The sequence below is a fragment of the Pelodiscus sinensis genome, chromosome 30 (genome assembly GCF_052426305.1).
Source record: "Pelodiscus sinensis isolate ZL-2025 chromosome 30, ASM5242630v1, whole genome shotgun sequence".
In the NCBI taxonomy this organism is placed as follows: domain Eukaryota; kingdom Metazoa; phylum Chordata; order Testudines; family Trionychidae; genus Pelodiscus; species Pelodiscus sinensis.
Genome location: NC_143081.1, coordinates 12,743,228 through 12,814,020, shown reverse-complemented (window position 1 = coordinate 12,814,020; position 70,793 = coordinate 12,743,228). Strand labels below are relative to the sequence as shown.

At 48.5% G+C, this 70,793-nt stretch overlaps 7 protein-coding genes across 7 annotated transcripts in view; 2 read left to right on the top strand and 5 right to left on the bottom strand.

The window, feature by feature from the left end:
* LOC102449729 (olfactory receptor 10A4-like) overlaps nucleotides 1-782 on the bottom strand; it is a 1,296-nt gene extending 514 nt beyond the window's left edge. Inside the window, exon 1 of the mRNA XM_006112310.3 lies at nucleotides 1-782. This exon is cut by the window's left edge and continues 514 nt beyond it. Within this exon, the coding sequence (XP_006112372.3) occupies nucleotides 1-782 (782 nt within the window).
* Nucleotides 783-7,531: 6,749 nt separating this feature from the next.
* Nucleotides 7,532-8,500, bottom strand: LOC102449247 (olfactory receptor 10A4-like). Its single transcript, XM_006112308.3, has one exon. It carries the CDS (start codon nucleotides 8,498-8,500, stop codon nucleotides 7,532-7,534), a length of 969 nt encoding a protein of 322 aa, XP_006112370.3.
* Nucleotides 8,501-18,777: 10,277 nt separating this feature from the next.
* On the bottom strand, nucleotides 18,778-19,746 carry LOC102449486 (olfactory receptor 10A4-like). The gene has a single exon (XM_006112309.3). The coding sequence runs from the start codon at nucleotides 19,744-19,746 to the stop codon at nucleotides 18,778-18,780; it is 969 nt and encodes a 322-aa protein (XP_006112371.3).
* A 10,437-nt stretch (nucleotides 19,747-30,183) lies between these two features.
* LOC102449005 (olfactory receptor 10A4-like) lies at nucleotides 30,184-31,152 on the bottom strand. Its single transcript, XM_006112307.3, has one exon. It carries the CDS (start codon nucleotides 31,150-31,152, stop codon nucleotides 30,184-30,186), a length of 969 nt encoding a protein of 322 aa, XP_006112369.3.
* A 9,607-nt stretch (nucleotides 31,153-40,759) lies between these two features.
* On the bottom strand, nucleotides 40,760-41,728 carry LOC102448762 (olfactory receptor 10A4-like). Its single transcript, XM_006112306.3, has one exon. It carries the CDS (start codon nucleotides 41,726-41,728, stop codon nucleotides 40,760-40,762), a length of 969 nt encoding a protein of 322 aa, XP_006112368.3.
* A 14,362-nt stretch (nucleotides 41,729-56,090) lies between these two features.
* Nucleotides 56,091-57,050, top strand: LOC102448521 (olfactory receptor 10A4-like). Its single transcript, XM_006112305.3, has one exon. The coding sequence runs from the start codon at nucleotides 56,091-56,093 to the stop codon at nucleotides 57,048-57,050; it is 960 nt and encodes a 319-aa protein (XP_006112367.3).
* A 9,316-nt stretch (nucleotides 57,051-66,366) lies between these two features.
* Nucleotides 66,367-69,042, top strand: LOC106732637 (olfactory receptor 10A4-like). The gene is made up of 2 exons (XM_014578171.3): nucleotides 66,367-67,307; nucleotides 69,009-69,042. The coding sequence occupies exons 1-2, from the start codon at nucleotides 66,367-66,369 to the stop codon at nucleotides 69,040-69,042; spliced, it is 975 nt and encodes a 324-aa protein (XP_014433657.3).
* Nucleotides 69,043-70,793: the final 1,751 nt, after the last annotated feature.

Genomic DNA, 70,793 nt, shown 5'->3' with positions numbered 1-70,793 from the left:
GCCGTTCCATAGAACAACGTCACCACCATGAGGTGAGAGGAGCAGGTGGAGAAGGCTTTATGCCTGCCCTCCGCCGACGGCAGCTTGAGGATGGTGGAGAGAATGCAGACGTACGACAGGATTATCAGAAGGAAAGGGCTCAAGATAAACAGCACTGACACAGTGAAGCCTACAATCTTCATCTTGGTTGTGTCAGCGCAGGCCTTCTTCATCACCGGTGGGATGTCACAGAAGAAGTGGTGGATGCGGTGGGAGCCACAGAAGGGCAGGCTGAAGAGCCACGTGATCTTAGCTACTTCTACCAAGATGCCGATGATCCACGAAGCCCCCGCAAGCTCTGTACACACCCGGCCGCTCATGATGGTCGTGTAGTGCAAGGGGCGGCAGATGGCCACGTAGCGGTCGTAAGCCATGGCTGCGAGGAGGCAGCATTCTGTGAGGCCCGTGATGGTAAAGACATACATCTGGGCTGCACAGCCCGCAATGGAGATGGTCTTTTCCTCCACTAGGAGGTGAACCAGCAGTTGAGGGACCACACTGGAGGTGTAGCAGATTTCCAGGAAGGACAGGTTGACCAGGAAGAAATACATGGGGCTGTGGAGGGAGGGGTTGAGCTTTACCAGGAGGATAACGAGCAGGTTCCCCATAAGGGTGAGGAGGTAGATGACCAGTAGCAACAGAAACAGAAGGATTTGCAGCTCGTTGAGGTAGGAAAAGCCCACGAGGATGAACCCATTGGAGATGGTCTGGTTCTCGCCACGGTTGCTCACAGAATGTGCCATCTGCAGGGGTGACAGACACACTGGAGTTTTAACTCAGGAAAAGCAAACATGGTTGATGCAGCTCACCCAATTCCTGCTGGTTTCCTTTCTGCTGGGAGGCTTCTGACAAAAACCCACTGTGATTATTTACAGAGACACGGAGCCAGGCCCAGTTACCATCAGTGTTTCCTGCTGTCACTCTTTGGACACTGTTCCCACTTCTCCAGGGTCGGTCAGCTGGAGAGCTGCCCCCTTAGACACCAGTGTAGCCACAGTTGATCTACAATCGATGGGGGCTGGATACACCGACTCTAAGGGACCTACATCGGTTTATCCCAGAAATGGGAGTATTCAAGCTTCTACTATCAGAGGATCTAATCTTATTCTCTCTACATGGAAATTCAAAAGACATGTAAACTGAGGGTAACCTGGTTATTGAATGAGGGTAAAAGCAAATTCAACAATGACTCAGTGGGAGAAACAAACATCGGAGTTGTTAAATGAGGTGTCTAGGTAGCTGACTGCCTCCGCTCTTCTTTCTTGCTTGCTTTCTCCCCGCTCTATCCTCTCCCCCTCGCCTTTGGGAATGTAACTCTACCGGAACATTCACCCACAGGAAGTCAAACTAATCTCACTCCTACTTCCATACCGGGAACACCAAGGGTACGTCTTGGGAGCAACATTATTTCGAAATAACTAGTGTTATTGCACCTACAAGCAGGCAGTTATTTCAAAATAATGTCAAAATGCTGTGAAGCTGGAGGACTTCTTACTCCAACCCCTGTAACCCTCAGTGTACGAGGAGTAAGGGAAGTCAGAGGAAAAGTGCTCTACTTCAAAATGAGTGCTGTGTAGACGCACCCAATTTCAAAAGAAGCTAGTTTGACTTCAGCTATGCAATTGATGTAGCTCATCTTGTGTAGCGTATTTCTAGTTGGGCCTTGCAGTGTAGACACACCCTAACGGAGATCCTCTTACGGAAATTACATCTCAGATGTGTGAGAACTGCTCACACAAGGAAACTGAGGCTCCTGAGACCGCCATGTTTGGAGCCATTGGAAGAACGAGAGGCAGGATCAATGTGGAACACAATGGGGGATTTTGGCCTTTTGTGTCCTGCAAAAATTCCTTCTTCCCCAAATAGTAGAGGTCAAGGGAAATCCTTCCAGCCACTAGTATAGGGACATGGTGAATACCCTGACCATGCCCTTGTCCAGTGTAAATGTGAACATCTCAGTGGGTCCTCTGTGGACAGAAAGGACACGGGGCTTGATGGACCTTTGGTCCAACCCACTCTGGCCATTCTTATGTCCTGTTCTTATGAGCTGCAGTGGCCTACACCAATTGAGTGTCTTTGTCCTAGGACCTTGAGAAGAAGAGTTTTACAGGAAGGAACATCCGACAGTGTAGCAGCCATTCCCCACCAATGTTCTACCTTGGGCATACACAACATACGGCCCGAGAGCTGCAGACGGCCCGCAAGGGCTCACTGTGTGGCCTGTGCCAACTACAGGCGCCGCAGCCCCATCCAATTCGCCGGCCAGGCAGAGGAACGGAGTGCCGCCGGGGAGGGGGAAGTGTGGTAATTCTCACTGCCGGGCTGCCTGCATGCAGCTCCAGTGCGAGGAGGCGAGGTGCGATCCAGAGGGCGGGATGCCGGCAGATGCCAGGATGCTGGCATGATATGGTGTCATGACGCCACGGCCGGCGACCGCTGGATTAAAAAAGGCTCCAGCAGCCCCGGAACCTGGAAGGCAGAAGCCAGGTAGGGGAGGGGAAGGCACTAAGTGGAGACACGTGTGGTTTTTTCTTTTTTTGCTTGACAAAAATTTTTAGCCTGCGTGTTCGGTATTTTTGGGGAGATCATCCCTACTTGCGGCCCGCAGCTATCTTCCTTGGAGTAATATGGTCCTCGCCACTTTCCGAGTTGTGCAGGCCTGTTCTACCTCAGGGTTATGGGTTGAGAAGGGTTTTCATAATACCAAGACTCACAGTCGAAATAAAAACGAGACATAGCAAATATCGTATTTTGCACACTCTTAGCACCTTCAAAATCCGTCTCTCCAAGTCACGCATCGAATAACAATGACATGGAATAAGGGAAGCTGAGAATGAGGGAGAGAGGAGACTGTGTTTAAACACTGAGGCTACGTCTATACTGCAGCCTTCTTCTGCAAAAAGTTATGCAAATGAAGCAAGGAGTAGCATATAGCCACGCTTCATTTGCATAATTAATTAGCAGCGATTTTTGGGCAAGAGCCATTTTTCCTCGTTTACAAGGACTTTCCTCCACCCAGCCAGACCAGGGGATGTGGAGCTAGCTGGGAAATGGACTTTCCATCTCATGGCAAATTCCAGTGTCCCGATAGGTATTTTAACTCAGAATGAATATGCAATGTTCAAGTAGCAAAAGCTGGAATTGTGATTCAGAAGAGTTAATAAGAAATGAAATGGAAAATTGAAAACTGCCATCCACATCCCTGTGGAGAACATGAGTGCCCATGAAACCATCTGTACTGAAGGGATTTTGATTTATTTCTGAATTTTTGCCTGATACTTGGACGGGTTCCGCATCAATGGAGCATTTCACTTACCGTTAGCAATAAGGTTCTTCGATACTGGTGCATGGATATGTACAGTGCTCCTCAAGGCATCTGGACACTCCATTTACATACAAAAGAACATGCAGCAACAAAAGAAACACACGATCTATGGTGAGGGGGAGTGGAGGGAAATGCAACTAAAAGGGGGCAGCACATAACGCTTGGTCACCAGGGGCAGCGCATGTAGGGTGCGTCTGCACCACATGGAAGATCGAGGCTGCCACAACTGAACTTCTGGGGTTCGATTTTGTGGGTGTAGCATAGACCCGCTAGCTCAGACTCAAGGGGCGTCTCCGTCAGTGTCAGGTCTCTGGCGAGCACTAAGAGAAGCTGAGAGGAACATTTGCTCCCCTCAGCCTCCCTCTGTATGGACGGAATTTGAGCTATGTCGACGCCTGCTATGTAAGTTACGGAGCTGGAGATGTGCGTCTTCCCATATCGTGTAGCCAAGGTCTCACTGTGCTTGGAGACAGGTGTGGCCACTCTGATGAGAAGAGACTGGACTGAGCCCACAAGCCAACTGGGTTCAGATCCCTCCTCAGAACCAGCAATGCCACTCGGATTCAGTGGGTGAGGAGGAGGGTGGGGGACAGAGGGCAGTGAAGACAAGAGAAAGGAGAAGCCAGAAATAACCCCCCAGAATATGAAACATCACATGACCTTCCATGGTGGGGTTTGGAGCATGTGTGCTACTCACCTAGCACTCGAGGGGCTCTATGGAAATCTGGAACCAGAACGTCACCTGATGTAAATGGGCATCAGAGCCCCGAAGTGAACCTCTTGACCTGTTAACTTAGTTCAGAAGGAGAGAGTCAGAGACAAATAGATCGATCGATCAATAGATAGATAGATAGATAGATAGATAGATAGATAGATAGATAGATAGATAGAGGGGGTGGGTGGAGATAGATAGATGACTGGCTGGAGACCTTACCCACTGATTTCTACCCTACCTTGTGTAAGAGGAGCGGTTCCCTCTGCTCGCAGCAGGCATTGGACGGGCGGAAGAGACCGGCGGGTTTTATTTCCTTCCCAGGCTTCTGGGACCACGTCCCTGGGGAAACGTCTCATCATGTTCCTTGGAGGTAGAACGGCCCTGCCTGGAAGTGCAACAAAACAAGAGTCCGCATCAAACATTTTAGAATCATAGAACCATAGAATACTAGGACTGGAAGGGACCTCAAGAGGTCATCGAGTCCAGTCCCCTGCCCCCATTGCAGGACCAAATCCTGTCTAGACCATCTTCCTTGTCATCATGTGTGTTTTGTGGATGAAAATCACCACGGGATTTACTGACTGTGGAAAATTGGGCAACGCTTTGTTCTCCCAGAAACACACCACACAGAGTGAGGGGCAGAACCAACCCCAATGGCTCATGGCTCCAGGTGCGTGAGGCTCAGACTCTGGGCCCCGCTCTTGTCCTGGAGCTACAATGAGAACCCAGAAGCTCTGCCTCCCAGCCCCATCTGCTCTAACCATTACACCCCACTGCCCTGCCAGAGCTGGGCGCAGAAGATTGATTTGACTGCGCCCAGATTCAGTAAGGTTCCCAACGTACTTGTCGTCCATCACCATGGCAACACCGGAGTCACTTTCTCCCACAGGCCAACGATCCTTTTACCTCCAGCTTACGAGCCCAGACCTCGGCTACTGACCCTGGCCCCTTGTGGGCAGCCATCAGCGGCCGCCCAGGAGTGAGACTAGCCCAGCCCGGCCTGGCCACGATGCCCTGGTCTCCTCCCTGCCGTCTGCAGCCCCTGAGACAGGGGCCAACACAGACACAGACTGGGGGCTTTGTCACTTCAGGTGGCTGGGATGTGACAGATTGACAGTGGTCTGGCAACGAAGCCTTCAACTGACGCCAACAGCTGCAGCTGCTCTCGTAGGCAGGGCTGTTGTGGGCGTCTCCGAGCCAGGCTGGGAACGACACACAGCGGGCAGGTGAGGGCTCCTGTTGGACCCACTGCTGTCTCTCCCCGGCAAAGCTAGATACCCGCTGCCCCGCCTCGTGTGTTTCAACACTTGGAGTAAGGTTAGACTCAAAGGGCATTTGTGTGTCTGGTGTCACCTTTTCTTCCGATAGAACTCTCATTATTGCACGGTGTAGCCAGACAGGAACCCCCGTGTAACATCCATTTTTGCTTGCCTGGAGCATGCAGGGCACACAGAGCAGAAGGCCCAGGCTGTGTGACCGTGAATGGCTGTAAACAGAGATACGCCAATTGCTGACCAAGAGGCTGCCAAGGAGTGTCCTTGACTTAACCCATATTGATACGAACACACAGCCGTCCGCGGGGGGGGGGGGGGGGGGGGAAGGAATCTCTCGCCCAGTAAAAAAATGTCTAGTGCTCACAATTTAGTTATCTCTCTTGCAAGTGTAAATTAACTTGAAACTTGCTTGTAAGAACTGGCGCCACAAAACGTACCAGTACAATTTGGCATCTTAAGATAAGAAAGAGGATACGGGCCCCCAGGGGTATAAAGATGGGTCCAGCAGCACATTTTCTCTGAGTTTCAATCTACCACCTATCTGCTGGTCGGGTTAGGTGTTTGATCTCCCGAGGTTCCAAGGGGACGCCCACCTCGTATTCGTCTTTCCTAGGAATTGAGAGACCAGCCCTGGCCTGACACGCTGGAGTCGAGAGGCACAGAAAGGGGTAAAAATTGTACCTGGATGTGGTCCTTTGTCTTAAGTGTACACATAGATTTAGAGCTCTTTAAAGATTAAGCTGTCACTTGGTACCATTATTTCTATTTTCTGTCTTTATTTCCTTTGTAACCATTTTTAAAATCTGTATTTGCTAACAGTTAAGAAAGAGAGCAATAGCCATTGTAACCATATGCTTTTATAAGTCTTTTAATAAACCTATAACTGTTTAAGCTTTAACCTGACTCCTTCAGTTGCTGTAACAGAACCAAGCACAATTAAAAAGAACTTCAGCCGGTCATAAAGGGACAGGCATAGGAAGAGCTTGGGCATTTGGATCTGTGTCAGTCCCTAGGGCACATACTGGCGCCGGGTGCAAGGGCATTCCAGTCCCCTGGCGTGCCCCCGGACGAGCGGCCCCACCCCCAGGCGCCCGGCGCGTGAGTGGCTCCCACCTCCCGGGCACCCGGCGCGTGAGTGGCTCCCACCTCCCGGGCGCCCGGCGCGTGAGTGGCTCCCACCTCCCGGGCGCCCGGCGCGTGAGTGGCTCCCACCTCCCGGGCGCCCGGCGCGTGAGTGGCTCCCACCTCCCGGGCACCCGGCGCGTGAGTGGCTCCCACCTCCCGGGCGCCCGGCGTGTGAGTGGCTCCCACCTCCCGGGCACCCGGCGTGTGAGTGGCTCCCACCTCCCGGGTGCCCGGCGTGTGAGTGGCCCCACCTCTCGGGCGCCTGGGAGCCTCTGAAGGTTGGGGACCACTGACATAGAACAACAGTTGATATTATCTACTTGAATAGCCTGGACACAGATGTTGACTGTGATTGACCTCCAGGAGCTGTCCCACAATGCCCCAGTTAGCCATTCTGGTCACAGCGGTCAACTCCACTGCCCAGGGTGCAGCTGGTCAGGAAGCCAGTCCTCCCCAAAATTCTCTTTCTTGGTGGCCCCACATGACAAGGACACTTTGTTGAGTGTAAGTGCTCTGTTGACCACACGGCCTACACGCTCCAGACACACTACTGCTGGTGGCAATGGATTTGGGGGGCCTTTTGGATTATTTGGGCCCCAGGGCAATTGTCCTGTTTGATCTGACTGTCAGCAGGCCTGGCAGGGGCTCCTCTTGGGGGGCGTTAAAGAGAACAACATCACATATTCCATCCCATGACAGACACAGCTGGTGCACATGTACCAGAAAGGCAGCATTTCCCTTTTTTAGTTTTATTGCAAATTTTGAATCTCATAACACTACTTTGACTAAAACTTCACCTTTGAGGAATTAATTTTTTTAAAGAGGTGAAAGGCTCCAACTATGATATTGTCAGGTATATTAAGAAAGTGAAATGTCGAGATTCTTTTTCATAACAACCATTTATCTTTTCATTATCCTGGTAAATTGAGAAGAGATCAAAGCCTTTCAAATGACAATATTTGAAGAAAAATATAGAGAACCGTTGTGAAAAATGCAACAAAATATCTGTCAATTTTCCTTAATCCCCCCCATTCTGACTTTACTTTTCGTTCTCTAATTTCTATCTCTGTGAGCAAAGATGCTCCTCACTATAGTTTTTCTCAAGGCTCCCTTCACCTCTTTGTTCCTCAGTGTGTATATCATAGGGTTCAACATGGGGGCCACAATGGTGTTCATGAGAGAAATCATTTGATCGCTCTCTATGGTGGATTCAGACTTGGGCACCAAGTAGGTGAAAAGGGCCATTCCGTAGAACAAAGTCACCACCATGAGATGAGAGGAGCAGGTGGAGAAGGCTTTACGTCTGCCCTCCGCCGATGGCAGCTTGAGGATGGTGGAGATAATGCAGACGTAGGACAGGAGTATCAACAGGAAAGGGCTCATGACAAACAGCCCTGTCAAAATGAACCCTAGAATTCTAATGTTTGCTGTGTCGGTGCAGACCATCTTCATCACTGGTGCGATGTCGCAGAAGAAGTGGTGGATGTGGTGGGAGCCACAGAAGGGCAGGCTGAAGAGCCACGTTGTATAAGCTATGGACACGGAGATACAGATGATCCATGAAGTCCCTGCGAGCTGTGCACTTGCCCGTCCGCTCATGATGGTCGTGTAGTGCAAGGGGCGGCAGATGGCCACGTAGCGGTCGTAGGACATGGCCGCGAGGAGGCTGCATTCCGCGTGGCCCATGATGGAGTAGACGTACATCTGGGCCATACATCCCTCAATAACGATGGTCTTTTCCTCTATGAGGAGGTGAACCAGCAGCTGAGGGACCACGCTGGTGGTGAAGCAGACATCCAGGAAGGACAGGTTGACCAGGAAGAAATACATGGGGGTGTGGAGAGTAGAATTTAGGATTATCAGGAGGATAACGAGCACATTCCCCATCAGGGTGAGCAGGTAGATGACCAGCAGCAGCAGAAAGAGAAGGATTTGCAGCTCGTGAAGGTAGGAAAACCCCACCAGGATGAACCCACCGGAGATGGTCTGGTTCTCACCAGGGTCGCTCTCAGAATAGGTCATCTGCAAAGGTGACAGAGAGACTCTGGAACTGAATCTAGTAAATACCAAACAAGGGGATGTGGCTCCCACAATTCCTTCTGGCTTCCTTTCTGCTGGGAGTCTTCTGCCTAATACCTGCTGCAATTCTGCACAGAGACATGTAGCTGGGCCCAGTCACCGTCAGGTGTAAGCTGCTGTCACAGTTTGGATGCCATTCGCTCTGCGTAGGTCACCTGGGGAGATGACTCCTTGGACACCAGTGGAACTAGGGCTGATTTACAACCCATGGGGGTCGGATAACCCTAAAGGAGCTACATCGGTTTGTCCGAGCAATGGGGGCTGTGACAGACCTAAACTAGCAGCCTGCCACAGTCTGATGGAAGGCAGGTGTACAGGGCACTGGATAAGCGGTTTTCTCTTTCCAGAGTGATAATTACTGGAGTCTGCTGCAATAAAAGTAAGGCTGGAAAACACCTGGGGCCACTTAACTCGTCAAATCACTCCACACCAGCAGCTAATTAAGGTCTTCTGTGTTGCTTTAAAAAGGCTCCCCTAAGAAGGGAGAAGGCATAAGGGGTACATCTAGACTGCACCTCTCTGTCAACAGAGAGATGTAGATTAGGCATGTCAAAATTGCTAATGAAGTGGGGATTTAAATATCCCACACTTCATTAGCATAAACATGGCTTCCGCTCTTTTCTAAAGGGAGCTTTTCTGAAAAAAACCCAGCAGTCTAGACGATTACTTAAAATGAGGTTTACAGGATATTCCGAAAAAGGCTTTATTTTTTGAAAGATCTCTGTCTAGACTGCCATTTTTTTCAAAAAAGATCCGTTTAGAAAAAAAGCAGCGGCTGTGGTTATGCTAATGAAGCGTGGGATATTTAAATCCTCACTTCATTAGCAATTTTGATATGCCTAACCTACAGCTCTCTATTGACAGAGAGCTGTAGTCTAGACACAGCCAGAGTGAGGGACTGGAAGGGGAAAGGGAGAAACCCCAGCTGCTCTACTCCAGGCGTCGGCGAGAAAAGCCTGGTCTGCTGGGGGGGGCACTAGCTGCACCCCCCCCAGCAGACCAGGGAGACGTGGAGGGCACCTCTGAGGACGCGGGTTGCGGGACCACGGCACCTCTCTGTGGTCCCGCAGCCCAAATCTAGTGCCCCCCGCCCCCAGCAGACCAGGCTTTTCTCGCCGTGGAGGATCCAGGCGGTCCCACCGCCTGCATCCTCCGTGGTGAGAAAAGCCGCTCTGCGTCTCCCTGGTCTGCTGGAGGGGGTGTCCCCCAGCAGACCAGGGAGACTCAGAGCAAAGCCGCGGCGAGAAAAGCTTTGCTCCGCGTCTCCCTGGTCTGCTGCTCCCCCCCTCCCCGCAGCAGACCAGGGAGACGCAGACTGGCTTTTCTTGCCGTGGCTTTGCTCCGCATCTCCCTGGTCTGCTGGGGGGCCGCGGAGGACTCAGGCGGCGGACCGCCCAGACGTGCTGTGGTCCTGCCACCCGCGTCCTCCGCGGCGAGAAAAGCCTGGTCTGCTGGGGGGGGGGCACTAGCTGCACCCCCCCCAGCAGACCAGGGAGACGCGGAGCGGCTTTTCTCGCCGCGGAGGACGCGGGTGGCAGGACCACAGCACGTCTGGGCGGTCCGCCGCCTGAGTCCTCCGCGGCGAGAAAAGCCCCGTTCGTATCTAGGGATCCGACATAAGTCGGATCCACGTAAGTCGGGGACTGCCTGTACTGCAGAGCCCCTGCCTCTGGACCCTGGAGAAGTGGGTAGTAGTGGGTCCCCCGAAACCTTCCCTCATCAATACAGAACCTGTCTCAAGAAGGGGGACCAGGACTATCGGGGGGTTTCACCCCAAAACCATGGACTAGCCTGTGAGGAGCATGGCTCACTGTGATCTGGACACTGGCTTCTGTTTGGGTATTGGACCACAGAGAGTCTCTGAGACTAATATTATCCGCCAGCAGCACGAGACACAGGTGGCATGGCCAGAACTTTGCCACAGGGCCTACAAGCATCCAGTATCGCGATTCTAATCCTTTTTGTCTATTTGAAAATTCAAATCGGTCCTTTCTTCCTCCCTCCCTTGCTCCCTCCCTGCCTAAAAATAGCCATACTAGGCCAGACCAAAGGTCCAACCAGTCCAATGTCCTGTCTGCCGACAGTGACCAACACCAGATGCCCCAGAGAGAGTGAACAGAAGAGGGAATAATCAAGTGATCCGTCCCCTTTCATCCCTTTCCAGCCCCTGACAAGCAGAGGCTAGGGAACCATCCCTGCCCATCCTGGTTAATAGACTTTTAGGGACCAATCCTCCATGAATTTATCTGGCTCTGTTCAGCATCCTGTTAAAGTCCTGGCCTTCACAACATCCTCTGGCAAGGAGTTCCACAGGTTGACTGTGCACTATGTGAAGAAAAACTTCCTTGGTTTCTTTTAAACCTGCTGCCTATTAATTTCATTGGGTGACCCCTAGTTCTTATATTATGTAAGTAAGTTTTCCTATACACTTTTTCTATGCCATTCATGATTTTATAGACCTCTATCTTATCCTCCCTTGGTCTTCTCTTTTCATATGGGCCCCGTTCCAAACCCCTACTAATTTTGTTGCCCTTTTCTGAACCTTTTCCAATGCCAAGAGATCTTTTTCAAGGTGAGGAGACCACATCTGTACACACTATTCAAGATGTGGGCATACCAACGTTTTATATACAGGCAATAAGATATTCTGTCTTATTCTCTGTCCATTTTTTAATTATTCCCAACATCCTATTTGCTTTTTTGACTGCTACTGCACCTGGGGTGGATGTTTTCAGAGAACTATCCACATTGACTCCAAGATCTCTCTCTTGAGCAGTTGTAGTTAAATTAGTCCCCATCATATTATAGGTATCGTTACGGTTATTTTTTCCAATGTACATTACTATATATTAATCCACATTACATTTCATTTGCCATTTAGTTGCCCAATCACTTAGTCTGGAGAGAATTGTTTAAAGCTCCTCATGGTCTGCTCTGGTCTTAACTATCTTGAGCAGTTTGGTATCATCTGCAAATTTTGCCACCTCGCTGGTTACTCCTTTCTCTAGATCATTTATAAATAGGTTGAATAGGACGGGTCCCAGGACAGACTCTTGGGGACCCCACTGGTTACCTCTCTCCACTCGGAAAACTGACCGTTTTTTCCTTTTCTTTTTTCCTTTCTCCCCTCTTGGGAATGTAATATACTGGTACAATCACCCAACAGAATGTCTAAAAGGAGGACAAATTCCAGTCTCTGACCTACCTACATCCCAGGAACAGTGACACTAACAGAGTTGAAATAAAAATTAGACATACCCAATATTGTCTTTTGCACAATCCTGGCACTTTCAAACTCCATCTCTCAAGCCCACACATCAAATAACCACAACATAATACAAGAGAAGAGAGCAGAGACTGGGTCTGCACACTGAGGGTGTGTCCAGACTACAGGATTTTGTTGACAAAGGCGGACTTTTGTCGACAAAACTATACCTGTTTTGGAGAATGGTCATGCAATTATACAGAAATTCAGGTCCCAGGAGAACTCAGTCTCCATGTCTGGAAAGGCAGACTCAGGGTACATCAAGACTACAGGCTTTTGTCGACAAAGGTTTTGTCACCAGATACTGTCGACAAAGCTTCTTTCGACAAAGAGCGTCTACACTATCACCGAGTTTTGGCAACAGGAAGTGGACAGAATGCGGCAGTTTGGCGACAGTGATAAAAGTCATTCTACGGGGAATATCGCCTTTTGTCAACAGAGTTCTGTCGACAGAAGGCTTTATTGCATCTACATTGACCTTTACATCTACACTCTCATGTCGACAAAGCGCCTTGCTTTGTCGACAGAACTGGTTGTAGTCTAGACGCTCTTTGTCAAGAGAAGCTTTGTCGACAGTATCTGTGGACAAAGCCTTTGTCAACAAAAGCCTGTAGTCTTGACGTACCCTTAGTCTGCATTTCCAGACATGGAGACTGAGTTCTCCCGAGACCTGAATTTCTGTATAATTGCAAGACCATTCCCCTCAAAAGTCTCTCTCTCTCTCTCTTTCGAGCACGACAAATCTAACAAGAAGCAAACACTGGTGTTGCAAAGTACACTGCACAGAACACTTGAAAACACCTGTGAATAATATTCCCTAAATCCGGAGACCCGAAGGAGAGGTGAAAATTCTTCTGACTCTCTGAAGAGCGACTTTGATGACCCTGCACTGGCATTTGCAAAGACTTGCCTCAAAACACCCAGTGCAGGGGAAGCAAGGCTGGCTGGGAGATGGTGTTTCTGTCTCATGGCAAATCCCAGTGTACCGATAGGTATTTTCACCCAGAGTGAACAAGATACGCTCAAATAGGGAAAGCCCGAATTGTGATTCAGAAGAGTTAATAAAAAATCAAATGGAAAATTGAAAGCTACTGTTGACTTCCATGATTTCTCATGGAGAACATCAGGGCTCATGAAATCGTCTGCACCAAAGCAATATTAATTAGTTTTTGTATTTGTGCCTGACATTCAGACAGGTTCTGTGTCAATGAAGCCATTCACTCACCGTTAGCAAGAAGGTCTCTAGAGGTGCTTTTGTGTGGTGGTACAGGGAGGTCTTCAGTGCTTGTCAAGGCATCTAGACTCTCCATTTACATGCAGGAGGACATGGATGTGACTAGATAAACACACGTTCTGTGGAGAGAAGGGGATGCAGCTAGAAGAGACCCACACGTAACTGTCGGGCACCACGAGCAGAGAATTGCCTGTAGTTGGATCCCAGGGGTGGACTCTCTTATTAAAAGAGCTCAAACCGGGCCCACTCAGCCAACTGGGCTCAGCTCCACACACAAGACCCGTGTCAGGAGTCAACAGTTCTCCTTGCGTGCAGTGGGTGAGGAGGAGCGTTGGGGAACAGAGGAGAATAAAAGCGAGGAAAGGCTGAAGCAAGAAATAACACCCCAAACATTTCTCTCTGGTGGGCACTATGGAAATCAGGCAGACAGACAGACAGATAGATAGATAGCAGGGTTGCCAACCCATAGAAATTTCATTTCCGGACAAAATGGGAAAAATTTACCCACACATTTTTTATGGACCTAATTTTCATACTATATTAAGACGACATAAATGGGCAAAAGTGAAAAGTAATAAACAGCTAAAATGTCCAATTTCTGCTGCTCCACTGTAAATTGGCTGAAGCTACACAGAAGACATTTAATTGCTATAAAATAATTCTTGTTTTTTGAATTTTCTTTTCACTTTTAAAAAATTTAAGGACACTTACATTTTTGTATGGACTTATGGACATGTCCAATTTCAGCTAATTTTTTATGGACTGTCCGTACATTTACTGATGGTTGACAACCCTGATAGATAGATAGATAGATAGATAGATAGATAGATAGATAGATAGATAGATAGATAGATAGATAGATAGATACCCCATGTGCTCAGGCACACACCAAGTTTCTCTTTCCATGTCTGGAAAATTGAAATGAAAAAACCAGTGATATGATTGTGCTCCAACTACAGACCTTGGCTTCCAGGGGGATGTTTTTCGGGGCTGAAGTTGCTCGTGCATAGCGTTCCTGGCTTAGGAGGAGCGGTTCTCTCCGCTCGCGGCAGGCGCTGGAGGTGCGGAAGGGAGCAGGGCTTTTGTTGACCTCACTGGCCTTTGGGACTGAGTCCCCAGCAGACGTGTCTTGCCCAGTTCCCCATGAGAAGAGCAGCCCCGCCTGGAACTGCAAACAAACAATGTTCCCCAGGCCAGTCACCTCACAGGGAATTGCACCATCATCTTCCCTGCCCCCACGTGTGTTTCTAGGTGACAGTCCCCCTAGGATTCACTGGCTGTGGTACGTTCTGTGACTCTTGTTGGTCTGTCCCAGGCAACACAACACAGAGTCAGGGGAAGCTGTAGAGACAGGGGCAGGGACACCCTAAGGGCTCAGAGACAGGGGCAGGGACACCCTAAGGGCTCAGGCGCCCCGCTCTTGTACAATGGGAACCCAGGAGCTCTGGCTTCCAGCCCCACCTGCTCTAACCATTACACCCCACTGCCCTACCAGAGCTGGACGCAGAAGATTGATTTGACTGTGCCCAGATTCAGTAAGGTTCCCAACGTACTTGTCGTCCATCACCATGGCAGCACCGGAGTCACTTTCTCCCACAGGCCAACGATCCTTTTACCTCCAGCTTACGAGCCCAGACCTCGGCTACTGACCCTGGCCTCTTGTGGGCAGCCATCAGCGGCCGCCCCGGAGTGAGACTAGCCCAGCCCGGCCTGGCCACGATGCCCTGGTCTCCTCCCTGCCGTCTGCAGCCCGAGACAGGGGCCAACACAGACACAGACTGGGAGCTTTGTCACTTCAGGTGGCTGGGATGTGACAGATTGACAGTGTTCTGGCAATGAAGCCTTCAACTGACGCCAACAGCTGCAGCTGCTCTCGTAGGCAGGGCTGTTGTGGGCGTCTCCGAGCCAGGCTGGGAACGACACACAGCGGGCAGGTGAGGGCTCCTGCTGGATGCACAGCAAGGTACCTGGTGCCCCGCCTTGCGTGTCTCTACTCTTATAGTAAGGCTAGACCCAAAGCGCACACACACACATAGACATGCAGACACTGACGCACTCTTTCACACACACACTTCATGGGCTGCACGCGCGCACACACACACACACACACACACACACACACACACACACACACACACACAGTTTGTAATTTGCACAAATTGTTCTTTCCTTCCTGCAGCTAGCGTCGGTTTCTCAGCGTTACCTGACATGGTCCATTCTACCTCCCAGACCTGCGCCCTTCCCTTTGCTCCAGGACTTGGCCCACTAACGACGTTTCTCTTTTCTCTCCAGGCTAAAATAGTCTCCAGGCCTGTGCGATGTGAGTTAACACAACATGACTCAGAGCTGGCTGGACGGGCTTACCCAGAGACCTTTCGACCTTCTCTGCCCCGTCTCTTGGCCAATGGGCTGTGCCCCCGTGAGACGCGCCCGTCAGTGTTCGGGGTGAGGCAGCCACAGAGCTGAGAGAAACGAATCTCACAGACAAAGACGGGCCTTCTTGAGGTGCCAAACGGCCCCAGGCATGGCGCAGGGATGATCTCCTGTGTGCCAGGGACACCGACACCAGCTCAGGAGGGAAATGTTGTTGTTGACGGCATAAAAACGGTTGATCATCCTTGTTGCTCTGTAGGAAATGTCTCTGCTGGAACCCAGGAGGGGCCGGTTCTGCCCCCACAGGGGAATAGTTTGTGTCCTTCTCCCCTGGCCACGGATGAAATCTACGGATCTGACTCCCAGCAACCCCAGAGACCCGAGTCCAGCCCATCCAGGGGGTTGGTAACCTCTCTGTGAGTCCTGGAGTCCTGGTGGCCATGGTCTTCCAATTGGGGTGGGAGCCAGGGCCAGAGGAAGGGGAGTGGAAGGTCAGGTGTGAGGGGCCTCCTGCTGGCACTGTTTACGGTCAGGGAGGCCATTGACCTGCTCCATTATAAAACCTCATCCCCAACTGGCCAGGCTGTTTTTCGTTCGGCTTCCGCCGGTGGTCACTCTGCAGTATCACTGCCCCACACTCGCTGCCCCCAGTGGTGACTGTGAGTATGGCATCCCTCCTCTCTCTGCCCCCTCCATTTCCCTGTTCTGGAAACCAGTCCCATTCCTGGCACGTCCTGATTCCCTGGAACAACGATAAGCCTGTCTGCTCATCATTGTTGCTTAATGTCTCATTCTGAGCCTTTACCTTCCTTATCTTTATTCGGGACGTAGCATTGCAGGCCGTGATCCATCAAAGTTCCTTGCAAGCAGATGCAAATCCATAGAATTAAAGCCTCTTGACGTTGAGAAGTGTTATATCCATTTGGGATAAAGTGGAAGTGATACCAGAGCAGAGTAGTGGGGATATAGGAGAGGAAGAGGGAACAAACCACTTGGAAATAAAATGTAATAATGCAGCTTGTGTAACTGCCAGGTATTCATAGCATGGCTTATAAACTATGTGAACACCTGTGTGTTTGCTGAAATGTGAAGGATTGTTGCTCTGATTATACCTATATGAGTGTCACATTTTTGCAGGAATTGATGTGCAATTTAGTGCGGGATTTACTCTGTTGTTTCAAATTGTGTGAGTGGTCATTGGGCATGTAAAAGGGGAAACTGAGTCACACATTCCACATTATGGCTTAACCAGTGTTGACTTTATTCAATACCATTACAGACAGATTTAGTGTCACATAGCATCTGGACAAATTTCTGCCTGATAAGTAACAACAGGTAAGAGTATAGGTATGTGGGACAAATATACTACATTCAGGGAACACGTACTTCCTTCTTCGACAACGGTTTTCACTTCCCTGGGTCTTCTGGTCTTGTCCATTTGTCTTCTCCATTGGCTTCTGGTCGAGCATTTCTCCAGCCAGGGGCCTCTTTTTTATATGAATTCTCCTGCATTTTCTTATTGTCATCTACTTAACCTCCCCCCAATATTTACCCAGGACATTATTTGTTAAATTTTACATATCCCAAGGGTTATAGAAAAGTTTTGGCTGAATTTCCAGTTTCCGTGTCATGTTGCCTGGCTCTGTCACTAAGTTTCTCAGAGAAAGGGGATTTTTGATGTTGTTCCTCAATATGTCTATAGCGCATACTTACATCGTGCAATGCGATACGATAACGTACCTTGTCCCCAATATCGTTTTCAACAGTCTGCCTTGTCGATTCCAAAACTTTCTATGGGATCTTCAGCAGCCACTTTCACTCTGCGATAACAACACCTGTTGCTAGTGCTCAGTGGCAGATCTGGTACAACCTTTTGGGTTACCTCTCTAGACCTCTTTGTTGTTGGTCTCAGAGTTAGAAAGCTTCAGACATTGGAGGTTGATTTGGGACAGGAGCTCTCTAGCTGATTCTTGCTCTTTGCCTGGCTCCACCAAGCCACCTGCTTCTCAAGTAGAAATCTACCCCTTATTTCCCATCTGAGCCATACGCCAAGATAGGGCCTTGATTCAAAGACTCAGTCAAATCACCCGAACTTGACTGAGTTTATCAGCTCCAGAGAATTCAATCTGCAGACAAAAAAAATTAAGAAAGTCCTGGGGTTTTTTTCTATTTTTCTTGATGTTTATTCTGAGCTGCTTAAACTGAGCATACTTCGGAAATGTACAAGATTGATTGGACTTGGGACAAAGAAGCAGGGACCCAGAGAACAGAGCCTGCCTGCATTGAACTCCCTGTCCAAGAGTCTTCACAAAAATGTCTGGCCACACCCATTAGATAATAGCCCCGGCTCCCGATTGACATATTAGGACGGTCGATATTATCCGCTCGAACAGTGTGGGAACAGATGTTGACTGTGATTGGCCTCCATGAGCTGTCGCACAATGCTCCAGTTGGCTATTCTGGCCCAGGGTGCAGCTGGACAGGAAGCCCCTCCTCCCAAAATTTCCTTTCTTGGTGGCCCCATATGACAAGGACACTTTGTTGCTCTTCATTGTTGAGTGTACGTGCCCTGTTAACCACATGCTCCAGACACACTGCTGCTGGTGGCAATGGCTTACAGGGGCCCTTTTACATTATCCAGACCCCTGAGTCACTTTTGCTCCTACCGTCATCAGGCCTGGCAGGGGCTCCCCTTGGAGACCAGATGGAGGGAGACAAAGGCAGACGAGACCAGTCCAGGATAGAAGCAGGAAGTAGAGCAGATGTTTGTGTTTCTCCTACAGCAAATTGAGAGGCTGCAGAGGCTGACAGTAACAACAAACCCTTTCTTGCCTCCTGCTGCGACCCATGAAAACCTCAATTTCGGGAACCCCCACACCTACCTCTCCCTGTCAAAACCCCACATAGTATCTGTCCTCAGCTCACTGCCAGTGCTGCTCCGCCTGGGGGGGGATGTTAAAACCCCGCATCACATACTGTGTCCTGAGACAGACCCTGTTGATGCACATGTACCAGGAAGGCAACGTTTCCCTTTTTTAGTTTTGTTGCAAATTTTGAAGATCACGACACGAGTTTGACTAAATCTTCTCCTTTGATGAATGAATGTTTTCAAAGAGGTAAAAGTCCACAACTATGAAACTTTCAGGTAAATGAAGAAAGAGAAATGTCGAGATTCTTTTTCATAACAGCCATTTATCTTTTAATTATCCTGGCAAATTGAGAAGAGATCAAAGCCTTCCAAATGACAACATTTAAATAAAAATACAGAGAGTCGTTGTGAGAAATAAAACAAAATATTTGTCAGTTTTCCTTAATCCCCCCATTGTGACTCACTTTACTTTTCATTCTCTAATTTCTCTGGTTGTGAACAAAGATGCTCCTCGCTACAGTTTTTCTCAAGGCTCCTTTCACCTCTTTGTTCCTCAGTGTGTATATCATGGGGTTCAACACGGGGGCCACAATGGTGTTCATGAGAGAAATCATTTGATCGCTCTCCATGGTGGATTCAGACTTGGGCACCAAGTAGGTGAAAAGGGCCATTCCGTAGAACAAAGTCACCACCATAAGGTGGGAGGAGCAGGTGGAGAAGGCTTTACGCCTGCCCTCCGCCGATGGCAGCCTGAGGATGGTGGAGATAATGCAGACGTAGGACAGGAGTATCAACAGGAAAGGGCTCATGACAAACAGCCCTGTGAAAATGAACCCCACAATCCTAATGTTTGTTGTGTCGGTGCAGACCATCTTCATCACCGGTGCGATGTCGCAGAAGAAGTGGTGAATGCGGTGGGAGCCGCAGAAGGGCAGGCTGAAGAGCCACGTTGTATAAGTTACGGCCACGGAGATACAGATGATCCATGAAGCTCCAGCGAGCCGTGCACATGCCTGGCCACTCATGATGGTTGTGTAGTGCAAGGGGCGGCAGATGGCCACGTAACGGTCGTAGGACATGGCCGCGAGGAGGCTGCATTCCATGAAGCCCATGGTGCAGTACACGTACATCTGGGCCATACATCCCTCAATAACGATGGTCTTTTCCTCTATGAGGAGGTGAACCAGCAGCTGAGGGACCACGCTGGTGGTGAAGCAGACATCCAGGAAGGACAGGTTGACCAGGAAGAAATACATGGGGGTGTGGAGAGTAGAATTTAGGATTATCAGGAGGATAACGAGCAGGTTCCCCATCAGGGTGAGCAGGTAAATGATCATCAGCAGCAGAAATAGAAGGATTTGCAGCTCGTGAAGGTAGGAAAACCCCACCAGGATGAACCCACCGGAGATGGTCTGGTTCTCACCAGGTTTGCTCTGAGAATAAGTCATCTGCAAGAGTGACAGAGAGACTCTGGAAATGAATATAATAAATACCAAACATGGGGAAGTAGATCCCACAATTCCTGCTGGTTTCCTTCCTTCTGGGAGTCTTCTGACTAAAGGCAGATGCAATTCTGCACAGAGACATGTAGCTGGGCCCAGTCACCGTCAGGTGTAAGCTGTTGTCACAGTTTGGATGCCATTCGCTCTACGTAGGTCATCTGGAGAGATGACTCCTTGGACACCAGTGGTACTAGGGCTGATTTACAACCGATGGGGGTTGGATAAACTGACCCTAAAGGAGCTACATCGGTTTGTCCGAGCAATGGGGGCTGTGACTGACCTAAACCAGCAGCCTGCCACAGTCTGGTGGAAGGCAGGTATACAGGGCACTGGATAAGGGGTTTTCTCTTCCCAGAGTGATAACTACTGGAGTCTGATGCAATAAAAGGAAGGCAGGAAAACACCTGGGGCTAATTCACTAGTCAAATCACTGCGCACCAGCAGCCAATGAAGGTCTTCGGTGCCACTTTAAAAAGGCTCCCTCCAGGCTAAGAAGGGGGATGACATTCAGAGAGTGACGGGAAGGAGAAAGGGAGGAAGAAGAAGAAGCTGTAAGAAAAAACAGGACTATGTAGCACTTTAAAGACTAACAAGATGGTTTATTAGGGGATGAGATTTCGTGGGCCAGACCCACTTCCTCAAATCAATATATGGAAGAAATTTGGCACAACCATATATACCAAAGTGATACAATGACACAGGGTAGTAATAGGGGAAGTTTCTGTGAGGTAATGACATTAGGGGTGAGGTAATGACTTAATGACATTAGGCTGAGATTGATGGTGGGTATATGTAGGTTGTTAATGCCTGGACCATTCTACACGAGAGATGAATTTCCTGGACACCACATTGGTGTCCACCACAGTACAAATCACCAATGGTAAATTAGACATCACTCTCTACTGAGAACCCACTGACTCCTACAGTTACCTACATGCCTCCAGCTCCCATCCAGAACACACCATACGATCCGTCATCTATAGCCAAGCCCTTCGATACAACCACGTCTGCTCTAATCCCACTTACAGAGACTAGAAACTTCAGGATCTCTACCAAGCATTTATAAATCTCAATTATCCACCCGGAGAAATAAAAAAGAAATTGAAAGAGCCAGACGTATACCCAGAAACCATCTACTTCAAGACAGACGCAGGAAAACCAACAATAGAACATCACTTGTCATCACCTACAGCCCCCAACTTAAACTCGTCCAATGTATTATCAGTAAACTACAACCTATACTGGAACAGGATACTACACTCCGAGAGGCTCTGGGAGACAGACCCATAGTCTCCTATAGACAACCATCTAACCTCAGGAGGATTCTTACCAACAACCACAGGTCATACCACTAATACCAAGTCCAGAACTTTCCCTTGCAACAAACCCCCTTGTCCGCTTTGTCCACATATTTACTCTGTTGATACCATTATTGGACCTAACCATGCCAGTTACAAGTTCAAGAATACATATTCCTGTTCATCCAGAAATATAATTTATGCCATCATGTGCCTGAAGTGTCCGTCTGCTATGTACATTGGATGAACTTCTCAGACACTTTGCCAAAGAATCAATGCCCACAAAACAGACATAGAATCATAGACACATAGAGCTGGAAGAGACCTCAGAAGATCATCAAGTCCAGCCCCCTGCTCTAGGCAGGACCAATCCCAACTAAATCAACCCAGCCAGGGCTTTGTCAAGCCGAGACTTAAACACCTCTAGGGATGGAGATTCCACCACCTCCCTAGGGAACCCATCCCAGTGCTTCCCCACTCTCCTAATGATAAAGTTTTTCCTAATATCCAACGTGGACCTCTCCCACCGCAACTTGAGACCATTGCTCCTTGTTCTGACATCTGTCACCACTGAGAACAGCCTCTCTCCATCCTCTTTGGAACCCCCCTTCAGGAACTTGAAGGCTGCTCTCAAATCCCCCCTCACTCTTCTCTTCTGAAGACTAAACAAATCCAACACCCTCAGCCTCTCCTCGTAGGTCATATGCTCCAGCCCCCTAATCATTTTGGTCATCCTCCTCTGGACCCTCTCCAATGAGTCCACATCCTTTTTGTAGTGGGGCGAGGGGGTGATCCAGAACTGGACACAATACTCTAGATGTGGCCTCACAAGAGCTGAATAAGACCCTCTCACAGAGAGAAAGCTGTTGCCTGTGTGGGGAAAATCAAATAACTCCAATTGTCTCTAAGGGGGGACTGTGCAGAAATCAAAACTCTCTAAAAGAAAACTGCTGTAAGGGTTAAAAGTTTTCCAGGCCTCTCTCCATGTATCAGAGTGAAATCAAATTAACTCTAATCAAGACCCTTACAAATGCCTCTCTCAAATTCATGGATACTCCTAGTCTGTCACAAATTATCATGTATACTCTTATCTTTGTCACAATTGCCTTGTAAGACTACTACTCCACATTCTCATTGTCTAGGAAGGAGCATGGCGGAAAGGGATCTAGGGGTCATAGTGGACCACAAGTTGAATGAGTCAACAGTGTGATGCTGTTGCAAAAAAAGCAAATATGATTCTAGGTTGTATCAACAGGTGTGTTGTAAGCAAAACTCGTGAAGTCATTCTGCCGCTCTACTCTGCACTAGTTAGGCCTCAGCTGGAGTACTGTGTCCAGTTCTGGGCGCCACATTTCAAGAAAGATGTGGAGAAATTGGAAAGGGTACAGAGAAGAGCAACAAGAATGATTAAAGGTTTAGAGAACATGACTTATGAAGCCAGGCTTCATGAACTGGGCTTTTTTAGTTTGGAAAAAAGAAGATTAAGGGGGGACATGAGAGCGGTTTTCAAATATCTAAAAGGGTGTCACAAGGAGGAAGGAGAAAATTTGTTCCTCTTGGTTTCTGAGGACAGGACAAGGAGTAATGGGCTTAAAGTGCAGCAGGGGAGGTTTAGATTGGACATTAGGAAAAAATTCCTAACTGTCAGGGTGGTCAAATATTGGAATAAATTGCCAAGGGAGGTGGTGGAATCTCCCTCTCTGGAGATATTTAAGAACAGGTTAGATAGACATCTGTCAGGGATGGTGTAGACGGAGCTTGATCCTGCCTTGAGGGCGGGGGGCTGGACTCGATGACCTCTTGAGGTCCCTTCCAGTCCTATTATTCTATGATTATTCTATGATTCATGTGCCTTTGTTGTGTAAAGCTTACTTCTAGCACTCCTGGGGTGAACAGAAGTCTCAGAGTACTTCTGCTGAGACTTTGATATGTTAAAGAAAAACAATCCACAACTGAACTGTCTAAGCATTCTGTATAAAGGATCCAAAACCCTGTAACTCAGGGCTGACTGCGATGGCTCTGCTGTCAGCCTGCATGCATGCATAATAAAGTTTTCCTTTCTAGGTTTCTCTCCTGCCTCACTGATTTGATTTGGCCTCCGGCCTCGGACCCTTCTGGGGGCTCTGTACCCCAGGGGAACGAGATTTCCCCCACACCTGCCTTTTCAGCCAGACTGATCATTCCCGCAATGACCTTGGAACATGCATATTGCTTCAGAGATACTTTAACTCCAGACTCAACGAGAAGCTTCAGAATTGTCATCCATGCTTAAATTGACACTTAATGTATGAGTTTAAACAAAGACCCTAATTATCTCACCCATTACAAAGATAGCTTCCCCAATTATTACTACTAATGCCATTACTTCACAGAAACTTCCCGCATTATCACCCCTATGTCATTACCTCACAGAAACTAACCTTCCCCCCTCAAGCCCATTTTGTTCTAAAATTGATTTGTCAATTTCACATGCGTTCACTTTTTTGATTGTCTCACTTTTGGTATATATAGTTGTGCTGATTTTCTTCCACTATTTGATCTGAGGAAGTGGGTCTGGCCCACGAAAGCTCATCACCTAATAAACCATCTTGTTAGTCTTTAAAGTGCTACATAGTCCTGTCTTTTGTGTCAGCTAGACCAGACTAACACGGCTACATCTCTATCACTAAGTAGAAGCTGTGTGTGAGCTGAGAGCTGCTTAACAGGTACCATAGGGAGACATTTTGCGGGAGATGTTTGGGGAAGTGGCCCAAGGGAACAGCTGCCAAGTCAGAAGGAAAAACAACCTTGAGGGATGCTGCTACTTCAGGGGCTCTGGCCTGGAACCCGGGGTAGTGGGCAGGACCGGGGTCCCCCAAAACCTTCCCCCATCTGTCTAAAGAAAGGAGACCAGGACTATCAGGGGGGTTTCATCCCAAAACCATGGACTAGCCTGTGAGGAGCAGGGCTCACTGGACTCCAGACGCTGGCTCCTCTTTGGCTATTGGAGCACAGCGAGTCTCTGGGACTAATATGGAGCATGGCGAGAACTTTGCCACAGGGCCCACAAGCATCCAGTATCGCGGATCTAATATTTCTTGTCTACTTGAAAATTCAAAAGGGTCCTTCCTTCCTCCCTCCATTGCTCCTTCCCTCCATGAGGACGGCCAGACAAGGCCAGAGCAAAGGTCCATCTAGCACAGGGTCCTGTCTGCCCACAGTGGCTAATGCCAGAAGCCCCAGAGGGAGTGAACAGAAGAGGGAACCATCAAATGATCCCTCCCCTCTCATCCTTTTCCAGCCCCTGACAAGCAGAGGTGAGGGAACCATCCCTGCCCATCCTATAAAAAGACGCAATCACTGGTGTTGTAAAGTGCACTGCACAGAACACATGAAAACACCTGTGAATAATATTCCCTAAATCCGGAGACCTGGAGGGGAGGTGGGAATTCCTCTGCCTCTCTGAAGAGCGACCTTGGGGAACCTGCACTGGCATTTGTGAAGACTTTCCTCAGCACACCCAGTGCAGGGGAAGCAGGGCTGGCTGGGAGATGGTGTTTCTGTCTCAGGGCAAATCCCAATAGGCGTTTTCACCAGAGTGAACATGAAATGTTTCAATAGCAAAAACCTGAATGGTGACTCAGAAGAGTTAATAAGAAATCAAAAGGGAAATTGAAAGCTGCCGTCACCATCCCTGTTTTCTCATGGAGAACATCAGTGCCCATGAAATCATCGGCCCCGATGGGATTTTGATTGATTTCTGTATTTTTGCCCGACAGTCAGACAGGTTCTGCACCAATGGAGCCATTTACTCACCATTAGCAAGAAGGTCTCTAGAGGTGCGTTTGGGTGGCGGTACAGCGACGTCTTCAGAGCTCATCAAGGCATCTGGACTCTCCATTTACATGCAGGAGAAGATGGAAGTGACTAAATAAACACACGTTCTGTGGAGAGAGAGGAGAGGGGAACCGAGCCTGAAGACACCTACAAGTATCTGTAGGGCACCACGAGCAGAGCGTTGCCTGTGGTCAGCTTCCAGGGTAGATCCCCGATAGATAGATAGATAGATAGATAGATAGATAGATAGATAGATAGATAGATAGATAGATAGATAGATAGATAGATAGATAGATAGATGGGGTGTGTGGGGATAGATAGATAGATAGATAGATAGATAGATAGATAGATAGATAGATAGATAGATAGATAGATGGGGGTGAACACACACTCAGCCCATGTGTCAGACACACACAAAGTTCTCTACACACGTACGGGAAATTCCGATGAAGAAACGGGCGCCGTGATTTCCTGTAACTGCAGACCTGGGTATGATGCCGATGGGCTTCACTGGGCGGATGGCCGGGGACCGTAGTCACTGATTTCTACCCTACCTTGTGTACGAAGGGTGGTTCCCTCTGCACGTGGCAGGCGCTGGACTTGTGGAAGGGAACAGAGGGTTTTTATTTCCTTCCCTGGCTTTTGGGACCACGTCCCTGTGGAAATGTTGCATCATGCTCTTCGGAGGTAGAACAGCCCTGCCTGTTAGTGCATGGGGTGTGCTCTGTGGAGGAAAGTCACTACGGGATTGACTGACTGTGGATTTACTGATTGTGGTAAATTCTCCCAGCAACACACCACACAGAGGGGCAGGGACAACCCCCAGGGCTCTTGACTCCAAGTCCCCTATGCTCGGACTCTGGGCCCCGCTCTTGTCCGAGAATCATGATGGGAACTCAGGAGTTCTGACTCCCCGTGACACATGCTCTAATCATTAAACCCCACTGCACTGTCAGAGCTGGGCACAGAACTCTGATGTGATGGTGCCTGGTGCAGATTAAGCTGATCTTACCACCCTACCTGTCATTCATCACACATATGTAGACACAAACACACACACACACACACACACACACACACACACACACACACACACACACACACACACATGCAGATGCAGACACAGTTTAGCGTTGCCATACGGTTTCACCAAAAATACTGGACACACTTGACATTCCATCACAAGCTACATTAAAACTTATTTAGAAAGTTCCGGATATTTCTATTTTCTCAATTTGTTTCCCGAACAGAAAGCTCAAATACTGGACGGTCTGGTTCAATACCGGACACCTGGCAAGCCTCACACACACACACACACACACACACACACACACACACACACACACACACACACAGAGTTTTTATGTTGCACAAATTGTTCTTTATTGCCTTTCATGTTGGTTTCTCAGTGTTGCATGATATGGTCCATTCCGCCTCCCAGGCCTGCCCCCTTCCCATTGCTCCATGACTCGGCCCACTAAGGACGTTTCTCTTTTCTGTCCAGGCTGAAATAGTCCTCAGGCCTGTGTGAAGAGAATTAACATGATGTGACCCAGAGCTGGCTGGACGGGATGACCCAGAGACCTTTCACCTTCCCTGCCCTGCCTCTTGGCCAATAGGCCGTGAGACGGGCCTGTTAGTGCTCAGGGTGAGGCAGCCACAGAGCTGGGAGACGAGAATCTCACTGACAATGACGGGGCATCTTGACGTGCCAAACGGCCCCCGGCGTGGTGCAGGGACGGTCTCCTGTGTGCCAGGGACACTGACATCAGCTCAGGAGGGAAACGTTGTCGACGGCGTAAAAACGGTTGCGTCATCCTTGTTGCTCTGTAGGAAATGTCTCTGCTGGAACCCAGGAGGGGCCGGTTCTGCCCCCACAGGGGAACAGTTTGTGTCCTTCTTCCCCGGCCACCGATCGAATCTACAGGTCTGACTCCCACCAACCCCTGAGACCCGAGTCCAGCCTGTGCAGGGGGTTAGTAACCTCTCTGTGAGTCCTGAAGTCCTGGAGGACAAGTGCTTTCTTCTTCCACAATGGTTTGAACTTACTGTGATCTTTTGGTCTCTTGCTACGTTTCCCAGGATATGTCTCCACTACAGAGTTTTTTCAGAACAACTTCACTTACGTCCACTCTGCAATCATGTTCTTTCGAAAAAAATTGAAAGAACAAAGGTTTTTTTCTGCTATTGGTTAACCTCTTTCTACGATTAAGAAGCCTTTTTGTGAAAGAGCTCTTTCAGAAAAAGCCGTGTGTGGATGGGGAAGAGGAAGTTCTTTCGTAAGAAGAGGAAAGAGGAAAAAGCACAGGTGCTCTGGTGTCAACTCCACCTTAAGGGTACGTCTAGACTACCGGATTTTGTCGACAGAAGTTTTGTCGACAGTATCTGTCAACAAAGAGCATCCAGACACATTGAGTTCTGTCGACAAAGCAAGCTGCTTTGTCGACAGAACCCTGTCGTCTAGATGCAACCCTACAAGCAATAACACCTGTCGACAGAACGTGTTATGCCTCGTAAAATGAGGTATACCAGCGTCGACAAAACTGCTGAGTTCTGTCGACGTTATGTCAACAGAACTCAGCGGTAGTGTAGACGCTGGAATAGTTTTGTTGACAAAAGTCAACTTTTGTCGACAAAACTCAGTAGTCTAGACTCACCCCTAGTAATCACAGCTTAAATGCGAGAGAGTGTCCATTCAGTGTGGACACTCTTTTTCAAAAAAGCAGATCACTTTTTCGACGAGCTTTGGCAGTGGGGAGGCTCTCTTTCAGAAGAAGTTTTTTTTGGAAGATCTCTACGGAAAAAGCTTCCTCCAAAAGAAGCCTGTTGTCTAGAGCTAGCCTCAGAGAAAGGGGATTTTTGATGTTGTTCCTCAATATGTCTGTAGCGCATACTTATGTTTTGCAATGCGATATGATAACGTATCTTGTCCCCGATATCGTTTTCAACAGTCTGCCTTGTCGATTTCAAAATTTTCTATGGGATCTTCAGCAGCCACTTCTGCTCCGCGATAACAACACCTGTTGCTAGTGCCCGGTGGCAGATCTGGTACAACCTTTTGGGTTACCTCTTTCGACCTTTCTGTTGTTGGTCTCAGAGTTAGAAAGCTTCAGACAATGGAGATTGATTTGGGACTGGGACTCTCTAGCTGATTCTTGCTCTTTGCCTGGCTCCACCACGCCACCTGCTTCCCAAGTAGAAATCTAACCCTTATTTCCCATCCGAGCCATATGCCAATATAGGGCCTTTGATTCAAAGACTCAGTTAAATCTCCTGAACTTGACTGTGTTAATCAAGCAAGCTGCTGCTCCGGAGAATTCAATCTCCAGGGCAAAAATGTGCAAAATCCTGCATTTTTTTCTGTTGTTCTTGATATTTATTTTTAGCTGTTTAAACTGAGCAGATTTTGGAAATGTACAAGATTGATTGGACTTGGGATAAAAAAAGCGGGAACCGAGGGCACAGGGCCTGCCTATGTCGACTTTGCTGTCCAAGTGTCTTCACACAAATGCCTGGCATAGTCATTGGATAACACCGCTCCCCTCCTCTGAGTGACATAGGACAGTCGATATTATTCCCTCGAACTGCTTGGGCATAGATATCGACTGTAACTGTGGGAAACTGTCCCACAATGCCCCAGTTGGCCATTCTGGTCACAGCGGTGAACTCCACTGCCCAGGGTGCAGCACGAGAGGAAGCCCCTCCTCCCAAAATTTCCATTCTTGGTGGCCCAAATGACAAGGACACTTTGTTGCTCTCCACTGTTGAATGTAAGGGTGTGTTTAAACTACATTGCTCCATCGATGGAACTATGTAAATTAGGCCAAACGGCAAAGGGAAACGAAGCTGCAATTAAAATAATCGTGACTACATTTACCTTTAAATGGCTGCCGCGCTGAGCCAACAAACACCTGATCAGCTGTTTGTCGGCTCAGTGCGCTAGTCTAGACGCTCCCGCGTCGACCTGAAAGCCCTTTATCGACCTCCCCGTTATGCCTCGTAGGATGAGGTTTACTAGGGAGGTCGATAAAGGGCTTTCATGTCGGCAGGGGAGCGTCTAGACTAGCGCACTGGGCCGACAAACAGCTGATCAGCTGTTTGTCAGCTCAGCGCGGCAGCCATTTACATTTAAATGAAGCCGTCGACGGCCCACACGCTCCAGAAACACTATTGCTGGCGGCGATGGCTTGCAAGGGCCCTTTTAGATTATCCAGGCCCCTGAGCCATTGTCCCTTTTCCTCCAACTGTCAGCAGGACCGACAGAGGCTCCCTTTGGAGACCAGCTACAGGAGGACAAAAGAAGTCGAGATTGGCTCAGAGGTAGGAGCAGGAAGTAGAGCAGATGTTCGTGTTTCTCCAACGGCAAACTGAGAGGCTGCAGAGGCTGGCGGGGCTCCCTGTAACAACAAAACCTTTTTGGCCTCCTGCTGCAGCCCATGGAAACCTCAATTTCAGGAAACCCGCCGCCCACCTCTCCCTCTCTACACCCCACATGGTATCAGTCCTCAGTTCACTGCCAGTGCTGCTCCACCTGGGGGGAATGTTAAAACCCCGCATCACATACTGTGTCCTGAGACAGACCCTGTTGATGCACATGTACCAGGAAGGCAACGTTTCCCTTTTTAAGTTTTGTTGCAAATTTTGAAGATCACGACACGAGTTTGACAAAATCTTCTTTGATGAATGAATTTTTTTAAAGAGGTAAAAGGCCCCAACTATGATATTTTCAGGTAAATTAAGAAAGTGAAATGTCGAGATTCTTTTTCATAACAACCATTTATCTTTTCCTTATCCTGGCAAATTGAGAAGAGATCAATTCCTTCCGAGTGACAACATTTGAATAAAAATACAGAGAGATGTTGTGAGAAATATAACAAAATTTTGTCAGTTTTATTTAATCCCCCCATTGTGACTCACTTTACACTCATAGACTCATAGACTTTAAGGTCAGAAGGGACCATTATGATCATCTAGTCTGATCCCCTGCACAGTGCAGGCCACAAAATCTCACCCACCCCTCCTAGAATAATCCTCTCACCTATATCTCAGATATTGAAGCCTTCAAATACTTTGAAGACCCCAAGATGCAGAGAATGCTCTAGCTGTGATCTGTACCCCATGCTACAGAGGAAGGCGAAAAACCACCAGGGCATCAGCCAATCTACGCTGGAGGAAAATTCCTTCCCGACCCCAAATATGGCGATCAGATAAACCCTGAGCATGTGGGCAAGACTCATCAGCCAGACACCCACACTTTACTTTTCATTCTCTAATTTCTCTGGTTGTGAGCAAAGATGCTCCTCACTATAGTTTTTCTCAAAGCTCCCTTCACCTCTTTGTTCCTCAGCGTGTATATCATTGGGTTCAACAAGGGGGCCACAATGGTGTTCATGAGAGAAATCATTTGATCGCTCTCTATGGTGGATTCAGACTTGGGCACCAAGTAGGTGAAAAGGGCCATTCCGTAGAACAAAGTCACCACCATAAGGTGGGAGGAGCAGGTGGAGAAGGCTTTACGCCTTCCCTCCGCCGATGGCAGCTTGAGGATGGTGGAGATAATGCAGACGTAGGACAGGAGTATCAACAGCAAAGGGCTCACGACAAACAGCACTGTCAAAATGAACCCTAGAATCCTAATGTTTGTTGTGTCAGTGCACACCATCTTCATCACCGGTGTGATGTCGCAGAAGAAGTGGTGGATGCGTTGGGAGCCGCAGAAGGGCAGGCTGAAGAGCCACATTGTATGAACTATGGCCACGGAGATACAGATGATCCATGAAGCCCCCGCGAGCCATGCGCATGCCGGTCCACTCATGATGTTTGCATAGTGCAAGGGGTGGCAGATGGCCACGTAGCGGTCATAGGACATGGTCGCGAGGAGGCTGTGTTCCGTCAAGCCCATGATGGAGTAGATGTACATCTGGGCCATACATCCCTCAACAGAGATGGTCTTTTCATTCACCAGGAGCTGAACCAGCAGGTGAGGGACCACGCTTGTGGTGAAACAGATGTCCAGGAAGGACAGGTTGATCAGGAAGAAATACATGGGACTGTGGAGGGTAGAATTTAGCATTATCAGAAGGATAACAAGCAGGTTCCCCATAAGGGTAAGTAAGTAGACGACCAGCAGCAGCAGGAACAGAAGGATGTGAAGCTCATGAAGGTAGGAAAACCCCACCAGGATGAACACGGTGGAGATGGTCTGATTCGCACCAGGGTCGCTCTTGGAATAGGTCATCTGCAAAGGTGACAGAGAGACACTTGAACGGAATCTAGTAAATACCAAACATGGGGATGTGGCTCCCACAATTCCTTCTGGTTTCCTTTCTGCTGGGCATCTTCTGGATAAAACCTGGGGCAAATCTGCACAAAGACATGTAGCCGGGCCCAGTCACCATCAGGTGTAAGCTGTTGTCACAGTTTGGATGCGTGGATCACCCGGGGAGATGACTCCTTGGACACCAGTGGAACTAGGGCTGATTTACAACCGATGAGGGTCGGATAAACTGACCCTAAAGGAGCTACATTGGTTTGTCCGAGCAATGGAGGCTGGGACAGACCTAAACCAGCAGCCTGCCACAGTCTGGTGGAAGGTAGGTGTACAGGGCACTGGATAAGTGGTTTTCTCTTCCCAGCGTGATAACTACTGGGGTCTGCTGCAATAAAAGGAAGGCAGGAAAACACCTGGGGCTAATTAACTATTCAAGTCTCTCCTCACCAGCAGCCAATGAAGGTCGTAGGTGCCGCTTTAACAAGCCTCCCCCCAGCAAAGAAGGGGGAAGTCATAGAGGGAGGAACTGGAGGGAGAAAGAGAGGAAGAAAAAGAGGTTGTGTGTGAACTGAGAGCTTGTTAACAGATCCCACAGGAAGACATTTTGTGGGGGTTGTTTGGTGATGTGGCCCAAAGGAAAAGCTGCCAAGTCGGAAGGAAAAACAACCTTGATGGCTCCTGCTACTTCAGGGGCTCTGGCCTGGAACCTGGAGTAGGTCCCCCAAAACCTTCCCCCATCAATACAGAACCTGTCTCAAGAAGGGAGATCAGGACTATCGGGGGGTTTCACCCCAAAACCAAGGACTAGCTTGTGAAGAGCAGGGCTCACTGGACTTCAGACGCTGGCTCCTCTTTGGCTATTGGACCACAGCAAATCTCTGAGACTAACATTATCTGCCAGCAGCGAGAGATGCAGGTGGCATGGCCAGAACTTTGCCACAGGGCCCACAAGCATCCAGTATCGTGGTTCTAATCCTTTTTGTCTACTTGAAAATTCAAAAGGGTCCTTTCTTACCCCGTCCCTTGCTTCCTCCTTTCATAAGAAAGGTAGAGCAAAGGTCCATCTAGCCTAGGGGCCTGTCTGCCCACGGTGGCTAATGCCAGAAGCCCCAGAGGGAGTGAACAGAAGAGGGAACCATCAATTGATCCCTCCCCTCTCATCCTTTTCCAGCCCCTGAAAAACAGAGGCAAGGGAACCATCTCTGCCCATCCAACTTAATAATCTTTGAGGGACAAATCCTCTATGAATTTATCTTGCTCTTTTCAGCACCCTGTTAAAGTCCTGGCCTTCTCAACATCCTCTGGCAAGAAGTTCCACAGGTTGACTGTGCACTGAGTAGAGAAAAAATTCCTTTGGTTTGTTTTAAACCAGCTACCTATTCATTTCATTGGGTGACCCCTAGTTCTTATATGATGGGAACATGTAAGTAATTTTTCCCTATTCACTTTTTCAGTCATGATTTTATAGGGCTCTGTCCTATCCCCCCTTGGTCTCCTCTTTTTGAAGCTTTTTTTAAGCTCTTTTCATGGGGGACCCGTTTCAAACCTCTAATAATTTTTGTTGCCCTTCTCTGAACGTTTTCTGATGCCAAGAGATCTTTTTTGAGACGAGGCGACCACATCTGTACTCAATATTCAAGATGTAAATGTACCATGGTTGTGTAGAGAGGCAATAAGATATTTTTTGTCTTATCCTGCCCCACGAGGGCAGGGGACTGGACTCGATGACCTCTCGAGGTCCCTTCCAGTCATTGTATTCTATGATTCCATGATCCTCCCTCCCTTTTTAAGTGATTCTTAACATCCCGTTTGCTTTTTTGACTGTAGCTGCACAGGGGATGGATGTTTTCAGAGAACTATCCACAATGACTCCAAGATCTCTCTCTTGAGCAGTTGTAGTTAAATTAGTCCCCACCATATTATATGTATAGTTGTGGTTATTTTTTCCAGTGTACTTTACTATATATTTATCCACATTACATTTCATTTGCCATTTTGTTGCCCAATCATTTTGGGTATGTCTACACTACCCCGCTAGTTCGAACTAGCGGGGTAATGTAGGCATACCGCACTTGCAAATGAAGCCCGGGATTTGAATTTCCCGGGCTTCATTTGCATAAGCGGGGAGCCGCCATTTTTAAATCCCCGCTGCTTCGAACCCCGTGCAGCGCGGCTACACGGGGCTCGAACTAGGTAGTTCGGACTAGGGTGCCTACTCCGAACTACCGGTACACCTCATTTCACGAGGAGTAACGGTAGTTTGGAATAGGAACCTAGTCCGAACTACCTAGTTCGAGCCCCGTGTAGCCGCGCTGCATGGGGTTCGAAGCAGCGGGGATTTAAAAATGGCGGCTCCCCGCTTATGCAAATGAAGCCCGGGAAATTCAAATTCCGGGCTTCATTTGCAAGTGCGGTATGCCTACATTACCCTCCTAGTTCGAACTAGGAGGGTAGTGTAGACATACCCTTAGTCTGGTGAGAACTTTTTAAAGCTCTTCATGGTCTTCTCTGGTCCTGAGCAGTTTGGTATCATCTGCAAATTTTGCCACCTCGCTGGTTACTCCTTTCTCTAGATCGTTTATGAATAGGTTGAATAGGACGGGTCCCAGGACAGAACCTTGGGGGACCCCACTAGTTACCTCTCTCCACTTGGAACACGGACCGTTTATTCCGTGACTTTTGTCGACAAAGCTATATCTGCGTCTTCACTATGGCAGTAAGAACACAGCAGTTTTGTCGACAGTGGTAAACCTCATTCTACGAGGAATAACGCCTTTTGTCGACAGAACTCTGTCAACAGAAGGCGTTATTGCATTTACATTGTCCTTTGCATCTAGACCCTCATGTCAACAAAGCGGCTTGCTTTGTCGACAGAACTGGCAGTAGTCTTGATGCTCTTTGTCGACAGAAGCTTTGTCGACAGTATCTGTTGACTAAACCTATGTCAACAAAAGCTTGTAGTCTAGATGTACCCTGCGTCTGCATTTCCAGACATGGAGACTGAGTTCTCCTGAGACCTGAATTTCTGTATAATCGCACGACCCTTGCCCTTGAAAATCTCTCTCTCTCTCTCTGCTCTCTCTTGACAGCATGACAAATCTAACAAGAGAAGCAATCACTAGTGTTGTAAAGTGCACTGCACAGAACACATGAAAACACCTGTGAATAATATTCCCTAAATCCGGAGACCTGGAGGGGAGGTGGGAATTCCTCTGCCTCTCTGAAGAGCGATCTTGGGGAACCTGCACTGGCATTTGCGAAGACTTTCCTCAGCACACGCAGTGCAGGGGAAGCAGGGCTGGCTGGGAGATGGTGTTTCTGTCTCAGGGCAAATCCCAACAGGCGTTTTCACCCAGAGTGAACATGAAACATTCAAATAGCGAAAGCCCGAATAGTGATTCAGAAGAGTTAATAAGAAATCAAAAGGGAAATTGAAAGCTGCTGTTGACTTCCATGTTTTCTCATGGAGGACATCAGTGCCCATGAAATCATCGGCCCCGAAGATATTTTGATTGATTTCTGTATTTTTGCCTGACATTCTGTACCAATGGAGCCATTTACTCACCTTTAGAAAGAAGGTCTCTAGAGGTGCGTTTGGGTGGCGGTACAGCGACGTCTTCAGTGCTCTTCAAGGCATCTGGACTCTCCATTTACATGCAGGAGGACATGGACGTGAACACACGTTCTGTGGAGAGAAGGGAGAGGGGAATATAGCTAGAAGAGACCCACAAGTACCTGTTGGGCACCACGAGCAGAGCATTGCTTGTCATCAGATCCCAGGGTAAATCCCCGATAGATAGATAGATAGATAGATAGATAGATAGATAGATAGATAGATAGATAGATAGATAGATAGATAGATAGATAGATAGATAGATAGAGGGGGTGTGTGGGATAGATAGATAGATAGATAGATAGATAGATAGATAGATAGATAGATAGATAGATAGATAGATAGATAGATAGATGAACACACTCTCAGTCCATGTGTCAGACACACACAGAGTTCTCTACATGCATACGGGAAATTCCTGTGAAGAAAGGGGTGACGTGATTTGCTGGAACTAGAGACCTGGGCATGACACCGATGGGCTTCACTGGGCGGATGGCCGGGGACCGTAGTCACTGATTTCTACCCTACCTTGTGTATGAAGGGTGGTTCCCTCTTCTCGTGGCAGGCACTGGATGTGCGGAAGAGAACAAAGGGCGTTTTATTTCCTTTCCTGGCTTCTGGGACCACGTCCTTGGGGGAATTGTCTCATCATGTTTCTCAAAGGTAGAACAGCCCTGCTTGGAAGTGCAACAAAACAACAGTCACTCGGTCAGTCGTTGCGTAGGAAGTTGTACCAACGTCATCTTCCCTGTCATTGGGTGTGCTCTGTGGAGGAAAATCACACCACACAGAGTGAGGGGCAGGGACACCCCCCAGGGCTCTTGACTCCAGGTCCCCGATGCTCGGACACTGGGCCCTGCTCTTGTCTGAGAACCATGATGGGAACTCAGGAGTTCTGAATCCCCCTGACACTTGCTCTAACCATTAGGCCCCACTGCCCTGTCAGGGCTGGGCACAGAACCCTGATGTGATGGTGCCTGGTGCAGATTACACTGAGCTTGCCACCCTCATTCATCACGCACATGTGGACACACACGCAGACACAAACACACACACTGCATAGGCTTCACACACAAACATATACATACATAGACACACACACACACACGCAGATACAGGTACAGACACAGATACAGACACAGTCTAGCGTAGCCAGATGGCTTCACCAAAAATACGGGGCACACTCAACATTCCATCACAATCTATATTACATCCTATTTACAAAATACCAGACATTTCTATTTTCTCAATGCGTTTCCTGAAAAGAAAGCTCAAATACTGGACTGTCTGGTTCAATACCAGACACTTGGAAATCCTAACACACACACACACACACACACACACACACACACAGAGAGAGAGAGTTTGTACGTTGTACAAATTGTTCTTTATTGCCTTTCACGTTGGTGTCTCAGGGTTCCATGACATGGTCCATTCTGCCTCCCAGACCTGCCCCCTTCCCATTTCTCATGGACTGGGCCCATTAAGGATGTTTCTCTTTTAGGCCTAGGCTGAAATAGTCCCCGGACCTCTGTGATGAGAGTTAACACAGCGTGACCCAGAGCAGGCTGGACAGGATGACCCAGAGACCTTTGACCTTCCCTGTCTTGCTCCTCGGCCAACGGGACAGGCCCCCAAGAGAGGCGCCCGCCACTGTTCGGGGTGAGGTAGCCACAGACCTGGAAGACGTGGATCTCACAGACAAACACACGGCATCTCAAGGTGCCAAAAAGCCCCAGGCGTGGAGCAGGGACGGTCTATGCTTGGGACACCGACTCCAGCTCCAGCTCATCGGGGAAATGTTGCTGGCGACAGCATGAAGTCGGTTGCGTCATCCTTGTTGCTCTGCAGGAAATGTCTCTGCTGGGGCCCAGGAGGGGCCGGTTCTGCCCCCGCAGGGGAATCGTTTGTTTCCTTCTCCAGCCACCAATCGAATCTTTGGTCTGACTCCCAGCAACCCCTGAGATCCGCATCTCTCCTGGAGCCCCTGAGCCCTCGTCCCCTTCCCAAACCGAGCCCAGGGTGAGCAGTGTGGGGTGGTAAATGGGCGAGGGCCAGGCCAAGCCCAGACCCTGCTCCTGCGCTGGCCCCACGCACAATGCACAGGCCTCAGCAAACCCACAGGAAAGTCACCCTGTTGCCGGAAGAATTCCCTTGGGATTCATGAATCCTCCGAGCTGCTCTGAGGCTGGGGATTGCCTCTGACAACAGGGGAACACGATGTGTGTGGGGATAACACAGCCTAATGGAGAAGACACTGAAGAATCAAAGTCTTCGGCATCCTGTTTGATACTGGCTTGTGGGGGGGGGGGGCTCGTTCTGGAGGCTGCCCCCTGCCTCCACTGGCCCCTCATGGCCTTCAGCCTGTCCAGGGGGTTGGGAACCTCACTGGGAGTCCTGGAGGCCACGGTCTTCCAGGTGGGGTGGGAGCCAGGGCCAGGGGGAAAGGAGGGGAAGGCCGGGCTGTGAGGGGCTTCCTCCGGCTCTGTTTTAGGTCAGGGAGGCCCCTGACCTGCTCCGTTATAAAGACCCATCCCCAACTGGCCAGGCTGTTTCTGCTACAGCTCCCCCCGGTGGTCACTCTGCAGTATCACTGCCCCACACTCGCTGCCCCCAGTGGTGACTGTGAGTATGGCGTCCCTCCTCTCTCTGCCCCCTCCATTTCCCTGTTCTGGAAACCAGTCCCATTCCTGGCACCTCCTGATTCCCTGGCACAACCACAGCCTGACCTAGGTTTAAGTTAGGGTAAGAGGAGGCCACTTGCCAAATTTGGTGGCCGGCTCTATGGTTTAGGAGGAATTATTGTGAATCTTTGTTACATTCATCTCATGCACAGTGAATTTACATATTGTGGGCAAGAGTAACTCTAGTGACAAAGCTCTTCACATGTCTTCACAATCCAGCCTGTCTGCTCATTTCTGTTCCTGAATGTCTTATTCTGAGCCTTTACCTTCCTTATCCTCATTTGGAACGCACAGTTGCAGGCCCTGATCCATGAACTGCAAGCCGGTGCTAAGCCATAGAATTAAAGCCTCTTGACGTTAGCAAGTTTTGTATCCGTTTGGGATAAAGCATAAGTGATATTACAGGAGGATAGTGGGGGATCTAGGATAGGAAGAGGGAACAAACCATGTGCTAATGCAGCTTGTGTAACGGCCAGCTATTCATAACATGACTTATATACTGACCCAACACCTATGTGTTTGCTGAAATGTCACAGATTATTGCTTTGATTATTCCTCCGTGAGTGTCACATTTTTGCAGGAATTGATGTGCAATGTAGTGTGGGATTTGCTCTGTTATATAAAATTTTGTGAATGGTCATTGGGTATGTATGAGGGGAAACTGAGTCAAACATCCCACATTATGGCTTAATCAGTGTTGGCTTTATTCAATACGATTACAGACAGAATTATTGTCACCTATAGGCTACGTCTACACTGGCATGATTTTCCGAAAATGCTTTGAACGGAAAAGTTTTCCGTTAAAAGCATTTTTGGAAAAATTGAGATTAGATTGGCAGGACGCTTTTCTGCAAAAGCACATTTTGCGGAAAAGTGTCCGTGGCAAATCTAGACGCAGTTTTGCGAAAAAAAGCCCTGATCGCCATTTTAGCCATCGGGACTTTTTTACGCAAAACAGTACTGTGCTGTTTCCACTGGCCCCCTTGTGCAAATCATTTGTGCAAGAGGGCTTTTGCCCAAACGGGAGCAGCACAGTATTTCCGCAAGAACACTGACAATCTTACATGAGATCATCAGTTTTCTTGTGGAAATTCAAGCTGCCAGTGTAGACAGCTGGCAAGTTTTTCTGTAAAATAATCTGATTTTGCAGAAAAACTTGCCAGTCTAGACACAGCCATAGTGTCTGGACAAATTTCTGCCTGATAAGTAACAACAGGTAAGACAGAGTAGGTATGTGGACCCAATTTACCACATTCAAGGAACACGTCCTTCCCTTTTCCATGATGGTTTTCACTTCCTTGGGTCTTCTGGTTTTGTCCATTTTTCTTCGCCGTTGGCTTCTGGTTGAGCATTTCTCCAGCCTTGGGCCTCTTTTTTATATGTATTCTCCTACATTTTCTTATTGTCATCTGCTTAACATCCCCCCCATATTCACCCAACACATTATCTGTTACATTTTACATTTCCCAAGAGTTATGCAAAAGTTTTGCCCGAATTTCCAGTTTCCGTGTCATGTTGCCCTGCTCTCTTGCTAAGTTTCTCAGAGAAAGGGGATTTTTGATGTTGAATGTCTGTAGCGCATACTTTCGTCTTGCAACTCGAGACGTTAAGACACCTAATCCCCGATATCATTTTCAACATTCTGCCTTGTCAATTCCAAAACTTTCGATGGAATCCTCAGCACCCACTTCCTCTCCACACCTGGTGCTAATGCCCGGTGACAGATCTGGTACAACCTTTCCGGTTACCTCACTCAACCTCTCTGTTGTTGGTCTCAGAGTTAGAACGCTTCAGACATTGGAGGCTGCTATTTGTGTTTCTCCAACAGCAAACGGAGAGGCTGTAGAGGCTGGTGGGCCTGGCGGTAACAACAAACCCTTTCTCACTTCCTCCTGCAGCCCATCAACACCTCAACATTGGGAACCCCCTGCCCATCTCTCCCTGTAAACACCCCACATGGCTTCGGTGCCCAGTTCATTGCCAGTGCTGCTCCGCTGGGGGGTGTTAAAGAGAACAACAACATCACATAGTCCATCCCATGACAGACACAGTTTGTGCACCTGTACCAAGAAGGCAAAGTTTCCCTTCTTAATTTCATTGCAAATTTTGAAGATCACGACGCACTTTTGACTCAATCGTCTCCTTTGAGGAATGAATTTTGTTAAAGAGGTAAAAGGCTCCAACTATGATATTTGCAGGTAAATTAAGAAATATAAATGTCTAGATTCTTTTTCAGAACTACGGCTTCTCTTTTCATGATCCCGGCAAGTTGAGATGAGATCAAAGCCTTTCAAATGACAAAAGTTGAATAAAATATAGAGAGCCGTTGCGAAAAATATAACTAAACTAGCTGGAGTTACCCCGCGTTACCCGGGAAACCAGAGGAACAAAATTTAGAAAAACAGTAGTTCATCATCTTTTTTTGATCGGTAGAAAAGTTGCACTAATTTTTATAGGGATTAAAATATAGGTCTGCATAATCCCTGGGGGTGGGGAAGGCGGGAAAGCAGGTCACTTACGTAACCTCGCAAGAGGGGGTGAGTCTTGGATGGTGCTAGGGGCTGCAGGCCGCGGGCACGGAACCTAGGGTGGGTGGGGCGGCCCCTGCAGTGTGGCGGGATATCTTTTATTTTTACAGCTTGAGATGGGGCCCGATTGGGTCCAAGAGTACCTTAAAATCTTCTCCTGAATGAAAGGTTATCCCATGCAAAGTTTGGTTGCGGTAGCTCTTATAGGCTGTGTCTACACTGGCATGAATTTCCGGAAATGCTTAAAACGTAATACTGTTCCGTTTTCAGTTTTTCTGGAGAAGGAGCATCTACATTGGCAGGCTGCTTTTCCGGAAAAGCCCTTTTTCCGGAAAAGCGTCTGTGGCCAATGTAAACGCGCTTTTCCGGAAAAGAACCCCGATCACCATTTTCGCGATCGGGGCTTTTTTCCGGAAAAGACTACTGGGCTGTCTACACTGGCCCTTTTCCGGAACAGTGTTCCGGAATAAGGACTTATGCCTGAGCGGGAGCAGAATAGTTTTTCCGGAATAGCGGCTGATTTTGTACAGTAGAGCACCGTTGCTTTTCTGGAAATTCAAGGGCCAGTGTAAACAGCTCGCAGCTTATTCCGGAAAAGCGGCTGATTTTCCGGAATAAGTGGCCCAATGTAGACACAGCCATAGTGTCCAAGTTATTAGCGAACAAACTTACAAACATTCTCCTTTGTATAGTAGATATTTGTGAATTTTCCTTAATCCCCCCATTTTGACTCACTCTATTTTCATTCTCTAATTTCTCCAGCGGTGAGCAAAGATGCACTTCCCTATTGTTTTTCTAAAGGCTCCTTTCACCTCTTTGTTCCTCAACGTGTATATTAGGGGGTTCAACATGGGGGCCAAAATGCTGTTCGCAAGGGAAATCATTTGATCACGCTCCATGGTGGAGGCAGACTTGGGCACGAGGTAGGTGAAAAAGGATATTCCATAGAACAAAGTCACCACCATGAGGTGGGAGGAGCAGGTGGAGAAGGCTTTACGCCTCCCCTCTGCAGACGGCAGCTTGAGGATGGTGGAGAGAATGCAGATGTACGACAGGAGTATCATCAGGAAAGGGACCATGAGAAACAGCACTGACACAGTGAGGCCTACAATCTTCATCTTGGTTGTGTCATCGCAGACCTTCTTCATCACCGGCGGGATGTCGCAGAAGAAGTGGTGGATGTAGCGGGAGCCACAGAGGGGTAGGCTGAAGAGCCACATGGTCTCAACTACTGAAGCTGAGATACCGAAGGTCCATGAAGTCCCCGCAAGCTTTGCACACACCTGTCTGATCATGATGGTTGTGTAGTGCAAGGGGTGGCAAATGGCCACATATCGGTCATAGGACATGGCTGCAAGGAGGCAGCATTCTGTGAAACCCATGATGGTGTAGACGTACATCTGAGTCACACATCCCTCAATAGAGATGGTCTTTTCCTCCACCAGGAGGTGAACCAACACCTGAGGGACCACACTGGTGGTGAAGCAGACATCCAGGAAGGACAGGTTCACCAGGAAGAAATACATGGGGGTGTGAAGGGTGGAGTTCAGTATTATCAGGAGGCTAACGAGCAGGTTCCCCATCAGGGTGAGCAGGTAGACAACCAGAAGCAGCAGAAAGAGAAGGATTTGCAGGTCGAGAAGGTATGAAAACCCCACCAGGATGAACCCACCGGAGATGGTCTGGTTCTCGCCAGGGTCGTTCTCGGAATACGTCATCTGCAGGGGTGACAGAGAGACTCTGGAACTGAATCTAGTAAATACCAAACATGGGGATGTGATTCCCACAATCCCTGCTGGTTTCCTTTCTGCTGGGAGTCTTCTGCCTAAAACCTGCTGCAATTCTGTACAGTCACCGTCAGGTGTAAGGTGCTATCACAGTTTGGATGTGTAGGTCATCTGGGGAGATGACCCCTTGGAGGCCAGTGGAACTAGGGCTGATTTACAACCGATGGGGGTCGGATAACTTACCCTAAAGGAGCTACATTGGTTTGTCTGAGCAATGGGGGCTGTGACAGACCTAAACCAGCAGCCTGCCACAGTCTGGTGGAAGGCAGGTATAGAGGGCACTGGATATGTGATTTTCTCTTCCCAGCGTGATAACTACTGGAGTTTGGTGCAATAAAAGGAAGGCAGGAAAACACCTGGGGCTAATTAATTAGTCAAGTCACTGCACACCAGCAGCCAATGAAGGTCTTTGGTGCCGCTTTAAAAAGGCTCCCACCAGGCTAAGAAGGGGGGAGACATAGAGTGAGGGACGGTAGGGAGAAAGAGAGGAAGAAGAGGAAACTGTGTCAAAAAACAGGACCATGTAGCACTTTAAAGACTAACAAGATGGTTTAATAGGTGATGAGCTTTCGTGGGCCAGACCCACTTACTCAGTGGGTCTGGCCCACGAAAGCTTTAAACCTATTAAACCATCTTGTTAGTCTTTAAAGTGCTACATGGTCCTGTTTTTTGTTTCAGCTACACCAGACTAACACGGCTACATTTCTATCAGGAAACTGTGTGAGCTGAGAGCTGGTTAACAGATCCCACAGGAAGACATTTTGTGGGGACTGTTTGCGGATGCAGCCCAAGGGAAAAGCTGCCAAGTCAGAAGGAAAAACAACCTTGATGACTCCTGCTACTTCAGGGGCTCTGGCCTGGAACCTGCAGTAGGTCCCCCAAAACCTTCCCTCATCAATACAGAACTTGTCTCAAGAAGAGAGACCAGGACTATCAGGGGGTTTCACCCCAAAACCAAGGCCTAGGCTGCGAGGAGCATGGCTCACTGGACTCCGGACGCTGGCTCCTCTTTGGGTATTGGCCCACAGCAAATCTCGGAGACGAATATTATCCGCCAGCAGCGCGAGACACAGGTGGCATGGCCAGAACTTTGCCATAGGGCCCACAAGCATCGAGGTATCGTGGTTCTAATCCTTTTTGTCTACTTGAAAATTCAAAAGGGTCCTTCCTTCCCCCCTCTCTTGCTCCCGCCCTCCATATTCATGGTCCTACTAGGCCAGACCAAAGGTGCATCCAGCCAATGTCCTGTCTGCCCACAGTGGCCAATACCAGAAGCCCCAGAGAGAGTGAACAGAAAAGGAAACCATCAAGTGATCCCTCTCCTCTCATTCTTTTCCAGGCCCAGACAAACAGAGGCTAGGGACACCATTCCTGCCCATCCCAGCTAATAGCCTTTGAGGGACCTAACCTCCATGAATTTATCTAGCTCTTTTCAGCACCCTGTTAAAGTCCTGGCCTTCCTAGCATCCTCTGGCAAGGAGTTCCACAGGTTGACTGTGCACTGGGTGAAGAAAAACTTCCTTTTGTTTGTTTTAAACCTGCTGCCTATTCATTTCATTGGGTGACCCCTAGTTCTTGTATTATGGGAACATGTAAGTAATTTTTCTCTATTCACTTTTGAAGTCATGATCTTATAGGTCTCTATCCTATCCCCCCTTGGTCTCCTCTTTTTGAAGCTTTTTTTTTACCTCTTTTCATGTGGGAACCGTTCCAAACCCCAACTAATTTTTGTTCCCCTTCTCTGAACCTTTTCCAATTCTAAGAGATCTTTTTTTAGATGAGGCGATCACATCTGTACACAGAATTCAGGATGTGGTCGTACCATGATTTTGCATAGAGGCAATAAGATATTCTTTGTCTTATTCTCTCTCCCTTTTAAAATGATTCTCAACATCCCGTTTGCTTTTTTGACTGTAGCTGCACATGGGGTGGATGTTTTCAGGGAACTATCCACAATGACTCCAAGATCTCTCTCTTGAGCAGTTGTAGTTAAATTAGTCCCCATCATATTACAGGTATCATTGCGGTTATTTTTTCCAATTTGAATTACTATATATTTATCCACATTACATTTCATTTGCCTTGTTGTTGCCCAATCACTTAGTTTGGTGAAAACTGTTTAAAGCTCCTCGTGGTCTCTTCTGGTCTTGAGCGGTTTGGTATCATCTACAAATTTTGCCACCTCACTGTTACTACTTTCCATGGATCATTTATAAATAAGTTGAATAGGATGGATCCCAGGACAGACTTTTGGGGGACCGCACAAGCTACCTCTCCCCACTTGGAAAGCTGACCATTTTTACCTGCGTCTACACTGCCGCTGAGTTCTGTTGACATAGCATCGACAGAACTCAGCAGTTTTGTTGACAGCGCTAAACCTCATTCTACGAGGAATAATGTCAACAGAAGGCGTTGTTGCATCTACATTGTCCTTTGCATCCACACTGTCCTTTGCGTCTACACTGTCATGTCGACAAAGCGGCTTGCTTTGTCAACAGAACTGGCTGTAGTCTACATGCTCTTTGTTGACAGAAGCTTTGTCGACAGTATCTGGTGACAAAGCCTTTGTTGACAAAAGCCTGTAGTCTAGACGTTCCCTGAATCTGCATTTCCAGACATGGAGACTGATTTCTCCTGTGACCTGAATTTCTGTATAATCGCACGACCATTCCCCTCGAAAATCACTCACTCTCTCTCTTGACAGCACAACAAATCGAACAAGAGAAGCAATCACTGGTGTTGTAAAGTGCACTGCACAGAACACATGTAAACACCTGTGAATAATATTCCCTAAATCCGGAGACCTGGAGGAGAGGTGGGAATTCCTCTGCCGCTCTGAAGAGCGACCTTGGGGAACCTGCACTGGCATTTGCGAAGACTTTCCTCAGCACATCCAGGGCAGGGGAAGCAGGGCTGGCTGGGAGATGGTGTTTCTATCTCAGGGCAAATCCCATTAGGTGTTTTCACCCAGAGTGAACCCGAAATGTTCCAATAGTGAAAGCCCGAATTGTGACTCAGAAGAGTTAATAAGAAATCAAATGGGAAATCGAAAGCTGCCGTCACCATCCCTGTTTTCTCATGGAGAACATCAGTGCCCATGAAATCATCGGCTCCGAAGGGATTTTGATTGATTTCTGTATTTTTGCCCGACATTCAGACAGGTTCTGTACCAATGGAGCCATTTACTCACCGTTAGGAAGAAGGTCTCAAGAGATGCTTTTGGGTGGCGGTACAGTGATGTCTTCAGTGCTCGTCAAGGCATCTGGACTCTCCATTGACATGCAGGAGGACATGGATGTGACTAAATAAACACACGTTCTGTGGAGAGAAGGGAGAGGGGGACGTAGCTAGAAGAGACCCACAAGTACCTGTCGGGCACCATGAGCAGAGCATTGCCTGTCATCAGATCCCAGGGGTGGACTCTCTTCTTAAAAGAGCTCAAACCGGGCCCCCTCAGCCGACTGGGCTCAGCTCCACACACAAGATCCGTGTCAGGTACCAACATTTCCCTTCACATGCAGTGGGTAAGGAGGAGAGTTGAGGAACAGAGGAGAATAAAAGCAAGGAAAGGTTGAAGAAAGAAACAACACCCCGAACATTTCTCTCTGGTGGGCACTATGGAAATCAGACAGATAGATAGATAGATGGGGTGTATGGGGATAGATAGATAGATAGATAGATAGATAGATAGATAGATAGATAGATAGATAGATAGATAGATAGATAGATAGAGGGGGTGTATGGGGAGGGAGGGAGGGAGGGAGGGAGGGAGGGAGGGAGGGAGGGAGGGAGGGAGGGAGGGAGGGATGGATGGATGGATGGATGGATAGATAGATAGATAGATAGATAGATAGATAGATAGATAGATAGATAGATAGATAGATAGATAGATAGATAGATAGATAGATAGATAGATAGATAGATAGATAGATACCCAATATGCTCAGGCACTCACCAAGTTTCTCTTTGCATGTCTGGAAAACTGAAATGAAAACCCAGTGTCATGACTGTGCTCCAATTGCAGCCCTCGGGCACAGCACCGATTGGCTTCCAGGGGAGTGTGTTTCGGGGCTGAAGTTGCTTGTGCAGATCCTACCTCACTTGGGAGGAGCGGTTCCCTCTGCTCGCGGCAGGTGCTGGAGGTGCGGAAGGGAGCAGGGCTTTTGTTGACCTCACTGGCCTCTGGGATGAGTCCCCGGCGGACGTGTCTTGCCCAGTTCCCCATGAGAAGAGCAGCCCCGCCTGGAACTGCAACCAAACAGCGTTCCCCCGGCCAGTCACCTCACAGGGAATTGCACCAGCATCCTCCCTGCCCCCACGTGTGTTTCTAGGTGACAGTCCCCCTGGGATTCACTGGCTGTGGTACGTTCTGTGACTCTTGTTGGTCTGTCCCAGGCAACACAACACACAGAGTCAGGGGAAGCTGTAGAGACAGGGGCAGGGACACCCTAAGGGCTCATGGCTCCAGGTGCCTGAGGCTCAGACTCTGGGTCCCGCTCTTGTCCTGGAGCTACAATGGGAACCCAGGAGCTCTGGCTCCCAGCCCCACCTGCTCTAACCATTACACCCCACTGCCCTGCCAGGGCTGGGCACAGACCCCAGGAGCCCTCACTCCCAGCCCCCTGCCCTGCCCACGGGTCCCATTTCTCTCCTCGAGGGCTGGAGGGCATGGGGGTTGTGGGGTCAATGCAGAAGAAGGGGGTTCAGGGTGGGGGTGCCTGCAGACCAGGCTGGGGTGGAGGGTTCAGAGCAGTGGTTTGGGTATGAGGGGCTCGGAGAGGGGGTGCAGTCGTGAGAGCAGGGGGCTGGAAGGTATGAGACGCTCAGGGCAGGGGGTGGGGTTGTGGGCCAGGAGGTGGGGGGTGCCTGGATCAGGGCAGGGAGCTTGTGTTGAGGAGAGATGCAGAGCAGGGGGTGAGTGTGCGGGGTGGGGTGAGCTTTCAGTGCAGAGGAGGGGCTCAGGGCAGGGGGTTGGGAGATGCGGGGGGGAATTAAGGCAAGAGTTGGGGATGCAAGATCCGGGGAAGGAGTTTGAGAGGCAGTCTCCAGCTGCCCCTCTGCCCTCCAGCTGCTCCATTGTCTCCTGCAGGGGTGGGGTCTCCTCTAGGCGGTGCCTGGCCACTGTTTCTAGCCCTGATTTGCCTCACGGTTGTCTGGGAGGAGAGCTGAGCATCGGCTCCTGGCCCCTAGTCGTGGGGGGGGGGTCTCTTGGGGAATCACTGGGATGTGCTTCCTGTCCCAGGGAGACACCAACAGGGGGACAGAGCGGTTTCCCCAGACTGGCACTGTTTGGGGTGGAAGGGCCCCTTATTTGGTCTGGCAGCTCGCAATGTAGATATCTAAGGCCTCAAGTGGCCATGCGCTCGGTGGTGTGACCACTCCCTTGTGGTCACTTGGTAGCATATCTGTCCCTCTGATCAGCCCCCTTTCTTTCCGGGGTATGGAAAACAATCCCATTCTGGGCATATCCCATTGTCCTGGCACAACCAAACTCTGACCTTGGTTTAAGTTCGGGGAAGAGGAAGCTGCCTATCAAATTTGGTGGTCCTAGCTCTTACGGTTAGAAGTTCTTGAACAAACTCACCGACAAACCAATGCACAAAGTTTCTATCTATTCCCTCTTGTCTGTGATTACTCGTCAGGCAGAAAATTATCTCCAGACACTACAAGAGATACTAATTCTGTCTGAAATGAAGCCAAAACTGATTAGACCTAAATTGGATGGACCCGTGACTCAGTTTCCCACCATACGCTCCCAACAACCAGGGTAAATATCACTAAAGGGCCTTCAACCCAGCGTCGTACATTAATTTAGCAAAGGCGTGAGCCTCCTACAACCATAATCAGAGCAAGACGCAATGGCTGTCGGTGAGCACAGACATGCTCGGTTAGGGCGTAACCCCATTTCTCTCATTGTTTGGTTCACTCCCGCTAACCTATGTCCTCCAGGACCAAGGAACGGTGTAATGCTGCATTTACTGGAGTTTGACAGAGAATATGTCAATGTTAAGACAGGTTCTCTCCTGATCACAGCACCCGCACGTAGAAGGCCTCCATCGACTGGGACCTAAAATACTTGTGTGCAGAACCAAAAGATAAGGAATATAAAGTTTTAAAACAGGTTAAGGAAAAGGGATGAATTGCTAGGGCGCAGTTCTGTGACAAGAGCAAACATTTGTACAATTATACAAGCACACAGGCTACGTCTAGACTGGCATGATTTTCCAGAAATGCTTTTAACGGAAAACTTTTCCATTAAAAGCATTTTCAGAAAAGAGCGTCTAGATTGGCAGGACGTTATTCCGCAAAAGCGCTTTTTCCAGAAAAGCGTCCATGGCCAATCTAGACGCGCTTTTCCACAAAAAAGCCCCGATTGCCATTTTCGCGATCGGGGCTTTTTTGCAGAAAACAAATCTCTGCTGTCTACACTGGCCCTTTTGCACAAAAGTTTTTTGGAAAAAGACTTTTGCCCGAACGGGAGCACCATAGTATTTCTGCAAAAACACTGACAATCTTACATGAGATCATCAGTGCTGTTGCGGAAATTCAAGCGGCCAGTGTAGACAGCTGGCAAGTTTTTCCGGAAAAGCATCTGCCAGTCTAGACACAGCCATACTGTACAATGGGCACTAGGGCAGCAGAGGGTGTGGGTGGGGAAGGGGCGGCTATACTGTACAATGGGCACTAGGGCAGCAGAGGGTGTGGGTGGGGAAGGGGCGGCTATACCGTATAATGGGCACTAGGGGGCAGCAGAGGGTGGGATGTAAGGGGCGGCTATACTGTATAATGGGCACTAGGGGGCAGCAGAGGGTGGGATGTAAGGGGCGGCTATACTGTATAATGGGCACTAGGGGGCAGTAGAGGGTGGGGTGAGGAAGGGGCGGCTATACTGTATAATGGGCATTAGGGAGCAGCAGAGGGTGGGTGGGGAAGGGGCGGCTATACTGTATAATGGGCACTAGGGGGCAGTAGAGGGTGGGGTGAGGAAGGGGCGGCTATACTGTATAATGGGCACTAGGGGCAGCAGAGGGTGGGTGGGGAAGGGGCGGCTATACTGTATAATGGGCACTAGGGCAGCAGAGGGTGGGGGGAAGGGGCAGCTATACTGTATAATGGGCACTAGGGGGCAGCAGAGGGTGGGGGGGAAGGGGCAGCTATACTGTATAATGGGCACTAGGGGGCAGCAGAGGGTGGGTGGGGAAGGGGTGGCTATATTGTATAATGGGCACTAGGGTAGCAGAGGGTGAGTGGGGAAGGGGCGGCTATAATGTATAATGGGCACTAGGGGGCAGCAGAGGGTGGGTGGGGATCGCTGATGGCTGAGTGGTGTGATGTGCCCAGTGTGGTTAGTCCGGGCACTCCAAGCCAGGACTGCTTTGTAAGCGGGGCACCCCTGAGAACTGTCTGTCCGGGGTGGGGGTCGGGATCCTTTAAGCGCAGCCCTCGGCTAGCCTGAGACAGCATCTCCACGCTCTAAGTCCTCCTCCGATGCCCTGCCGGCACTGCTTCCGGCCATCCTTAAGCCCGGTTCAGGGTCCACTTAATGTTTTTTAGTCTACTAGTTTTTTAGTCTACATCCGTTAGTTCGAATTAACGTTGTAGTGTAGACGTACCCTTAGAGAGTTTGAGCATGTCTGTCTGTCTGTCCGGAAGTCCGTCCATCCCTCTGTGGGTGAGTCCGTCTGTTGAAGAACTCCTCCGAATGCAGGGTGGACAAACAGGGTCTGCAAGGTTGAGCCCCTCGCAGGCCCCTCCACTGCCGTGGTTCCCTGCGCCTCTGCAGGGACAGGGGACTGCAGCTCCCATGGGCCTTTGACTGCCGTTCCCAGCCAGTGGGAGATGCGTCTTCCCGGACCTACTGGTGGTTGGGTAAATAGAGCGGCAGTGGCCTACCCGGGGCTCACCCCGGTGAGCTGAGCGGTTTTATTGCCCACCCCTATCCAAAATGCAAAGAGCTAAGCCCGCCCAATTGGGAAAGTCCAAATTTGGCAACTGCCTCTTCTCCCCACTTACAGCAAGGGTGGGATGTAGTTGCCATGGCAATGGGATGCACCTCGAATGGGACTGTTTTCCAGCACATGGAAAGGGAGGGGGCTGATAGGAGGGACAGCAACACTGCAGAGGGACTGGCAGGGACAGCACGTACAGGTGACAGCGACACTGCCGAGCCACCAGAGAAGGCCACAGCAGCAAGAGAGTAGCCAGCGGGGGCTGGGGTTCTGAATATTGCAGGCCCATAGCCCAGGTAAGCCCCACCCATCCCCATGAAAAGCTGGAGGCCAGGGGGCGGCCCCGCCCCACCCCCACCCCCAACTCATGACGACACACTGGGGAGGGGGTGGCTGGTGGAAAACCCAGCTCTGGCCCTTCCACCCCTGCCTGGGCGACAGGGGAGGGATCACGCGAGGATTACCTGTTGAGTTCCCTCCCTCTGGGCACCTGGTATTGGCTGCGGTGGGCAGGCAGGGCACTGGGCACCTTTGGTCGGACCCAGTCTGGTCGTTCTTCTGTTCTTATGGCCTGGGAGGGCAACCCATCCTCATCTTGCCCCCCAGGAGGAGCCGTCACTGGAGCAGCACCATCCTCGCTGCCACAGGCATCTCCAGATAGCTCCCCCACCTCCCACCCCTCCCCTGAGCCCTCTAGGCGGAGCCCCTCCCCATCTTGAATCCTGCACCCCCTGTCCTGAGCCCCCATAACTCACACTCCCCACCCTGAGCCCCCTACACCTCTTACTCCCTGCCCTGACTCCTGCACCCCCTTGCCCTGAGCCCTCTACACCTCCCCTCCTCTGAGCCCCCGTTCTGATTCCCCTCGCCCTGACCCCTGCACCCCCCTTCCACAGCCCCCTGCCCAGAAGGATCTGACCAACGCCCGGTGAATCTCCCAGAACAGGAGTAGGGTAAGTAAAGGACAAAGGGGGCTGAGGGCACAAACCCGAGAGACCCACAGGCCTGGACCCATCAAAGGAGAAAAGACGCGCAAGGTGGGGGAGGCGGCGTCTCTTCTTGCGGGCGGCAGAGACAGAAGCTGGAGCAGGAAAAAATGCCACCTCCCCTGCCTTGGCTTTCCGGTGCCCCGGGACCCTGCTGGCCCCAGCAGCTACGCCCAAGAACGGCGCATGCTGTGAGCACCTTGGAGTGTGAACAGTAGCACGTGCTGATCATGGTGGGCCGGACCTTGGACAGGAACCTACCATGTTAGATCCACCTGCCTGAGACGGTCCCACGGAGCCCTCCCGGCCCAGCCCCTCAGCGCCCCCTAGTGACAGCCTGGGGCATGGCCAGAAACACTGCCTAAGGAGGAAGCCCCCACACCTGGTAGCCAGCCCCGTAGAGCCCTGCTGGAGCAATGAGGTCAGTGGGTCTGAGACATGAGACCTCCCAATTACATCATCCCCCCACTCCCTCCAGCACCCGGCCCTCCATCCCCTCTGCTCCCACACAGAGTTTGTTCTAACATCCCTGGGAGGTCGTCCTGACTCTGGTCCCACTGAAAATAGACTGGATCCAAGGGGACCCATCCCCCTGCCTGCTCTGCGCTGTGGGGTTGGCCCTTGAGGAGGGACATGGGATCTGTGGGCAGGGCAGGGGGTCTGAGAGTGAGGGCTCCTAGGGTCCGTTCCCAGTTCTGGCAGGGCAGTGGGGTGTAATGGTTAGAGTGGGTGGGGCTGGAACTCAGAGCTCCTGGGTCTCATCACGGCTCTGGGACTAGAGTGAGGCAGAGTCTGATCGGGAGGGAGCCATGAGCCCTGGGGGTTGTTCCTGCCTCTGCCCCCAATTCTGTGTGTTGTGTTGCCTGGGGCAGCCCATTCCTCCTGCTAGACATAAAAAGAACTTTCAAGAGCTAGTCAATCCCAGGGTGATTTTTAATTAAACAATGCACACGAGGATGAGACAACTTGTTATGGCGTGACTGACCTGGGGAATCTTGTTTGGCTGCAGCTCCAGGCAGGGCTGTTCCTCCTCCGAGGAGTATGAGGAGACGTTGCCATGAGGGACTCGGTCCCAGGAGACAACGTGTGCAATAAAAACCCCTTTGTTCTCTTCAGCACGTCCAACGCCTGCAGCGAGAAGATGGAACCGCTCTGCTCACACAGGGTAGGCTATGAACGAATGACTCAAGCCCTCAGCCATTCACCACATGAAATCCATCAGTATGATGCAACTAGATCAAAATATCACAAGTTTCTTCATTCAAATTTTCCAGACATGGATAGAGAACCTGGCGGCCAGTGTAGAGAGCTGGCAAGTTTTTCCGGAAAAGCGGCTGATTTTCCGGAATAATTTGCCAGTGTAGACACAGCCCCTTTGTATCTAATCTGACCAATCTATTTACCCACGTACACCCCTTCTATCTATCTACTCCACCCCACCTTGCGGTCTATCTAGTAGTATTTCTATTGATCTCTCGGCCTCTGAATGTATCATTGTGAATTCAACTAACTGAACGATGATGGGTCAGGTCAAGAACCTGACTTTGCAGGTGTTTCCCTCAATTACCACGGGTATCGTTCTGATCCCAGAATTCCACAGTGCTCTCCATAGTGAGAGAGGCGCGCCAGACGTGCTTATCACCAAACCACAATTCTGTTTGGTCTTGTTCTTGTGCTGGGAGTGTTATTTCGTGCTTCTCTCATCTTTACGCCCCTCTGTTCCCTACGCTCATCATTGTCCTCAGAATCTAAAGGCAAATGTGGTTGGAGGGGTGTGTTCGATTAGGCTTGGAATACAGCCATCTGGCTGGGCTCTCTCTGATCGCTTCTCCTCCACTCCCAGGAGACAACTACAGCCCATGCTCTGCACCTGGTGCCCACTCAGTTTAAGATGGCATCTTTTAGTGGAATTGAGCGGAATCCCCTCTCTGCGTAACGTACATGGCTTTCATGTCTTTCATGTTCCCCTATACTCAGTGGAGTGTCTAGATCACTTCGAAAACAACGAGAAGTCCTGAGGCAACTTATAGACTAACAGATGTATTGGAGCATAAGCTTTCATGGGCAAAGACCCACTTCTTCATGCATCTGATGCAGTGGGTCTTTGCCCACAAAAGTTTACGGTCCAATAAATATATGGTTCCACAGGACTTCTTGTTTTTAATGCAGATACAGACTAACTGATGACTTCCAGAACATTGAAACTTCCATTCATCTTCCAGTGACAAGAATCTATAAGGACTTCATATCTAAGGGTAAGTGACTCCATTTACTCAAACCCGCTCCAAATGTCAGCCGGCATTGTAAGACATCAACCAAAATCTCTTCTGAACAAACAATTTCATCTCTACTGCTGTTTTCCATGATAAAACGTTGATGTGGATGGAAGTTTTCAGTTTTCCATTCCGAATCGAAATGGGGCATTTTTTGTTATTCCAAACTTTGGTATGGATCCTGGGTGAAAGCAAATATGGGACCATCGGCATGTGTCATAAGATGGAAATTGCACCTGCATATTTGGAGAACTTCATTTGCATTTGTTTGAAATTGCTCCATGCAGTGTGCTTAGTGCACTACCGCAGTTGGTGTGTGTGTGTGTATGAGTGAGAGAGAGAGAGAGAGAGAGAGAGAGAGAGAGAGAGTCTCAGTCTTTTCCAGTTTCCCAATTATTAGGTCATTATAATTTGATGCATTGTTTTGAGATTTCCCCTGTTAAGGAAGTGAAGTCATGCAAAATACAATATTCGTTATGGCTCATTTTTAATTCAACTCTTTCACCTCACTGGCATGCCCATTATTATGAAGTTCCTTGTGAACAAATAGCCATGAAATAAAACTTTGGAATTGTTGAAGCAAAAAAAAAAAAAAAAAAAAAACGCTCCTCTCTGTTTAGGCAGCTAACAAACAGCTTTATTAATTAATAAAGCACAGCATGAGCCAAACGTGGTCCCAGCAGAGCCGGGCCCAGTAAGGCTGCTAATACAATCAATCCTAGTATCTTTATACCCTTAGCCAAACAGTCTGACGTCAGGGCATCCAATTACAGAAATCCTTAATTACATTTGGAAAAACAAAGCCTTTTCAACAAGATGGTGGACAGGTACGAGGGGGTACATCTCCTGTCCCAAACAGCCCAATTAACACATACCAATAGCCCATCCTGTAGGCCTCTCCTCACGGGGTGACAGAAAGTTCACTCTGGTCTACATGCTTGAGAGAAAAGCTGAAATGGTTTCTGATATACAAGATGGCTTCTAGCTAAATATGAAGAGAATGTCTGTTACACTGTAGGATCTTCCTTTTTATAAAACTCTTTAATAGCAAGGTCATAGGAGAAAACACCACAACTGGTGTAAGTTGCTATTGCCCCTTGTGTACCTATAGGGTACGTCTAGACTACAGGCTTTTGTCTGTTGACAAAGCCTCTGTCGACAAAGAACGTCTAGACTACAGCCAGTTCTGTCGACAAAACAAACCGCTTTTTCGATAGAGAGAGTAGACGCTCTATTTTGGAAAAGCACAGTGTGGATGCAGGCGGTAGTTAGACGAAGGAAAAGTTTTGTTGACAAAACTCCGCTGTTGACAACAAAACCTTGTAGTCTAGACACACCCTATACAGTCATGAAGATTTACATCAGCTACAGCATCCGAGGGGTAGCCGTGTTAGTCTGAATCTGGAAAAGCAGCGAGGAGTCCTGTGGCACCTTATAGACTAACCGAAGTGTTGGAGCATAAGCTTTTGTGGGCAAAGACCCACTTCGTCAGATGCAAAGACCCACTTGGTCATGCATCTGACGAAGTGGGTCTTTGCCCACGAAAGCTTATGCTCCAACACTTCGGTTAGTCTATAAGGTGCCACAGGACTCCTCACCGCATCAGCTACAGCTACAACCCTAGGTCTCTTTACGTCTATTGACACACACCAATGTATTTACGAAGTTGCGATGATAGAAGCAGGAATGATGTAAATTGTTCTGTAATATTGAGGGAAGAATAACCATTTATAGAACTCAAAAGGCCCAAATCCCCCATTGTTTACAACTTTCAACCTGCTCCTCATTCTTCAAATGATTTCAACCACATTTTGGCATCAGACTGAGATGATAATGTGACCTCATTTGAGAAATCCTGTTTGGCGAATGTGGTTTTAGGGTAACATTCCATAAGGAAGGAAGAGATGCCTTTTTGAACTTTAAAGTAGAGAGAATAAGGCCAGGTCTACATTAGACCCTGCACCTTGGCTTAAGGTATAGGCCTCCAGCCACGTAAAATACATAGCTGGAGTTGGCTTACATTAAGCGAAGTTTGGTGCCATCGTCACAGTGGGAGGCTGACTGCTGAGCAACAGTTTGGCAAAAAAGGCCCTGAGGATGACAGTGGATGAGAAGCTGGATATAAGTCAACAAGACCCCCTTGTAGCCAAGAGGGATAATGGAATATTGGGGTGCATGAAGAGGAGCATTGTGAGCAGATCTGGGAAGTCATTGTTCCTCTTTATTCGGCACTGGGGAGCCAACACGTGGAGTATTGTGTCCAGTTCCAGGACCCTTCAGGATAGAACGGATGTGGATGCATTGGAGAGGGTTCAGCAGAGAGCAACCAAAATGATGAGGGGTCTGGAGCACATGACCTGTGAGGAGAGGCTGAGGGATTTTGGTTTGTTTAGTCTGCAGAAGAGAAGAGTGAGGGGGGATTTGGTAGCATCCTTCAACTCCCTGAAGGGGGTTCCAAAGAGGCTGTAGAGAGGCTGTTCTCAGTGGTGGCAGATGGCAGAATGAGGAGCAATGGTCTCAAGTTTCAGTGGGGTAGGTCTAGGTTGGAGATAAGGAAAACTATTTCCGTAGGAGGATGAGGAAGCACTGGGATGGGTTACCTAGTGAGGTGGTTGAATCTTCATCCCCAGAGGTTTTTAAGTCCAGGCTTGACCAATCCCTGGTTGGGCTGATTGAGTTGGGGTTGGTCCTGCTTTGGGCAGGGGGCTGGACTCGATGACTCCTGAGGTCTCTGCCAATCCTGGGATTCTAGGGTATGTCTAGACTACATGGCTCCCTTGATGGAGCTATGTAGAGAAGTTTACTAGACATAGCAAAATGAAGCGTACCGGAGCGGTCGATAAAGGCTTCCCTTGTCAACCGCAGAGCGTCCAGACTGCCCGCTGTGCCGGATCAGCTGATAGTCGGCACAGCGCGGTGGCCATTTTGATGTAAATGAAGTGGTGATGATTTAAATCGCCGCTTCATTTTGCTATGTCTAGTAAACTCATCTACATGGCTCCGTCGATGGAGCCATGTAGTCTAGACATACCCCCAGAGTCTACATGTTTGATTTTCCTCTGATGTAGTCTTTGTCACCCCACAGATGACCTATTCTGAGAGTGACCCTGGCGAGAATGAGACCATCTCCAGTGGATTCATCCTGGTGGGGTTTTCGTACCTTGGTGAGCTGCAAATCCTTCTGTTCCTGCTGCTGCTGGTCACCTACCTCATCACCCTGATGGGAAACCTGCTCGTTATCACCCTGGTAATGCTCAGCTCATCCCTCCACACCCCCATGTATTTCTTCCTGGTGAACCTGTCCTTCCTGGAAATCTGCTTCACCTCTGGTGTGGTCCCCCAACTGCTAGTTCACCTCCTGGTGGAGGAAAAGACCATCTCCATTGCAGGCTGTGCAGCTGAGATGTACGTCAACACCATCATGGGCCTCACCGAATGCTGCCTCCTTGTGGCCATGGCCTACGACCGCTACGCAGCCATTTGTCACCCCTTGCGCTACACGACCATCATGAGTGGCCGGGCGTGTGCACAGCTCGCGGGGGCTTCATGGGGCATCGGGATCTCCCTGGAGGTAGCTCAGACCACGTGGATCTTCAGCCTGCCCTTCTGTGGCTCCCACCGCATCCACCACTTCTTCTGCGACATCCCACCGGTGATGAAGATGGTCTGCGCCGACACATCAAAGATTGATATTCTAGGGTACTTTATCACAGTACTTTTTATCATGGGCCCTTTCTTGATGATAATCCTGTCCTACGTCTACATTATTTCCAGCATCCTGAAGCTGCCGTCCGCAGAGGGGAGGCGTAAAACTTTCTCCACCTGCTCCTCCCACCTCATGGTGGTGAGTTTGTTCTATGGAACGGCCCTTTTTGCCTACGTGTTGCCAAATTCTAGCCCCACCGTCGAGAATGATCAAATAGTTTCCCTGCTGAACACAATAGTGTCACCTATGTTGAACCCCATAATATACACACTGCGGAACAAAGAGGTGAAGGGAGTCTTGAGCAAAATACTGGAGAAGAGAAGACAAAGAGCAGGTTAAGAACTATTTAGAAAAGTTGGACATACACAAATCCATGGGCCCGGATTTAGTGCATCCGAGGGTACTGAGGGAGTTGGCAAATGTCATTGCAGAGACTTTGGCCATTATCTTTGAAAACTCGTGAAGACCAGGAGAGGTCCCAAATGATTGGATAAAGGCAATTGTAGTGCCCATCTTTAAAAAGGGAAAAAAGGCCAATCCAGTGAACTACAGCTGGTCAGCCTCACCTCAGCCCCTGGAAAAATCATGGAGGGGATCCTCAAGGAATCCATTTTGAAGCACTTGGAAGAGGGGAGAGTGATCAGGAATAGTCAAAATGGATTCACCAAGGGTAAGTTATGCCTAACCAATCTGATTAGCTTCTATGATGAGGTAATTGGATCTGTGGATATGGGAAAGTCAGTGGATGTGATCTACCTTGACTTTAGCAAAGCTTTTGATACGGTCTCCCACAATATTCTTGCCAGCAAGTTAAGGAAGTATGGACTGGATAAATGGACTGTAAGCTGGATAGAAAGCAGGCTAGATTGTCACATCCAATGAGTAGTGATAAATGGCTCGATGTCTGGTGGATGGTCGGTTTGAAGTGGCGAGCCCCAAGGATGGGTTCAAGGGCTGGTTTTCTTCAACATCTTTATTGATGGCCTCAGTGACTGGATGGATTGTACCCTTGGCAATTTTGTGGGTAACACTAAGCCAGGCAGAGAGGTAGAAATGCAGGAGGGCAGAGAAAGAGTCTAGAGTGACCCAGACAAATTACAGGATTGGGCCAAAAGAAATCTGGTGAGGTCCAAGAAGGACAAGTGCAGAGTCCACCCTTGGGGTGGAAGAATCCCAAGCATTGTTACAGTCTGGGGACCGACTGGCTAAGTAGGAATTCTTCAGAAAAGTACCTAGGGATTGCATTGGATGAGAAGCTGGATAGGCATCAACAGTGTGCCCTTGTCGCCAAGAAGGCTGATGTCATTTTGGGGTGCATTAGGGGGAGCATTTCCAGCAGATCTAGAGAAATGATTATTACCCTTTTTTGGCACTGGTGAGGCCACATCTCCAGATATGCGTGCAGTTCTGAGGCTCCCCACTACAAAAGAAACGTGGACGCATTTGAGAGGAGGGAGACCAAAATGATTAGGGGGGGTGGAGCACATGATCTACGAGGAGAGGTTGAGGGATTTGGGTTTGTTTAGGCTGCAGAAGAGAAGAGTGAGGGGGGATTTGAGAGCAGCCTTCAACTTCCTGAAGGGGGGTTGCAAAGAGAATGGAGAGAGGCTGTTCTCAGTGGGGGCAGATGGCAGAATGAGGAGCAATGGTCTCAAGTTGCAGTGGGGGAGGTCTAAGTTGGATATTAGGAATCACTATTTCCCTAAAGGGTGGGGGAGCACTGGGATGGGTTCTCTAGGGAAGGGGGGGAATCTGCATCCCAAAAGAATATTTAGCCAAATAGCATCCTGATTTTAGATCTTCCAAGTTCTAAATGTAAAAGAAGAATAAAGCTTTCAATGAGAAAAATTGCAGTCCATGTACACATCCACCATCCGGGAATTACTCTGGTTAGGATATGTCAACTTGTTTTCTTCACTATCCCGATGAGCTCTGATGTGGGATGTCAACAGGAGAGGTGCGTGAGTGATTTGTGAGGGGGGTTCCGATATCGACCTGATGGGCAGCGGAAGAATGGAACTTTGTTGTTTCTCCAGGCCCACTAGCCTGTAGCATCTCAGTTTATTCTCTGAGAAACGCCAACAGGCCCTACTCATCTTCCCTCTGCTTTACTTGGGTCTTTCTCTTCCGCACTCTGTGCTTCTCCGGGCTGCCTCTGTCAGACCTGCAGACATGGGTCGGGTACAAATAGTAACTGCCCAGAGGTCTGGGTGGTTTAAAAAGGGCCCAGGAACCCCTGGATGTTGTTGCCACCAGCATCGGCAGTGAGACCTAGCTAAGGCATGTTCCCTGCCCCCCTTCACTCCACACCAATCTCTGAAGTGGCCAGCATCTACCTGTGGGACTGCAGGGGGCAACTTTGCACACGGTCCCCACCCCAGGCGATGACTTTTCAGCTCCCATTGGCTACAATATGCGGCCAATGGGAGTTATGGGGTTTGTGCCTGAGAATACCACCGCACTGAGCCCAACTGGCCACCACACACCAGAGCCTGACCCCACACACCAAACTGCACCCAGGGCAGGATTACGGTCTTCATAGACCCTAGGCATTCTTACAATTGTAGGCCCTTAAATTAGACTATACAGAAGGGAGAAATGCACGATCATCTACACTCCTAATGTCTCTCACTGTAATTTCTGCTCTAAAAAAATGGTGCACCGTATGAGGAATTCATGGTCCTTCATTCTAAAATAACAGCCAGTTTGTTGTTCACTGAAATTATACTCAGGATTCACCTGGTCATTAAATGGATGAAGTAAGGTGAAAAGTAAGGTGATGGTGCCACCATCTATAAAATCCACAGACGAATGCATTGTGCTGAAGAGCTGATATAACATGTCTCAAGATCGTTCACTGTCATTTATGAAATAACAGTATTCTGGCTGACTTTGGCCAGACATTTCCACCAGAAAGTATTACGTGGGAGCCTAGGGTTTTTAAAACACAACTTTGAAATGAAAACAACTGTAGTAACAATCAGTGTTCCCTCTAGCATTTTCCATCCTTGGGTGGGTCGAATTTTCTTATGTGCACCAACAGTGCAAACAAAAAAAACATAGATATAAATATATTTTTAAACAGCTTGTAGGTATGTAAAATAAATATTTTTAAAAAGGATGGATAATTAACAAAGAACAATGCCTATGATGTATATGTAATATCAAATAAAAAGAAAATTGACACGACCTTGGGACTACCAGTATTTTATCATCCTTTCTAACAACTCAAGCTAGTAATCAATCAAAATGCGTATTATCCACATATAGCTCAGCTTTAAGATGCTAAACAAATCTATGAGTCAACTGGAACAGTCATGTCCTTACTTACACTGGAAAGGCGGGAAAAAGTCATACTGTTTCTCTGGGATGTCAACTCTTAATTTGATTAACAGTGCACAGACATGGAAGAGTAAAAATCAGCATCAAAGCAACACAGAAATCCACTAAAGCCACAAATGTGAAAATAGGAAGGGAACTAAAACATCGAGTGGTTGGTGATGGGTATTTTAAATGAACGTCTAAGATCACTATACAAGAGAAACAGAGACCTGAAAAGCACAAGTAAAAGTTCTCCTGGTTTGAAACTTTCAGAATACCACCAACTCAACAAGTAGTCACTGCAGAGCAGCACGTTAATACATGGCTTCAGAGTTTGTAGACAGATCTGTTTTTTAAAGCACTTGCAAATACAACCTTCATCCTACAACACGTCTAGCGTTACACCTAGATCATCCATGGACTCGTGAGTGCCAGAATTATACCATCTAGAAAAGATCTGGCTTTCATGCCCCTCCCCAAACAAATTCTAAAATTTGATGCATTTATTGACGTATTGGTTTCCAAAGTTATGATGCAAATAATCTCTGACATCAAGAAGGCAAAGTATTACGGAATCAACATCAATTCATCCCCTGAGATTGGTCACACTGAGCAGCTTACAGAATTGCATGCTAGATCCCCATCTGAGACCGCCATACAGAGCGCTCCCGTCCCAGCCCTGTCTCTCAGCACCCCCTAGTGCCAGGCTGGGGCATGGCCAACGGCACTGACTAAGGAGGAAGCCCCCACAGCTAGCCCCCACGCCTGTTACCCAGCCCTCTATGTTCTGCTGGAGCAATGAGGTCAGTGGGTCTGAGACATGAGACCTACCAGCTGAGCCATCTCCCCACTTCCTGCCACACCCAGCCCCCCCAGCTCCTGTCCTCCCTCACAGAGTTTGTTTTAACACCCCTGGGAGCTCGCCCTGCACCTGGTCCTGCTGCAAACATGCTGGAACCAAAGGGACCCATGCCCCTGACTGCTCTGGGCTGTGGGGCTGCCCCTGAAGGAGGGAAATGGGTCCTGTGGATAAGGCAGGGGGTCTGGGAGTGAGGACCTCTGGTTTCTGTGCCCAGTTCTGGCAGGGCAGTTGGGTGTAATGGTTAGAGCAGGTAGGGCGGGGAGTCAGAGCTCCTGGGGTCTCATCGTGGTTCTGAGTCAAGGGTGGGGCCCAGAGTCTGAGCCTCAGGGACCTGGTACCATGAGCCCTGGGGGTGGTTCCTGCCCCTGCCCCGACTCTGTGTGTTGGATTGTGTGGGAGAATAAGTGTCACCCAATTTAAGTGTGTTGGTACCATGAGCCCTGGGGGTGGTTCCTGCCCCGACTCTGTGTGTTGGATTGTGTGGGAGAATAAGTGTCCCTCCCTCTGTCTCTGATTCCCTGTGTTGTGTTGCCTGGGGCAGATCATCCCTCCTACTAGACATAAAAGGAATTTCCAAGAGTGAGTCAATCCCAGGGAGATTTTAATCGAAAATATGCACACGATGAGACAACTTCCCCTGACGCGACCGACCTAGGGAATCTTGTTTTGCTGCAGCTCCAGGCAGGGCTGTTCCTCCTCCGAGGAATATGAGCAGACATTGTCATGAGGGACTCGGTCCCAGAAGCCAACGAGTGCAATAAAACCCCTCAGTTCCCTCAGCACTTCTAGCGCCTGCAGTGAGGAGCTGGAACCGCTCTGCTCAAACAAGGTAGGCTACGGATGAATGACTCAAACCCCTGCTTACCAATGAAATCCATCAATGTCATGAAACTGGAGCAAAGCGTCACAAGTTTCTTCATTCACATTTTCTAGACATGCATAGAGAACCTTAGTATCTAATCTTACCGATACGTTTACCTATGGACGCCCCCTCTATCTACCTATGTGCCTACATACATCCCTCTATCGTCCTATATACTTACATACACCCTTGTATCTACCTATATATCTACATACACACCTCTTTCTATCTATCTATCTCATCCACTCCACCTTGCGGTCTATCTGTATTTCTATTGATCTGTTGCTCTCCGAATGTATTATTGTGAATTCAGCTAACTGAACAATGATGGGTCAGGTCAAGAACTTGACTCTGCAGGTGTTTTCGTAAATTACCACACGTGATGTTCTGATCCCAGATTTCCACAGTGCTCTCCAGAGTGAGAGAGGAGCGCCAGACGTGCTTATCACCAACCCACAATTCTGTTTGGTCTTGTTCTTGTGCTGGGAGTGTTATTTCTTGCCTCTCTCATCTTTACACCCCTCTGTTCCCTACTCTCATCATTGTCCTCAGAATCTAAAGGCAAATGTGGTTGGAGGGGTGTGTTGGATTAGGCTTGGAATACAGCCGTCTGGCTGGGCTCTCTCTGATCGCTTCTCCTCCATTCCCAGGAGACAACCACAGCCCACGCTCTGCACCTGGTGCCCACTAAGTTTAAGATGGCATCTTTTAGCGGAATTGATCGGAAGCCCCTCTCTGCATAATGTGCACGGCTTTCATCACTTTGTAATGCCTCTGACAAAGTGGGTCTTTGCCCACAAAAGCTTATCATAGAACCCTAGAGCTGGAAGAGATCTCAGAAGGTTATCAAGTGCAGCCCCCTGCTCTAGGCAGGACGATCCCAACCAAATCAACCCAGCCAGGGCTTTGTCAAGCCGAGACTTAAAAACCTCTAGGAATGAATCCTCTGCTACTTCCCTAGGTATCCCATTCCAGTGCTTTACCACCCTCCTAGTGAAATACTTTTTCCTAATATCCAAACTAGACCTCTCCCATCTCAACTTGAGACGATTGCTCCTTGTTCTGCCATCTGTCACCACTAAGAACAGCCTCTCTCCATCCTCTTTGGAACCCCCCTTCAGGAAGTTGAAGGCTGCTATCAAGTCCCCCCTCACACTTCACTTCTGCAGACCAAATAGACCAAAATCTCTCACACTCTCCTCGTAGGTCATATGCTCCAATCCCCTAATCATTTTGGTCACTCTCCGCTGGACTCTCTCCAATGCATCCACATCCTCTTTGTAGTGGGGGACCCAGAACTGGACACAATACTATAGATGTGGCCTCACCAGAACCGAATAAAGGGGAATAATCACATCTCTGGATCTGCTGGCAATGCTCCTCTTAATGCAGCCTAATATGCCATTAGTCTTCTTGGCTACAAGGGCGCCCTGTTGACTCATATCCAGCTTCTCATCCACTGTGATCCCCAGGTCCTTTTCTGCAGAACTACTATTTAGCCAGTCGGTTCCCAGCCTGTAGCAATACTTGAGATTCTTCTGTCTGAAGAGCAGGACTCTGCACTTGTCCTTGTTGAACGTCATCAGATTTCTTGTGGCCTGATCCTCCAATTTGTCTAAGTCACTCTGGACCCTATCCCTGCCCTCAAGCATATCTACCTCTCCCATAGCTTAGTATCATCTGCAAACTTGCTGAGGGTGTAATCCATCCCCTCATCCATGTCACTAATAAAGATGTTGTACAAAGCCAGTCCTAGAACGAAACGTTTCTAGCACTCCACTAGAAACCAACCAGCATCCTGACATTGAGCCGTTGATCACTACCCGCTGGGACCGACAGTCTAGCCAGCTTTCTATCCACCTTACAGTCCATTTATCCAATCCATACTTTCTTAACTTGCTGGCAAGAATATTGTGGGAGACTGTATCAAAAGCCTTGCTAAAGTCAAGGTAAATGACATCCACTGACTTTCCCACGTCCACCGAGCCAGCTACCTCAGCATAGAAGCTAATCAGATTGGTCAGGCACCACTTGCTCTTTGCGAATCCATGCTGACTATCCCTGATCACTTTCCCCTCTTCCAAGTGCTTCAAAATGGATTCCTTACGGCTCCCTTCTGTGATGTTTCCAGCGACTCAGGTAAGACTGACCGGCCTATAGTTCCCTGAATTGTCCTTCTTCCCTTTTTAAAAGATGGGCACTACGTTTGCCTTTTTCCAGTCATCCGGGATCTCTCCCGATCTCCGTGACTTTTCAAAGATAATAGCCAAAGGCTCCTCAATGACATTATGCTCCAATAAATCTCCCACAAGACTACTCATTATTTATACAGATTCAGACTAACATGAGTCTGAATAACCCCTCTGATAGGTGACATCAATAACAGAATAACCCCTCTGATAGGTGACTTCAAGAGCACTGAAAATTCCATTCAGCTGCCAGTGACGAGAATCTATCTTGGCTTCATTTCCAAAGGTGAGTAAATGACTCCATTTACTTAGAGGCTGTCCAAATGTCAGCCGGCATTGTAAGACATCAACCAAAATCTCTTCTGAATAAACGATTTCATCTCTATTGATGTTTTCCATGAGAAAACATTGATGTGAATGGAAGTTTTCAGTTTTTCATTCTGAATCGAAATAGGGAGGGTTTTCTTTTCCTGTTTCGGACTTCGGCATTGATCCTGGGTGAAAATAAATACAGGAACGTTGGCATGTGTCGTAAGGTGGAATTTGCATCTGCATGCTTAGAGAACCTCATTTGCATTTGTTAGAAATTGTTCCATGCAGCGTGCTTAGCTCACCTCCACAGATGGTGTGTGTGTGAGAGAGAGAGAGAAAGAGAGTGTCGCAGTCTTTCCCAGTTTCCAAATTACTCGCTCACTATAACTTCATGCAATGCTTTGAGATCCCCCCTATTAAGGAAGTGAAGGCATGCAAAATACAATACTCACTTTGGCTCCTTTTTAATTCAACTCTGTCACTTCATTGGCATGCCTGTTATTATGAAGTTTCTTGTGAACAAACAGCCATGAAGTAGAACACTGGCAGGGAATGTATGTTACACTGTGGGGTCCTATGCATAAAACTCTTTAATAGCAAGGTCATAGAATAAAGCCCCACAACTGGTGTAAATTGCTGTTACTCCTTTTATACCCATTGAGTCATTAAGATTTACACCAGATACAGCACCAACCCGAGGTCTCTTTATGTGTATTTTACCAGGAGTCCCGTGGCACCTTGTAGACTAACAGATGTATTGGAGCTTAAGCTTTCGTGGGCAAAGACCCACTTCGTCAGACGCATCTGATGAAGTGGGTCTTTGTCCACAAAAGCTTATGCTCTAATACATCTGTTAGTCTATAAGGTGCCACGGAACTCCTTGTCGCTTTTGCAGATCCAGACTAACGTGGCTACCCCTCTGATAGTTCACGTATATTGACGCACACCAGTATATTTATGAAGTTGCGATGATAGAAGCAGGAATGATGTAAATGGTTCTATAATATCTTGAATTCAAAAGGCCAAAATCCACATTGTTGGCAACTTTCATCCTGCTCCTTGCTCTTCAAATGGTTTTATGCACATTTTGGCGTCAAACTGAGATCAGAATGTGCCCGCATTTGAGAAATCCTGTTTCGTGAATGTGGTTTTAGAGTAACTTTCGGGAAGGAAAGAAGGAAGGAGGGAGAGGGTGGATGGGAATAGGAAGAAAGGAAGAGATGCCTTTTTGAAATTTCAAGTGGAGAGACTAAGGTCAGGTCTACATTAAACCCTGCAGCTTGGCTTAAGGTATAGACCTCCAGCCACGTAAAATACATAGCTGGAGTCTGCTTAAATTAAGTGAAGTTCGGTGGTGTCATCACAGTGGGAGGCTGACAGCTGAGCTACACTTTGGCAAAAAATGCCCTGAGGATGAGAGCGGATGAGAAGCTGAAGATGAATCAACAGGGCGCCCTTGTAGCCAAGAAGGCGAATGGCATATTGGGATGAATTAAGAGGGGCATTGTGAGTAGATCTGGGAAGTCATTATTCCCCTTTATTTGGCACTAGAGAGGTGACATATCAAGTGTTGTGTCCAGTTCTGGGCCCCTCCTGCATAAAAAGGATGGGGACGCATTGGAGAGGGTCCAGCGGAGGGAACCAAAAGAATTCGGGAGCTGGAGCACGTGATCTACGAGGAGAGGCTGAGGGAGTTGGGTTTGTTTAGTCTGCAGAAGCGAAGAGTGAGGGGGGAGTTGGTAGCAGCCTTCAACTCCCTGAAGGGGGTTCCAAAGAGGCTGGAGTTTGTTCTCAGTGGTGGCAGATGGCAGAATGAAGAGAAATGCTCTCATGTTGTGTTAGGGGAAGTCTAGGTTGGATATTAGGAAAAGTATTTCCCTAGGAGGATGGGGAAGCGCGGGATGGTTTCCGTAGGGAGGTGGTGGAATCTCCATCCCTAGAGGTTTTTGTGTCCCTCCTTGACCAACCCCTGGCTGGGATGTTGAGTTGGGTTGGTCCTGCTTTGGGCAGGGGGCTGGACTCGATGACTCCTGAGGTCTCTGCCCGCCCTGGGATTCTAGAATCTACCTGTTTGATGTTCCTCTGATTCAGCCCCTCTCACCCCTACAGATGACCTATTCTGAGAGCGACCCTGGCGAGAACCAGACCATCTCCGGTGGGCTCATCCTGGTGGGGTTTTCCTACCTCGGTGAACAGCAAATCCTTCTGTTTCTGGTGCTTCTGGTCATCTACCTGGCCACTCTATTGGGGAACCTGCTCGTTATCCTCCTGATAAAGCTCCACCGCTCCCTCCACACCCCCATGTATTTCTTCTTGGTGAATCTGTCCTTTCTGGAAATCTGCTTCACCTCTGGTTCGGTCCCTCAGCTGCTGATTCACCTGCTGGTGGAGGAAAAGACCATTTCCATTGCGGGCTGTGCAGCCCAGATGTACGTCAATACCATCATGGGCCTCACAGAATGCTGCCTCCTCGCAGCCATGGCCTACGACCGCTACGCGGCCATTTGCCACCCTTTGCACTACACCACCATCATGAGTGGCCGGGTGTGTGCACAGCTCGCGGGGGCTTCATGGTTCATCGGCGTCTCACTGGAGGTAGCTCAGACCACATGGATTTTCAGCCTGCCCTTGTGTGGCTCCCACCGCATCCACCACTTCTTCTGCGACATCCCACCGGTGATGAAGATGATCTGCGCCGACACATCAAACATTAGTATTCTAGGGTTCTTTATTATAGCATTTTTTATGATGGGCCCTTTCTTGATGATAATCCTGTCCTATGTCTATATTATCTCCACCATCCTGAAGCTGCCGTCAGCAGAGGGCAGGCGTAAAGCCTTCTCCACCTGCTCCTCCCACCTCATGGTGGTGAGTTTGTTCTATGGAACAGCCCTGATCACCTACCTGTGGCCGAATTCTAACACCACCCTGGAGAATGATCAAATAATTTCCCTGCTGAACACAATAGTGTCACCTCTGTTGAACCCCATGATATACACACTGAGGAACAAAGAGGTGAAGGGAGTCTTGAGCAAAACACTAGAGAAGAGAAGGAGCAGGTTAAGAACTATTTAGAACAGAAAGCCACACTCAAAGCCATGGGTCCGGACTGAATGCATCTGAGGGTATTAAGGGAGTTGGCAAATGTCATTGCAGAACCTTTGGCAATTATCTTTGAAAACTCGTGGAGTTCGGGAGAGATCCCAGACAACTGGAAAAAGACAAAGGTAGTGCCCATCTTTAAAAAGGGGAAGAAGGCCAAACCACGGAACTACATCTTCAGTCAACCTTACTTCAGTTCCCAGAAACATCATGGAGGGGATCCTCAAGGAATCCACTTTGAGGCACCTGGATGAGGGGAAAGTGATCAGGAATAGTCAACATAGATTCACAAAGGGCAGGTCATGTCTGGCCAACCCAATTAGCTTCTATGATGGAGTAAATGGCTCTGTGCACATGAGGAAGTCGGTGGATGTGATGTACCTTGATTTTAGCAAAGCTTTTGATACCGTCTCCCACAGTATCCTTACCAGCAAATTTAGGAAGTATGGATTAGATAAATGGATGGTAAGATGGATAGAAAGCTGGCTAGACTGTCAGACCCAACTGGTAGTGATCAACAGCTCAATGTCAGGTTGGCGGGAGGTTTCTAGCAGAGTGTCCCAAGGATCTGTTCTAGGCCTGGTTTTGTTCAACATCTTTATTAGTGACATGGATGAAGGGATGGATTGCAACCTCAGCAAGTTTGCAGATGACACTAAGCTAGGGGGAGAGGTAGATACGTAGGTGGGCAGAGTCCTGCACTTGGGGTGGAAGAATCCCAAGTATTGTTGCAGGCTGAGGACAGACTGGCTAAGCAGCAATTCTGCAGAAAAGGAGGTGGGGATTCCAGTGGGACCCTTGTAGCCAAGCAATTAGAGTGAAAAGCAGAATGAGTCAAAGTGTTGTGAATGAGGCAAATTGATAAACATTTTCTTTAATTTCTCACAGTGACTCTCAAGTTTTTTGTTCAAATTTCACCCTTTGAAAGACGTCGATCTCTTCTATAGCTGTCAGGAAAATCGGAAGCGAAACTTTTCTTACCAAACTACCCCCTAAATTTTAAATTTTAAATTCCTGAATTTTTGTAGAAATGTCAGAACCTTTCAACCCGATGAATAATTCCTTGACAAATCAGAGGAGAATATTTAGCCAAATAGCGTCCGGACTTTTGATCTTTTGAGTTTGAAATGTTAAAGGAAAACAAGGCTTTCAAGGAGAAACATTGCAGTCCATATATACATCTGCCAACCTGGAATTTCTTTGGTCAGAATACGTCGAGATGCCGTGAGCTCTGATGCGTGAGGTTTACGGGGAGAGGTTTGCGAGTGTATTTCTGATATCAACCTGATAGGCAGTGGAAGGACGGAACTTTGTTGTTTCTCCAGGCCCACCAGAGCCTGTAGCGTCTGTTTATTGTCTGAGAAACGCCAACAGGCCCTGCTTGACTTCTCTCTGCTTCTCTTGAGTGCTTCTCTTCCGCACTCTGTGCTTCTCCAGGCTGCGTCCCAGGGGAAACAGATCAGCCAACACGTGGAGGGTACAAATAGTAACTACCCAGGGGTCCAGGTGGATTAAAAGGGACCCTGGCCCCTCAGCTGCTGTTGCCACCTGCATCAGCAGTGCTACCTACTTAAGGCATGTTCCCTGCCCCCCTTCCCTCCACACCACTCCCTGAAGTGGCCAGCACCTACCTGTGGTCCTGCAGGGGACGTCTTTGCACACAGCACCCACTGCAGATGCTGACTTTGCAGCTCCCATTGGCTACGATATGCGGCCAATGGGAGCTATGGGAGTGGTCCCTGAGAATAGCAAAGCACTGATACCCGCTGGCCCACCTCAGATCCCGAACACACACACACCAGCCTGCACCCAGGGCTGGATTAAAGTCTTTGTACGCATTAGGGACTCCCATAATATTAAACTCTTATATTAGACGATATAGAATTACAGAAGGGAGAAAAGCCCAATCATCTAAACACCTAGGCTGTGTCTACACTGGGCCACTTATTCTGGAAAAGCAGCCGCTTTTCCGGAATAACTTGCCAGCTGTCTACACTGGCCCTTGAATTTCTGGAAAAGCAATGATGATCTACTGTAAAATTGTCAGTGTTTTTCCAGAAAAACTATGCTGCTCCCGAAAAAACTGTTCCAGAAAAGGGCCAATGTAGACAGCACAGTAGTCTTTTCCGCAAAAAAGCCCCGATTGCGAAAATGACAATCAGGGCTTTTTTCCGGAAAAGCGTCCATGCCAATGTAGACGCGCTTTTTCCGGAAATACTTATAACGGAAAACTGTTCCGTTTTAAGCATTTCCGGAAAAGGGTGCCAGTGTAGACGTAGCCCTACTGTATCCCACTGTAATATTATACTCTGGAAAGTGGTACATTTCATGGTCCTTCATTCTTAAATAACAGCCATTTTGTTGAATACAGCAATTATACTCAGGATTCACCTGGTTGTTAATTAGCTAAAGTAAGGTGAACAGTAAGGTGATGTTGCCACCATCTGTAAAATCCACAAAGCAAGGCATTGAGCTGCAAAGATGATACATCATGTCTCAAGATCGTTCTATGACATTTACAAAATAACGGTACACTGGCTGATGCCGGCAGATATTTCCACAAGAAACAGTGTTTATTAGGAGCCCAGGGTTTGTTGAAACACATATTTTAGACAGCTTGTATGTATGGAACATAAAACAAAATTAAAAGGGAGGGATAAATATGTGTATTTATTTGATGTTAGATGTGTATCTAATATCAAATAAAAATAAAATTAATATTACCTTGGGACTACATGTATTTTACCATCCTTTCTAACAACGCAAGCTAGTAATCAATCAAAGTGCATATTATCCACACATAGCTCAGTGTAAGATGCTAAACAAATCTATGAGTCAACTGGAAACAGTCATGTTGTTCTTGCAAGTATTAATACAATATTTACTTACACTGGAAAGGTGCAAAACCATCATAATGTTTCTTTGGGATGTCAACTCTTAAATTGATGAATGGCACACAGACATGGAAGAGTGAAAATCAGCAACAAACCAACACAGAAAGCAAATAAAGCCACAAACATGAAATTAAACACCAGGTGGTTGGTGATGGGTATTTTAAATGAACGTCTAAGATCACTATACAAGTGAAACAGAGACCTGAAAAGCACAGATAAAAGTTCTCCTTGTTTGAAACTTTCACATTGTGTTTGACACCAATTCGACAAGTAGTTGCCGCAGAGTAGCACTTTAATACGTGGCTTCAGAGTTTGAAGACAGATCTATTTTAAAAGCACTTGCAAAGATAGCTGTCATCCTGCAACACATCTAGCATCCCACCTAGAACACCCATGTACTCGTAAGAGGCAGAACCAGACCACATACAAAAGATCAGGCCTTCATGCCCCTCCCCCAACAATTTCTACAACTCGATGCTGTGATTGATACATCGGGATCTAAAGTGATGCCACAAATAACATCTGAAATCAAGAAGGCAA

Bases quoted from the DNA above. Each gene is read 5' to 3' on its own strand.
- LOC102449247 (XM_006112308.3), bottom strand. From the start codon at position 8,500: ATGACCTATTCTGAGAGCGACCCTGGTGAGAACCAGACCATCTCCGGT.
- LOC102449486 (XM_006112309.3), bottom strand. From the start codon at position 19,746: ATGACTTATTCTCAGAGCAAACCTGGTGAGAACCAGACCATCTCCGGT.
- LOC102449005 (XM_006112307.3), bottom strand. From the start codon at position 31,152: ATGACCTATTCCAAGAGCGACCCTGGTGCGAATCAGACCATCTCCACC.
- LOC102448762 (XM_006112306.3), bottom strand. From the start codon at position 41,728: ATGACGTATTCCGAGAACGACCCTGGCGAGAACCAGACCATCTCCGGT.
- LOC102448521 (XM_006112305.3), top strand. From the start codon at position 56,091: ATGACCTATTCTGAGAGTGACCCTGGCGAGAATGAGACCATCTCCAGT.
- LOC106732637 (XM_014578171.3), top strand. From the start codon at position 66,367: ATGACCTATTCTGAGAGCGACCCTGGCGAGAACCAGACCATCTCCGGT. The intron at 67,308-69,008 runs AAGGAGCAGGTT...TCCTGCAGGGGA, and splicing joins AGCAAAACACTAGAGAAGAG to CGTCTTTGCACACAGCACCC.